Source organism: Euprymna scolopes, chromosome 14 (assembly GCF_053919585.1).
Source record: "Euprymna scolopes isolate OS-2025 chromosome 14, ASM5391958v1, whole genome shotgun sequence".
Taxonomy (NCBI): domain Eukaryota; kingdom Metazoa; phylum Mollusca; class Cephalopoda; order Sepiida; family Sepiolidae; genus Euprymna; species Euprymna scolopes.
This window is the reverse complement of record NC_136495.1, coordinates 109,211,256-109,283,344: the sequence shown is the minus strand read 5'-3', so window position 1 is coordinate 109,283,344 and position 72,089 is coordinate 109,211,256. Positions and strand designations below refer to the sequence as shown.

Here is a 72,089-nt window from a genome sequence, read left to right as displayed (position 1 = left end):
TGATGTCCCCGATAGTAGCTCAAGACTTCAAAGTGCCTTGTTTGTGGTGAAAATTAAAAAAAATAAGTGGCTGATGAAAGATCATGGCAATGGCTTAGAGCTGGGTATCTGGCTAAGAGTACTGAAGCTTTTGTTTGTGCAGAACAAGAGCAGGCATTAGAAACACGATTGTTCAAAAAAGTGGTTCTAGAAGAGGAAGTTGCTGCAGAATGCCGGATTTGTGGTAAGACCTCAGAGTCAATTACGCACCTTGCAGCAGGGTGTAGTGGACTGGCCCAGAGAGAGTACCGCAAAAGACACGATCGCATGGGACTCCGGATATATTGGGAGGTGTGTAAAAGGGTTGGGGGTGAAGTGTGCTGGAAAATGGTTTGAGGAGGTGCCTGAAGAAGTGAGAACAAGAGAGGATGGCAAAGTAGAGGTATGGTAGGACAAAAGTGTCATAACGACCAAGCAATTGGAACATAATGGTCCGGATTTGGTCGTCATTGACAAGGTTTCAAAAAACTGGCAGATTGTAGACTTCTCAGTACCCTGGGACAGGAATGTGAGAGAGAAGGAGAATGAGAAGTGGAGCAATTATGCTCTATTGGCCTTGGAGATAAGGTGTATACACGGGGTTAAAACACAAATAATCCCGGTCGTAGTTGGTACACTAGAAGTAGTATCAAGTCGTCTGGAAGAACAATTGAAAAAACTACGAATCCCCGATGTTTTAGTCGGCCTTCAAACCTCTGCAATTATAGGTACCACCAACATCCTTAGGAAAACCCTTGATCTTTGAAGCTTCTAGTTTGAAGCCGGGATTAAAGGAAATCCTCTGGAAATGAATCACATTCCTTTCCAGAGAGACGTTCATAAACGAAATCAGAATTATTATTATTATTATTATTATTATTATTATTATTATTATTATTATTATCATCATCATCATCATCATCATTATCATTATTATTATTATTATTATTATTATTATTATTATTATTATTATTATTAAAAATGAAAAGAGCAGATAAGAAAAACGGAAATGTGTATAAAAGGGGAAAATTATTCGTATAAAAAGTAAAAAGAAGAATTTATAAAAAGAAAATATGTAAAAAAAAATTCATTATATCTGACATCTTGCTACTCATCTCCCTTCGTAATACCCCTGCAACTTATGACCCGATAGTAGCTCCCGACTTCAAAGTGCCTTGTTTGTGGTGAAAATTAAATTAAAAAAAAAAAATGTTATATCTCCCCTCTTTACTTTTTACACATAAATTAAATTTCACAGAGTATAAGAATTATTTGAAACTATCATATTTCCAGAAGATTATGCCACATGCCTAGTACATCAAATGATAGGATAAACTTCCAAACAAACACTGTTTTTATTATTATTATTATTATTATTATTATTATTATTATTATTATTATTATTATTATTATTATTATTATTATCATTATCATTATTATTATTATTATTATTATTATCATTATTATCATTATTATTATTATTATTATTATTATTATTATTATTATCATTATTATTATTATTATTATTATTATTATTATTATTATTATTATTATTATCATTATTATTATTATTATTATTATTATTATTATTATTATTATCATTATTATTATTATTATTATTATTATCATTATTATCATTATTATTATTATTATTATTATTATTATTATTATTATTATTATTATCATTATTATTATTATTATCATTATTATTATTATTATTATTATTATTATTATTATTATTATTATCATTATTATCATTATTATTATTATTATTATTATTATTATCATTATTATTATTATTATTATTATTATTATTATTATTATCATTATTATTATTATTATTATTATTATTATCATTATTATTATTATTATTATTATTATTATTATCATTATTATTATTATTATTATTATTATTATCATTATTATTATTATTATTATTATCATCATTATTATTATCATTATTATTATTATTATTATTATTATTATTATTATTATTATTATCATTATTATTATTATTATTATTATTATTATCATCATTATCATTATTATTATTATTATTATTATTATTATTATTATCATCATTATTATTATTATCATTATTATTATTATTATTATTATTATTATCATCATTAATATTATTATTATTATTATTATTATTATTATTATTATTATCATCATTATTATTATTATCATTATTATTATTATTATTATTATCATTATTATTATTATTATTATTATTATTATTATTATTATCATTATTATTATTATTATTATTATTATTATTATCATTATTATTATTATTATTATTATTATCATCATTATTATTATTATTATTATTATTATTATTATTATTATTATTATTATTATTATTATTAACAATGAAAAGAGCAGATAAGAAATACGGAAATGTGTATAAAAGGAGAAAAAATATTCGTATAATAAAAAGTAAAAAAAAAAATAATATCTGAAGGCTCGTTTGTCAGTGTTTATCTCTACAGTTGTTGGATTTTAATATAAACTTTCTTTCTCGTTTTTCATTTGATTGTGAGTCTTTAAATATATTTTTTTTGTTGGATATGGAAACAGACGACGAATGAATGAAATAAAAATCCAAACTTTATTTCCTTCATTTTCTTTTTATTATGCGTATATTTTCCCCTTTTATATATATTTATGTATTTATTATCTGCTCTTTCTATTCCCATTCCTGTTTTTACCTTTTCTTATTACTTTTCTGTCCTTTCCTTCTTTCTTTTCTGTTTCTTTTTTTTAATTTTCTTACTATATTTATATTTTTTGCTATTATTTATTTTCCATTTTTTTTGCCTTCATATTCGCGTATGCTTACTTACTTGTAGACATATTTTATTGTGTATTCCTATATTTTTATATTTTTCGTAATATTACTTAATGTATACATCCTTTATTTCTTACCTACATGTTCTTAAACCAACTTTTATTCATATTTTATTTTTTGTATTTTGCTGGCTCTTCTTTTCTGATGAGAAGCGATCACAGGGTTTTTCTCTTGTTATTTCCGTGTTGATCTGATGACATAATAAAGTTATATGTAACTTCTATTCCATACCTTTTATTTAATACTAGCGGGGGTGCCCGGCGTTTCCCGGATCTTTTGGAGGTGTAAAAGAAAAAAAAAGTTTGGATGGGAAGTTAGGCTCGAACCCGAAGCCTTGAGGTGAAGGTGGAAAAGAAAAGAAGAAAAAACTGGTATCTTACTCTCCCGGCCATGAAGGGAGAGGAATGAACATTGTTTTAATTTAACGATTTAAAAGACAGTTTATGAATTTAATGAGGTCAAACATCACGCGACTTAACTTTGGCACTGCAAGCCAGTTTCTGCGTACTTGTTTGTTTCTCCCAACAAGTAATTTCGGAAAACAGCTCCCCTAAAAAGCGAATGTCCAGCAATTGTCTGATATGAAGGTTTTTTCCAGCATTGATCAAACCTTATTGGCCGAGAACACAAATTCGCGTTCACAGTTTCGCTTTTTTTATACGGAAAAACCAAAGAAACATGCGTAGACCAAGAAGTATCACAAAAATAATTGTAAAATTAAAGATACATGCGAGCTCGTTTCGTAAATCAGAGATATTAAAATCTACGGAGCATATAAAAAGTTCTAAGAAAGAGTGCCCCCCTCCAAAAGCCTTTGCCGGACATACACAAAATGTGCACACACTTACAAACATTTCGTCTTATATATATATATATATATATATATATATATATATATATATATATATATATATATATAGATAGATAGATAGATAGATAGATAGATATTTAATTGCTCATCTTAACTGTGTTGAGATTTTGATAAGTTTGCTTTTTTAAAGAAATTTTCTTTATTAGGTCTATTGTTAGTTTCTTGGTAATGGACTCAGAGATGACTTCATGGCTGGGTTCGAATCTCCCAACCGGTGGTAATCGTGACTCCTTGCACTGGTGATTCCGGAAAGGATGAAACACAAGTGTCTGTAGGTATAAAAGAAAATATTATAGTAATAATTATAATGAGGTATAAAAATATAATTATAGTAATAATTATAAGGAGGTATAAAAATAATTATAGTAATAATTATAAATAGGTATAAAAAATAAATATAGTAATAATTATGTCTGCCCTTTAAGGTTCTTATTTTTTAGCACTTTACGTTGAAATGAAATAAGTCGGTCAATTAAGTCCACGTGCGCAGGTAATGATGTTAAAATCATTTGATCACTCTTGATCTTCTTCAATGACATTTACACTTTATATAAATGTTAATATCAACTATATTTCGCTGCGGTTCACGTTGGCCGAGGGTTTTTTCCTTGCTAATGGTAATCGTGACTCCCTGTACTTATGGTTTTCGAAAGGATGAAACACTAGTGTCTGTAGGTATTTTAAAAATATAAAAATAAATAAATAATATATTATATATATATATATATATATATATATATATATATATATATATATACTAGACTACCCGTGATCCGCTGGGTCAGTATGTTATATTAGCTATGGAATTCATGTATGAGCGTGACATTTGCGACGTAAAGAAAATAGAGTGTTTTTGACATAACAGAAACATTTCTATGAAAGTATATTAAAATGAAAAATCACTCAAACATGAAAAAAAAAATCCTTCCTATTCGTGTAAAGTTACCTATTTTCCCGAATAATCGCCCAAAAATCGAAAATTAAACATGATTTTCCTACGAATCGAACGCTGACAAAAGTCATTGAGAAGCAAAAACGCACATGAACCATCCGACGAGAAATATAAGAATGGAAAACCCATATTGGAAAACCCATATTGGAATCCTTCAACCAAGTTATAGAAACTTAAAATCTAATAAAAAAAAATTAATAAAACCTGAAGCAAAAAAAATAAAACCTAAATAAATAAAATAAAATAAAACTAATACTGAAACAGATTAGTAAATGTATCAACAAATTCACCGTTCTAACACAACTATTTTGTATCTAGAAATGTAAACAAAAAATAAAAGAAGAAGGAAAGAAGGAAGGAAGGAAAGGGGACGGATAGAGAGTAGTAGTAGTAGTAGTAGTAGTAGTAGTAGTAGTAGTAGTAGTAGTAGTAGTAGTAGTAGTCTTAGCTTTACTACAATTTTTCTTAGGTTTGGCAACGGGTTAAAGTTGTTTAGTTGTAAGAAAATAGCGACAGTATAGTTGTGATAAAGAATAGTTGCAAAACACCCCATTCTTCCATGTTAAATAATAATTTCGAAATAATAACGAAATAATATATATATGCGGTTCATGTTGATAATGTGTGATGATGTGCGATATATATATATATATATATATATATATATATATATATATATATATATATATATATATATATATATATTACAAAGTCACTACACTGAATATGCTAATATTTCAGTCAATTGATCGGCAAGTTGTAAAAACATAAGCCGGCAACGATACTTGAAAATGAGAATCACAAAGTCCTATGGGACATGGACATACAAACTGATAAACCCATCGAAGCAAGAAGACCGGATGTCATAATAATTACAAAAAAGAAAAATCCTGTCAAATCGTAGACTTTGCTGTTCCAGCTGACCACAGGGTGAATATCAAAGAAAAGGAAAAACGGAGCAAATACACAGAGCTAGCCAGAGAACTGGAAAGAAATTTGGATGATGAAGAAAATCAAAATAATACCTATAATAGTAGGAGCACTAGGAACAATCCTGAAAAACTTTGAGAAAAGAATTGGAGAAATTGGGATCAAAGGAATGACTGAAAAATACAACGAACAACAATAATGAAAACAGCTGAAATATTAAGAAAAATTCTTAAATGGAGCAACAAGTGCGGGCCAGACAAACTGCTGCAAAGGCTAAACATGAAACACTACATGGAACCAAGAACACTGAGACCGCATATCTATAAGTTCTCTAACCCAACCCTACCCCCATGGCCACATCACTGCCCCCCCCCCCGCCAAAAGAGCGAGATCAAATAATCAAGTAGAGACAAGGAGGAAGGAAAGACCGATGAACTGACCAGATCTCAGCCGAATAAGTGCGAAGAGAACTGGGACCTTGGGGAGGCTTTTTGCCACTCAAATTTCAGCAAAGACCAATAGCTGCTGACAACGAGAAACCAATGGCAAGCAGCTGTTGCGATAATGCAAATTTATTTGCAAATGTTATCGAAAGAGGTGGAGAGTACTGGAAACCTGGGAAGACTTGTTGTCACTCAGCTTCCAGGGAACATCACAGGCTGTTTACAGGGAAAGATCTCTGAAGACCTGTGTGAAAGCTCCTTGTGAGCCAATAATAATTGGAATCAGAGGAATGGCTGGAAAGATAGAACGAATAACAATAAGGAAAATCATGGAATGCGGAGACTAATGCATAAGGGCAATATGCGAGGGTCAGACAAACTGCTGCAGAGGCAAAACATAAAGAAGCGTTACATGGAACCAAGAACATTAAAGCTGCATATCTACAAGTTCTCTATCCCCTAACACATTGCCCCATCACCGCCCCACCCCAAAAGAATGATGCCAAATAGCCGAATAGGGTCAAGGAGAATGGAAAGACCGAGGAGAGAGCACTGACCAGACCTCCGCTGGACAAGTGCAAAAAGAAGTGGGACTCTGAGGAGGTTTATTGCCACTCAAATTCCAGTGGAGGCCAATGGCCGCTGCTAGTGAGAAATCAATGGCAAGCGGCTGTTGCGATAATGCAAATTCATTTGTAAATGTTATCGAAAGAGGTGGAGAGTACTGGAAATCTGAGGAGACTTGTTGTCACTCAGCTTCCAGGGAATGCAACAGGTTGTTTCCAAGGAGAGATCTTTGGTGATCTGTGTGAAAGCTCCTTATGAGCCAATAATAGTAATAATTTTGGCAGGACTAACAAGATTTGGGTGCTATCTTATATACTTTTGCATCGATTCCATAACTTTTAAATAACCCTGTACATTTCAGACAACCTCTTTCGCTAAGGTAAAAATATTTTTAGACTATGTTTTAGTAGAAGTGAAACGACTTTCGGTCTATTCATGTAAAGGATAACACGACTCGCGAACCACCCTTTTGTGGTAGAGGTAACAATATTTTGAACCACCCTGTAGGTTTTCCTAGAGGTACAAGGTGCCCTTCAATAAGTTTCCAGATTTTTTCGTATGGACGCTTTTATTGATAGTACACACATAAAATCTTAGTCTCCTTTGAAGTAATCTCCTCCGGCTGCAATGCACTTGTTGTGCCGTTCCAACATCTTCTGGAAAGCCCCATGAAAGTCCTCTTGTGTGAGCGTGTCAATAACCCTTGTCACAGTCTCTTTTATCTCCTGAATTGTTTTATCACAACAGCCTCTAAGGTTTACATTGAGCTTAGAGAATAACCAAAAGTCACTGGGAACAAGGTCTGAACGATAGGGGGTATGAGGAACTATCTTGATGCCCATCTTCGTCAAATAGTTTTTGACAAAGATGGAGTTGTGGACTGGTGCATTCGTGCAAATCTTCCGCATCTTCAGTTCCGTGCGAATAATTGTGTGTACAGTTCCCACACTGACATCAAACTATGCACTTATTGTCTCTATAGACACACGACGGTTCTTATCTATGAAATTCTGTGTCCAATCAACTCTGTTTTCCTTGAATCTCTTATGCCACTCAAAAATGATGGTTGATTCATGCAAGATGGTCCAAAAACAGTCTGAAGCATTCCATACGTTTCTGTTGCATTTTTTCCAAGTTTAAAACAGAATTTTATTGCATATCGTTCTTCTAAAGTGTCCTCACGTTCAGATTCCATTTTTTTAAATTCACCGCCTGTGATGATCAGGCTTTAGTAAAGTGTATTCTAATTCCTGCTGTAGCTGTTCATTTGAACCAGAAATCATAAAAATTGGTCAGTCATCTTATAAGATGTATGGCAATAGCAATATCAACAATTATCGTTATTTTCATGGAAAGTGTTCAACTGAGCTTCAATCTATGGTCCCCCCTCGCCAAACTTTCACAAGAAACACTCGTCTAGCTGTAAACACTATCAATAATTTCCCCCACTCTTTATCTGTGCCTAAACCTAAACGTAGATTCCATGAACAAAGCTTCTTTCTTAGAACTGCACGCCTGTGGAATTGTCTTCCGTTTTTCTGCTTTCCGGCTGACTACAATATGGTTGTGTTCAAGTCTAAAGTAAATAAGTTCTTGATGAGCCGTTCCATATAAGTTATTAAATTTACCAAATTTTCATTACTAATGATTACTATATTGACCAATTTCTACTGTACACTCTTTAACCCTTATCCTTGAGTGGCCTCTGGGCCTTGATAATGTGGTGATGCCTTTGTAAAAAAAAAAAAAAAAAAGTCTGGAAACTTATTGAAGGCACCTCGTAACACGACTTTCGGGCCACCCTTTTATGTTTAAGAGTAACAGTAGTTTTTGATCACCCTGTACATATCAGAAGAGGTAACACGGTTTTCGGACCATTCTGTGAAGGTAGAAAACGTTCGAACCATCTTGCACATATCAAGTGTTACAATCGAAACTAATAGTAATACGAAAAGATTTGTTTTTATTATTTTTTAACAAGGTGGTCACCGCTTATCAAGGCCCGGAAGCCACTCGCGGATAAGGGTTATTGCATGTACAGTACATTAGTGTTGAGATTTGATAAAGTGTCTTACTTACGGGGCAGTTTATCGTGAATTTGTTTATGTTGGACTTGAAGACATTCAAGTTGTAGTCAGGTGGGAAACAGGCAAACGGAATAGAGTTCCACAGACGTGCACTTCTAAGAAAGAAGCTTTGTTTATGGAATCTACGTCTTGGTTTTTACACAGAGAAAGATAAAAAAAAATGTACATCTGTGGAACACGTTGCCATAAGACTGCTTTTCTCGGGCTACAACATGACCATCTTTAAATCTAATCTCAATTCAAAAAAACTTATTATACGTAAACCGTCCTCATAAGTCATCATATCTTATTCATTTCATTCATTATTTTCAATCTTTTCATAATATTCATGATCATTGAACTAAAGATCTCTCTTTGAGGGGGGGGATCGGCGAGCAACACCCATGTTTATCATTTCAAGACTACACAACAAGTTGATTTGCATATCAGGAAATAACGCCACGCCCACATGTTCGACCAATGAAAAAACGATATTTTTCCTTGTTCTTATCACTTTGACTATTTGACCTCTGAACCTGTTCAAACGATTGGTTAGATATGTATTTTTTAATATCGCACTTGACGGATTTGTTTTAGCAATTAAAAAAATAGGTGGCTCCTTGGGGTTTAAGATAATTGTTCTGTGTTTGAAAGAGGAGGGGAATCAAAATTCAAAGTTTATGTTAGAAAATCCTTTCTAATATAACTTTTTTACAAAATTTTTTAAAAAACTTAAAATAAGTAACCGAAATACGGCGGCGTTTGCTAAATCAATCGATTTACTGTTGTTGTTGTTGTTGTTGTTGTTGTTGTTGTTGTTAATAATAATAATAATAATAATAATAATAACAATAATAATAATAATATCAATAACAATAATAATAATAATAATAATAATAATAATAATAATAAGAAGAAGAAGAAGAAGAAGAAGAAGAAGAAGAAGAAGAAGAAGAATATTAGGAGCACTAGGAACAATACCGCAAAACTTTGAAAAAAAGAATGAGAGAGATTGGAATCAGGGGGATGGCTGAGAAGATACAACGGATAACAATAATGAAAACTGCAGGAATATTATGGAAAACCCTTGAATGTGGAGACTAACTACAGACACAAACTGGACACATAAACTGCCACAGCTGTAAAACACAAAGGAATATCACATGGAATAATGAAAACTGAAACTGTATAATTGTAAGTCAATTCCTCTGTGCCCCTGTCTTCCCCTTCCTAGCCAGACATCTACTGGATGAGTGCAAAGAGAATTGGGATTTGAGGGAGGCTTATTGCAACCCAAATTCCAGTGAAAATCAAGGGTCGCCGCTAATGAAAGATCAATGGTAAGCAGCTGTTGTGATAATGCAAATTCAGATGCCAAGGTTATCAAAAGATGTGGAGAGTACTAGAAACCTGGGGAGACGTTGTCACTCAGACTCCAGAGAACACTACAAGTTGTTCTCAAAGATGAATCTTTGATGATGTCCTGTGTGACTACTCCTAGTGAGTAAATAATAATAATAATAATAAGAAGAAGAAGAAGAAGAAGAAGAAGAAGAAGAAGAAGAAGAAGAAGAATAGTAATGAAAGCAAATGAACCGATAAAACATGGGTGGAAATTGAGACTGGAAACCCAGATCAACAAACTAAAAAAAAAAAAACGATAAACAAGATGAAAGCAAATAGAAGATGGAAAAGTAGAAACGTGACCAAACTGATAAACTCGTCCAAGCAAGGATATCAAATGTGTTGGGGACAGGACGGTCTGCCGTGTGTTAGACGATCCCGTCCCCATGTGTGTATATGGTGGATGTATTTATTTAATGGTAGAGGAATTGAAAAGACAAATGGGCGCATAATGAAGACGAAAATATACCGCTATACATCAACGAAACAAATGCAATTTATTTGCATAAATATATATAGGAAAGAGTAATAGAAAGAATCAGAGTTTATGAAAGATGAGTAACGTTACTTGCGGTTGACTGGCTAGTCAGGAACGCGGTGGTGGCTCATGGCTCCACCGGAGCGGTGTTTGTCACATGTTGACTGTTTGAGCGTTCAGCAGAAAAGAGGGTGAAATATGAGAAACAGGAAGTGACGTAGCTAGGTCGCTCTTCTGAGTTAAAGGGCGAGAGTTTTCAACTCGCACACATGTCATAATAGTTAACAAGAACGAAAAGTCGAGACCATATCTCTGACCACGTCCCAAGCGCCACAATCCACACATGATGTTAGCGTCCTAGACTCGTGGACGTACTCTTATCAGGAGGATTCGATGAAGTGAACACATCATTCGTCGTCCACCAATTGACCTGATTCATAAGGCAATTTCAACAATATTGCTACCGGGATGGTGTTAAAAGAGTAGTGGTCAACTGAGGACGTGACTTGCAGTGGTCAAAACTGACGTGGAAGCTATGACCGGCCCTTGCGTCTTCAATGTACAACGATCGAATCACGAATGGCTGAGGTTCTGGGGGGGGCATAAGCAAAGAGACCTGAGTAAACTGCCTGGACTCGTGATGAGGATGTTGCTTGCAGTGGTCAAAATTCATTTGGAGCCCAATCAACTCACCCCAGGTGAATTCTGTCCAAGTACAAATGATACAAATATACATGTAAAATTACCTGTGGCTTCAGCTATAAAATCTACACCTTCTCCGGACACATTTGTCTTTTTTCTCTCCTTTTTCCTACTCTTCGATGTGACGTCATATGGTTCACTGCATCATACGGTTGTTGCTGCTATCAGCATAAGCGGCTCTGTTACACTAAAATAGTTTTGAAAAATGACCCGCCACTGCTTGATTCTTAGTTGGTAGTTTTAGTTTAGAAAATATGCTTAAACTCTTAAGCTATCTTAGTAAGCAGACGTGAACAAAGTGAATATATGATATAGTTTAATTCAGGATGGTAAACGACCTTAAATCAATCAAAACATCTTGAACTTTATAAGAAAATATTCTGATATAAAAATCGACGTTATCTTACACACCAGACCTGACAAAAACATGTATTATAGTTTTGAAGTCATCATGCAACGACAATACTGGATCACTTGACTCAAAAATGGGCTTAAACTACTTGACCCAGTAATGATCGTAAACACGTCATTCAAAAATTATTCTAAAATTCTTCAATCAACAATGAGCCTAAATCATTCAGACTCATAAATGATCATAAACACTTGACTCAAAAAATGATTTAAAATCCTTGACTTAAAATGAAGCCAAAACACTTGACTGAAAAACGATAAGTTGACCCCCAAAATATTCTAAATTACTTTACCAAAAAAAAAAGAAATGATCCGATGATCTTTGACTCAAAAATTGATTCTAAAATCTGTGAGTCTAAATCACTTGATTAAAAAATACCCGGAAACCACTTAACTAAAAAAAAAAAAAAAAAAAAAAAAAAAAAAAAAACGATCATAAAACTTGAATCAAAGATTATCTTAAATAACTTGTTTCAAAATGTGTTGACTCAAAAATGAGCTCAAATAATTCGATTGAAAATTTATCCTAAAGCACTTGACTAAAAAATGGTCCTATATCACTGAATTCAAAAAGTATCCTAGGTGCTTCTACTTCGTAAGAGCGAAATTCGAAAATACTGAAGTAAAAGAAATGGTACCTGTCTATTTGTGATGTCGAAAACAGTAACATATCCAAAACTTACGAAAAACGATAAGATAAAAAAATTATTATTAAAAAAAAAGTTGACAGAGGTGGTAATCAAGTTACTTACCACTTTGCTTACGTCACGTGACGCAAATGCAATGCAAATTATCGGACATATTTGTTTCTCATAAAACCTTTATCGAAAATTGTTTTTCATTTTATCTTGTTTTTCGTAATTTTTGGATATGTTAATTTTTACGGCATGACAATTACATAAGTACCATTAGTTTTAATAGAAATTCGATATTTCAATTTTCAAATTTCGCACTTAGAATGGATTATTTTTTCTTTCTCTCTCTCTCTCTCTCTCTCTCTCTCTCTCTATATATATATATATATATATATATATATATATATATATATATATATATATATATATATATAGTTTCCGTGCGCCAGAACGTTTTCATTTTAAATTCTATACAATTATGCAGAATGTAAAAACTATGCATAAATAAAATTCAGCTTAATAGTGAAATGATACAAATCATCTTATAAGTAACCATAAAAATGAATAAGTAATTAACGTTCTTTTTTAAAGAAATATACAAATTAGTTAACCTTCATGTAGTCGCTCACATATCAATGACTGAATATATTAAGAAGTTCTTTTTAATAAAAGAAGATTTATTTATATCATATTATCATTGATTTAATAATATAAAAAAATTGATTTGGGAATCTAAAGTAGGACGACCTCCGGTATTATGTAGTATTATGCTTATTGAAGATTCTAGCCACGAAAATGATAAACATATATAAGGTGCAATGACAAGGACGACCATAGTCAACTGACCCCAACACTTTCAAATGGCTTAGTGCCTAAATTATGTTATTTTTTTAAGAAATAAGTGCATTTTTCAGAGTGTAGTATCTGTTCTGATGCTACACTCAAGTTTATTTGTCCTTGGTCAATCTAGAGGATACCCTTCCATACTAAAGTATTTTTTTATTTTTGTCTACTGACAGAGTGCCCCTTTTAGGGGAGCTAGTTTTCTCCCACATAATCTGTTCCCACATTAGAAACGATCTTGTGTTACGTATTGCTCTCATGGGAAGCAATTAAATGCCGATAGAAAAAGTAGGCTTTTAATATTAATGTTAGAACGAGAGAAAAAAATCAACTTTATAGGTATATACATAACTAGGTTTAGATAATTTTGATCGATTAAGGAAACAACGCACAGGTTGCTTTCCTCCGTATCATTTCTTTTTTCTTCTTTTTTGCATAATAAGAGCTTGCAGCTAACAAATTAAATAGCTAGAATTTGATTAATTAAGAGGTCCGATCAACAAGAATTTGTCAACATTAGACTTGAAAACGACCACGTTGTGTTTGACGAGCAAGCAGCTGCACGGTATTATAATTTACAGGTAGGAAATTCATGGAAAGAAACGGTATTCATCGTTGCTCATTTAAGTTTTAGATAAACAGAGGAAGAAAGGAAAAATTCTTTTCGGTAGTTGACGCTAGACAAGGTTTTTGCTGTGAACGGTTTACAGCGGGAAACCGGAAATCGGAGTTCGGTCGAGCATCTGCCATGCACATAGTGATAGAGCAGAGAAAGCCTAGCAACGTATCTTCTGGAGCTGCAGGAAAACGAAAAGTGATCATCCCCAAATTTCGAAGTCGATTCGGTATTCTGCCAAGACAGGGGATAGTGTTCTGAGTAGCATCTGCACAGGTGTAGCAATTTTGCTCCAGCTTTAGAATATCCAGTTCTTGAACTGATTGATGACTAGCAGAGAAACACGAGGTTGCCTGGGATTGAGTGATGATCAACGAACGTTTCACACTTCCATGTCATCGAAATCGGTGAAATTGCCTATTTTTCAATCAAATCAAGTGATTGCCTGCTCTAGTTAGGGTGCACTGGGAGGAAGTTTCACATACCTCCTCATAGTGAATTACACCACATGTTGTATATCGAGATTATATTGGAAGAGATGATATATTAAAACGTGCCATGTGTTATCTAGTGGATGTGAGATATTGTTCTTTTAACGGATAGATAATAAACGTATAAATCGTATGTATGTTTTTTAGCCAGGAGGACATGATATTGACATGTAAATTGAGTCATGTTGTATCAGACTTATCGCACGGGAATATTTTACAATTTATATGTAAGAAGAATAATATATGCTTCATTCATACCTTTTTTTCTTGAAGAGTTCTTCTATCTTCCAACTGCTCCGTGATGAACCATGAAACGAGCTGCACCATCCAATTAGACATCTGTTCTTACTTGTGAAACCACAAAACAACACTTTATATTTTTATAATATAAATTTATTACAGTTGACTCGAATGATTTTCACGGGATCTGCAGTTCGTCTACATTTTCTATTCTTACAGACCGCTCTCTGGCTGTCTGTTCACTCCTGTCTAGATCGTCTGTCCGCTCTGGTGGTCAAACTTCAACTCATCGAATCTCTCCAAAACTCTACATCACGTGTTCCTTTACGTCACCTCATTACGTGTCTCAGACCAAACTAATGTCCCCATCTAGTTATTTGTTTATCCAAACCCAAAAATAATGTTTACATCTATTTTCTACTTTCGCATTCCTTTTGCGATTCACACGTCAATCATCTCTTCCCCAATTTAGTTGTTTATTCTTCTAATCATAATAACTGATCCAGCGACCATCCGTCGCTCAATCAATTAATAATAATAATAATAATAATAATAATAATAATAATAATAATAATAACAACAACAATAATAATGTTTTGACCCTTGGCCCTGCTTGTTACAGTTAACACAGATACTGCGCTATGATCACAGCCTACAAGGGTCATAACATTACACTCCACAATACATTGTAGTCAACATTGCACTGTAGAGAACCTACCGCTGATTTTATAAAATTGTTTATATATAATGGCTTTCATTAAAGTTTAAAATTAAAAAGTCAAGTACCATGCTTCAATTGTGCTCTAAGCAGAAACATTCATTTGGAACGCGCCTCTGTCATATCAAAGAACCCACTGTTGATTTTATATGTTCGGCCTTTCGACTTGTGTGGTGATAAAACTTCTCAAGTGCACTTGTGATGTTAGGCTGTGTAAGATATTAACTTTCGTCAAAATCGCCTGTTTCTTCTTTCCTCGGATTATTTCGACTACCAATTCATGGAAGACATTCCGATACAAAACCGATCTAAGAACACTGCCAGGCACATGAAATACTTTTCTGCGATATTTCATAAAATTGGCTCAGCCGTTATCGAGTCCATATGGAACGAACACAGAAACACATACAGACACACATACAAAGTTCCTTTTATATAATAGTAGAGATTGCAGCACGTGTGAGGTTCGAAAGAAGTTCTACTCTTATATAAAATATAAGTGTTGGATATTGACAGGTAGCCCCGGGAAGAGAAACATTCTATCAGTTACACACATGCAGCTGGATTCCATGGGAAGAATGCAGGACTTTCCATCATTGTCTATTGGAATGCATAATTTGACCCAGAAATATTTGAGAGGATATCGGTTAAATGATCGAGACAATAGACAATGGGAAATATTAATCATTCCAATGGGAAAAGAATGTTTATATAAATCGTCACAAAGACAAATCATGGCAGTTGGACAGAGAGAGAGAGAGAGAGAGAGAGAGAGAGAGAGAGAGAGAGAGAGAGAGAGAGAGAGAGAGCAAGCCTTGCACATTTCTTCACTGCCAGCATCCACACCCACCTCACGCTCCTTCAGAGGTGTCAAAACACTAGTAATAACTTTAAATCCAAGGCTGATTGTCGGTGTGAAATAAAATAATACATTTTCTGATAGATCAACTGTGTTGTGTTTTACTCGCTGGTAGTGTGTGTAGATCGTGAACCAGAGACAAAAGCAGATTTAACAATTATATAGTTTGGAAACTCATTTTAAACAACCGAATACATAACATAGCGGTAGAAAGATATTTTCTCTGTGATTTTAGCAATGGATATGGTGTAAGTTTTCCATTTCAGGACTAAAGTCAAGATTAATTCTCAGAGCTTATCAAAGCAGGTGTTTTCCTTAAGGATGAAACAATATATTTGCACTCAATATAAGGGATACTGAGTTCCAAGCGCCTCTATTCTGCATGATAGATGCATAGTTGTTTGGTGTCCATTTAATCAACATAATCTGTATCCAGAGAAGTTTTCTAGCAAGGCTCTCCGTATCATATATTTCTATTTCTTTCTCTTTTCTTTTTTTTTTTTTTAGGAGTGTAACGTTGTCAGGAAACCAACACATTATAGGCTCAGATGCAAATGTAACGTAGCGCAGACGTGAAAATGCAGATGCATGAAAATAACGTCACCAATAGGAAAAAATAAAGACTTTAAAACGATCACGTTAGAGACGAGAAGAATGTCTGGGATCACGTAGAGGCGTGGATGACACACGAGAGCACGTTCGAGAAAACGATTACATGGGTGATATCACGGCTAATGAGGAAATAAATGTTGTTTTTAAAAAGAAAAGGCGAGTTCAAGTTATTTTCTATTCTTGGAATAGAAAATAACTTGAACTATACGTGATCGCAAACATTCTTCCCGTCTCTAACGTGATCGTTTTGAAGTCTTTATTTTTTCATATCAGTGACGTTATTTGCATGCATTTGCATATGCACGTCTGCGCTACGTTACACAGGAGAGTCGTCACTCATCAAGGACTAAATGCCACTCGAAGATAAAGGTTAATGCGTGTCAGTACGTCGGTGAGTCAAGTCCATAATGATGTGTACTAGGGGAAAGTGGGTAGAATTTGATTATTTATGAGTACATCTCAACAAGAACTTGTTTACATTGGACTTGAAAACGACCATGTTGGAACCAGCTGGAAAGCAACTCCGACGTATAGAGATTCACAGATGGGCAGTTTAGCTATAGGCACAGATAGAGAGTAGGTGAAGTTGTTGACAGGGGTTGAGTCTTTAGATTTGAAGATGTATAGACTTTTGGGGGTTCTTCTTCACTATAATAGCGAAATTCGAAAATCGAAATATTAAATTGTAAGTAAAACCAATGGTAGCTACTCCATTGTCACGTCACAGTAATGAACATATTCAAAAATGACGGAAAACAATAAGGTAGAAATTTAATTATTAATGAAATCGTTTTAAAGAGAATTAGTGGAAATTAAGTTTTGCAAAAAAAAAAAAAAAAAAAAAAAACGAGTTTGAATCGTAACAAGAAGGAATTATAAACTGAAAATTTTCGTCAATTTAGCAGAACATAATTTTCGCTAATTGTCTTCGCAAACTGTTTTCATTAATAAATAATTGTCTGCCTTATCTTTTTCTTTTTTTTTTTTTTGTTTGTTTGCTTTTTTAATAAAGCTGTAGAGTTCTTTTCTTTAGGGGCGACCAATTTATCATCTCATCTGTACAATTTTTGTTTATAACTTCATGGTTGATAAGTATTTCTAAACGAAATCTTACACAGATTACTATAGAGCCGTTATGTTTTTAATTGTTAACACTATACAACTTTTAGTGGTCTTGTGCCTCTTTATTCTATACTAGCTGTCCGTATCCGGTGTTTCCCAAGATGAAGTGAAATTATTGTTTTTAATAATTATCTGTTAATTATTAAAGTTAAGAATCAAATATTGTTCGTTTTAATTAAGATTGAAACTGTAGATGTCAACTGACGTAAACAAAAAGAAAATTAACATCCAAACATGTTTTTGTTTTACACACAGATGCGAAAGAAACACGTCTGCTTTTATTCATATTACGAGACGAAGAGAGAAAAACGTCAACTCACTCGTTTATATATCATCTAAAGTACACGTCATCAAAGTATCTTATATAAATCAAGGGAAATAACCCTTCACACGATTCAGGGAAGATAACTCTTATTATTCAAACATGACCACAGTTAAAAACCTATATTTACATTGATGATTTCTGTTTCAATTCTTTTTAAACAGTTTGTTTTAAGGAATAATTTTTTAGTTTTAAGCAAGATAATTCTTATATTCTTCACTTAAACTATCAGTTATTCGTCTTGTTTATTTTGATGTTTCAATCATAATCAGAAAAAATGTTTCCATATAAACAGTTGTTCGGGCGAGACTAGATCATTGTATTAAACAAACTTTAGCGAAGTACGTTATTACACTGCCAATAAACAGTGATGGGGCTATTCCAATATTTTACCGATTCCGATACCATTACCGATGCTGATTCTCTATGAATCTCTAATTACATAACAATAGAGTTGTTATTTATTTCCAATTATCGTAAAAACTCATGTGCAAATATTTTCTCAAACGTACAAACACACTTGTGGAAGATGATCTATAGATTTTAGCTTTACTGGTTGTTTAAAATCAATAAATATTGATTATTTTAATATTACTACCAACAGTGAAAGATTTTAGTTTAAACAAAATCAAATAAAAAAGAAAAAGAAAAGAATCGTTTTTGGTATCGGAAAATAGGTTTTCAGATTCCAATGGTGATTCCGTTATCCTAAAAAATTCCGAATTTTCTGACGATTCCGATTAATCGTTCCAACACTACCAATAACATGGTACAACAATAACAAATGCAAATTTGCTAGCCAGAATCAAAATTTGATATGACAACTTAAATGCTATGTAGGTCTAAATTTTACTTGAATTTATATTTCAGAAGATGCATTTCGAAATATTAAAAACCCCTCTGTTGCCGTTTTAAAAACAAGTTTATCTACTGATGATCTCCAAAATCAGCCAAAGATGAATTCTAACATTATCAGATAAATGTATCAAAGACAATGGTTGTAAGCTGAGTTGGTTGGTGATATTTATTTGTTTATTTAATTCTGATAAAACAATTTGTATGTATAGATTTGATAAGAAAACCATTAAAAACTACTTGTTTACATATGTGTTTAAGACAAGCTAAAATAATCCGAATATCTGTTTTGTTTTTATTTTTACTGATGCGTCTCAATTTATCAATGCCAGATGGCCACTCGAGGATAACACACTGAGATTACTGTAAATAATTGGTGGGATGGGCAGAAGATTCTTTTAGAAGAATTGATTATCCAAGAGGACAGTTCAACAATTATTTGTTTACATTAGAATTGAAACGACCATGACTTGGTCGCTTGAAGAGCAAACTCGAAATACATTTTTTTACATGGGGTTCACCTCTTATCAAGACCCAGTGGCCACTCGGGGATAAGGATTATTGTGTGTACAGTAATCAAAGGGATAGTGTAGCAATAGTATTGGAGAATTGGTAAAGTGTCATTACTTAAGGGGGTGGTTCATCAGGAATTTGTTTGTGTTGGACTTGAAGACATCCAGGTTAATGTCGGGTGGGAAACAGGCAAGCGAAACAGAGTTCCACAGGCGTGCAGTTCTAAGAAAGAAGCTTTGTTCATGGAATCTACGTTTTGATTAAGGCACAGATAGGGAGTGGGGAAAATTATTGACGGTGGTTTCAGCTAGTTGAGTGTTTTTTGAAAAAGATTGGCGAGGGGAGACACAAGAATGGAGCTCAAACGAGCACTTGCCATAGAAATAACGATAGAACAACGACAGGCTCGCTACGTCTCTTCTGTGGGAAAGAGGTTGCGGGGTAGAGAAAAGGGCATCCCCCACCAAGCCACGAAGTCTATTTTGTACTCTGTCAATGCAGGATAGGCTGTTTTTAGCAGCTCCCGCCCAGATGTGGCAGCAGTACTCCATCTTTGGATGTACTTGGCTCTTATATAGATAGAGAATTGCATCATTAGTGAGATATCTTCTGGAGCGGTAGAAGGATCCCACCATTTTCCTAGCGATCTTGGCCACAGACTTGATGTATGTGTTCCATTTAAGATCAGGGGTAAAGGTCAAACCCAGGAGCTTATCAAAACCTGGGGCCTCTCCTAGACGAGAGCCATCCATTTCAATCGATGCCAGATGGGGATCAGAGCGTTTATGATGTAGAGATAGGAGCTTGGTTTTAGATGCATTAAAGGTAACCAGCCACCTCTTTCTCCACTGTACCACGCGCTCAAGAGGAGAGAGAATCAGAGAAAACATCATCATTTACGGCCTTTGATGTGTTGCCATAGATGGTCGTGTCATCTGCATAGATGTCAACGAAAGATTTTAGTATGTGTTTTGGGAGATCATTGATGTAGATCAGGAAGAGAGTTGGGCCCAGTATGGACCCTTGAGGGACTCCAACGTTAATACTGTGGGCCTGTGATTTCTGCCCATCAACCACTACTCTTATGAGCCTATCTGAGAGAAATTACTTAATGATCGAGAAAACATTTCCAGTTATACCGTAGCTGGAAATCTTGTGTAGTAGGCCTTTATGCCAAACCTTATCGAAGGCCTTTGATATATCGAGAGCAATTGCCCTAGAAATGAAATCTTTGTCGAGAGATTCGCTAATCCTATGAGATATAACCGTTAGCATATCTGCTGTAGATCTAGCAGAGCAGAAACCATATTGCGTGTCGCTAAGAAGGTTATTTCTGCTGAGGTTGTTGACTACTTCTCTATTTATTGTGGATTCCAGCAACTTACTCATGACACACAGGAGACTTATTGGTCTGTACTGAGAGGGAGATGACTTATCACCTGAATTCTTAAATACAGGGTATACTGATGAGGTTTTCCAGGGTGTTGGGAAGCACTTCTCCTTAAGGTAACGCGTAAACAGTTTGGTAAGTATGGGGGCAAGTTCTGGTTGTAATTTTTTTAACACTATAATTGGAATACCGTCGGGACCAGTTGCTTTATTGGAGTCAAGGTTCTTGATTAGCTTGGCGACCTCACGCACAGATATTTGTATGTTGCATAGCGTGTTGTCTATTATAGGAGGGAATATGGGGAGTTGATGGCCTTCGTCACACAGGGTAGAATTTGCCGCAAAGTTTTTGGCAAATAGTTTGGCCTTGTCGGATGCTGTCGAGATGACCTCTGGTCCATTGATAATGGTTGGGATAGAACGCACGTTTCTGTTCAGGGTCCTATTTGCTATTTGCCAGAACTGGTGGGAACCAAGCTGCTGCTCAGCTACTTTGGATTTAACGGATTGAGCATATAGTTCTCTTGCATTTTTATTACTCTTTTACAGTGGTTGCTGGCGGTCCTGAAAGCAGCTTTAGTTTCAGTGCATCTATTACGTTGGTAGCTACGGAAAAAGTGATTTCTGTGTGCGATTACATTGTTCCAGAGATGGGTTATTCTAGGAAAGATATTTTGTTCAATATATATTTTTTTTTTGTATATAGAAAAAGAGAGAAAGGGGTTATTTGCTGCGATGATAGCTAAGTGAGTTCTTGCTGGGAATGTTTTACAGGAGAACCAGAGATTCGAGCTCAGCCGAACGCCTACCATGAATACGGTGGAGAGGGGCTAGCAACATCCCTTTCTATGTGAAAGATGATGTGTGGTGTTTAATCTTAGATAATTTATATTCCTAATTTTAATACGTTGTCAATTGTTTTAATACGTTAGTGCAATTGCTATGTATGAGTCATTATACTCCTTGTGACTCGAACTCGCGTGTCCTCTTCCGCTCTTGATAGATTAACAGGGGCACACGCGACTCTTTTTAAATGGAGGAGTTTCCCGTATGAGACACATGTCAATAAGATGATTACACAAATCTTAGAGAGTGAGGAGGAGAGAGAAGAAGAGGGAAAAATAGATACACAAAATGATTGACTGGGTTAAGAGAAAGGAAGGGAATATGCGTCGACTTTGTGCTTAGGTTATTATGTTGTTCATTGGAATTTTGACTGATTTCTGCTCTTACGAGGAAAAGAGACAAAGAGGAAACAATACAATTGTAAGAATATCACATCTGATTCTTAACTTCCGTTTATTTGCTGAAGTTATCCTCTGGCTCTCAGCTGTCAATCATTCTTATTTTCTCTCGTGGGCCTTCATTATACAATATAATTTTATCAATAGTCTAGGCATAAATGTATTTATTACTATTCAATCACTTGGAGTTTTAACAGGAGTAATATACCATCTGTTTCTGCTTGAAAGAATATAGCATGTTTCTGCTTGTAAACGATTACTGATGATTACTCCTGTCAATCTCTCAAAATCTGAAGAGGACAAGAGAGTTCCAGTCAAAGGGAGTATAATGACTTATACACTGATCTTGTGAATTGCTTGGACGCTGTCTTTTTGGCAAGATTTTTCCTGGTCATCTCAGGTTAGTACAGAAAATGGTTATGGTCGCGGAGATTCTTCGATTTATATATCTATTATAATAAAGTCGCATTCCTGTCTGTTTGTTTGTTCATAATTAGGTTAATATATACAAAGCCTTTTTTACACAGAAAAGGGATGTTGCAAGCTCCTCCCCAACGTATTGCTTTATTCATGGTAGGCGTTGCACAAATAGATTTTAAAATTGAAAACGAACGCTTAGATACTTTTATTCCTGCACTCTGCGTGATTTCGATATATACTATTGATTCTAAAGGAATCAACGTTCACAGGGATTATCTCATTTGCATATTACATTAAAGAAAATCTGTCTTAATAATTAGCGCTGAATTTATGGAAATTAGTAATAGAATTGCTTTTACATTTAATTTACATTTAATTTAATTTATTTTTACTTATTAGCATAACCAACATCAGCGGCGTTTAAACACAGAAGTATGTTTTCATTTAACCTATAAGTCATTTTCCTGTAAGATATTTGACTTTTAATTAAAGTATCCTAGTGCTCATGTCAATTCAAAATAGATTTTTAAAAAACACCAACTTATCCAGGACTAGCAAGAAGGGAGGGTGCTCACTTTGTAAAATACGCTTATATATATATATATATATATATATATATATATATATATATATATATATATATATATATATATACTAGTAAAAGTACCCGTCGTTGACTGGGTTCAAAAACAGCCTACAGAAAATGGACTCTGATTTATGAAAGTATGATAGGTTATGAAAAAGAAGGGTTGTAAAATTTGGGGGTATCAAAACCAAAGCAAAATATGATGAAAGTAAAAATAAAATCGATAAACCCCATCATTTATTATATCATACCTGTTCACACTAAAACACTTATCACAATATTTTGTGGATCTATATTAAAAACCTTGTTAAACTTTGTGACATGTTTCCATTCTATGGATGTCAGGCGCGAATGAACACCCCATAATTTTATTATACCATATTTCTCCAAACTGAAACATAATTATCAAAGTATACTTACGCAGATAGATATGAAAAGTCTTTATTAAAGTTTGTGCCTATATCCATTTTATGCAAGCAAGGCGCTAACGCAGAGCCCACAATTTTATTATACCATCCCTATTTAAGTTAAAACATACTTATCAAAGTATCCTTATGTACATCTATATTAGAAACACTTGTAAACGTTTTTTTTTTAATTTTTTATTTACATACTTTGTGGACCAGGCACGAACGCAGACCCCACAATTTTAATGAACCACCGTTCTGCCAGATCAAACATATCCATTCCTGTGTCTCGATACATCTTCTATCATTATATGATGAATGCTTTATATGAACACTGTAAATAGTTTGGTGAAAGTAGAGGAAAGTTTGTTCGTTTGGTTTTTTTTTCAAGAGAATGTGCAAATTATTTTTTGTCAACAAAAAATAAACAGAAAAAATACTCCGATCATTAATTAATTATGCAATAAATAAATAAAATGTTGATTTAGTATTTCAATATTAGAACAACGCTCGGCTGAATCCGGTGATTGCCGGTCGAACCCTAACCATAATTGGAATCCGGGGGGGGGTCAAAGTCTGCATGAGTACCATCCTTTTTAATTTCGTCTTGTCCTCAATTTTTTGAGTGGGCTATCAGCGGATGCAAACTAATAAATTTAACCAAAATTCAAAAAATTCAACCATTAAATAATTTTAATAAGTGCTCAGTAAATCAATTCCCCTTATTGGAAACACTAAAGGGAAGGAAGAAACCAAATTATTGCCAGTATGTTTGGGAGAGGTTTCCTTTTTTCTTTTTTCTTTTTCAATATTTTAAGCAGATTTGACACTGAGCTACCAGATTTTTATGGGTCGCTTTGTTTCTAATATAACGTAAGTATATCTAGATGTTTATAACTTACGATAAAACTTGCGGAACATGCGCTGTTTTACGATTGTTATAAAAATGGAACGGAAACTTTAATTTCGCTCCGTTTTAATCTTTTTTTAATTGTGTCCTCCCCCAAACGAATATAATCAAAAGAATAAGATTCCACAAGTATACAGGGTGGCCGAAAAGTCCCAGGACACTGGCCGAAAAGATGTTCGAAGTGCTTTCACAGAAAGATTTGGAAAGCCCGCGCCATCAAGAAGTAATCTGTATCTGTGGGAGAAGAAAGTTTTTGAAACAGGTAGCGTTCTGGATCAGGCAAGAAGTGACAGGCCTGAAACACGAAAGGAAACGTGTGCTGGTGTTCAAGAATCACTGCAACAGTCTCCCAAGAAATCCCCCAGAAAACGTTCTGCTGAACTTGGAATACCAAGGGCTACCATGATGGATCATATGAAAAAGGACTTGGATGTCAAAGCTTATAAGCCATGTGTATAGTGTCCTGGGACTTTTCGGCCACCCTGTACTTTATATATGTAAAACACGAAATATTTAAGAAAAAAAAAAAAAAAAAAAAAAGTTATTAACGAAAAGGAAATAATTCCATTTTTAAACGAAAAAAAAGTCAGTTTGGTATATCTTGTTATTTTTTACAACTTACCGTTCACATTGGAAATGTCGATATTTATAGGTTGTCGGGTACGATTACAACGAATAAACACTCCAATCTACCCATGTTAGAACGGCTCTCGGAATAGACACACCAACCTCCTCATGTTAAGAACGGCTTTTGAAATAGACACCCCTAACCTTCTCAACATACCCGAAAACCCATAAAAGTTGACATGTCGAATGTGAACGATGAGTTGGACGTAATGTAAAAAATGTACCGAATTTAAAAGGGAACGAAATTTAAATTTCCGTTCCATTTTTACAACAACTGCAAAGCAAAGCATTCTCCGCAAATTTTGCCTAACTTAGTGTATTAATGTTATTTTTTTTATTTATTTATTTTATTTATTTATTTTTATTTATTTATTTTATTTATTTTTTTTTTTTTTGCAAATTTACCGTTTAGTTGTACAAATAGCCTCCAATACTGTTATCAAAAAAAGGGACACGTTGGGTCGACACCGGCGGGTGTATATATCGTAAACAGAACTGTGTTTATATTGACATAATTATTGAAAATGTAATCACGTGATTAAAATTTAATTTAAAATTAACCATGTTGTTTAACAAGTAAAAAAAGAGAGAAATAATTCAAGATGAACTTTTAAAATAATTAAATGTGCTTTATTTTATAATTTAAAAATAAAAACATTGAACAATCTATATATCTATAAAAGTGAACGTGTCTGTGTATCTGTCTGTCGGTGTATCTGTGTGTCTGTCTGTGTGTGAACATTTCCCTATGCAATAACTCTGTCAATTTTTAATCTACAGACTCAAAATTTGATATACAGGGTACTGAGATTTGTGAAAATCGATGTGATCGGTTTTCGGCCAGAAATTTTACGATTAAGGGGTCAAAGTTCAACGATTTGACCTTTGAGAACTCTACCAAACTCTTCCGACAATTTTGGGTTTAAGCACTTGAAATTTTAGAGATAGGTTCCTTGGACATGGATCTAACTTAATAGCTTAATTTGACCTCAAAACAATAAATGTTAAGGGGTCATAATAGGAGTCAAATTTTTTAAAAAAATTGACCGCCTTTATTGTCTTCTTTTTTTTTGTTTTTGCTTAACATACACTTCCAAATACCCGGGCAACGCCGGGCACCCATGCTAGTATAAATAAAATGTTTGCTTTGTTCTCGAAAAGAAATAATGAAAGATGAAGTTAAATATTGAATTCTTGTGGAGACGCATCATCATTTGGACCCGAGAACAATATAAAATGTAAAATCCAACCAAAATCTTATTTGTATTGTTGAATATTTTAAATTTTTAATTATACAATAAAAACCTTACATTTATAAAATAAAACACATTCAATCATTTTAAAACTTCATTTTTTATTTCTTTTTTATTTGTTAACCAACGTATTATTTGTATTGTTTAATGTTTTAAATGTTTAATTATACAATCAAACAATAATAAATTATAAAATAAAACACGTTTAATCCTTTTATTTGTTGAACAATATGTGGTTAATCTAAAATAAATTATACGTAAACAACCTTCTTAATATATACAGATGACGATCCAAAGTGCCCCCCCTTCTATTTTTTTTTTATAACAAGGTTAGAGACTATTTGTACAACTAAACGGCAAATCTGCCATTTTTTTTTAAGTAAAAATAATATTTAGGTTTGGATATAAATTCCTAAACTCATTTCACCTTAAATAATTTAGTTGACTGAAATAGGAATCTAATTGAATCTTTAATTTCCTGAATAGTAAAAAAAAATCCACAATGGTCGATTTGCTGCTAATATCCATTTTCGATTAATATTTGAGAGGAAAGCGACCACATGTGGTTAATTTAAATTAAATTTCAATCACATGGTTACATTATCAATAATCACGTGATCAAATCCATTTAAAATTTACCCATATTATAAACACACTCTGTTTACATTAAGCGAGACCACGGCCTACCGTGGTGAGACCAAAAGTTTCATTTTAGTGATGTCACGTGACGTCAGACGGTGATAAATATATGTCCCTAAATAAAAAAAAATGGCTACATCGTTACAAAGAAAACCACGTATTTATTAAAGAAAAATTAAGTAAAATGTTATAATTAAAAACAGTACAGTACACATATTATAGCAAAATGTCGAAGTAATCATTCAGTGGTTATTTAGACTATTAATAACGAACGAACCAAGAATTATATATATATATATATATATATATATATATATTCAAGTAAGATCTTTGACTTACTTGTTGTTTCATCAAATACTTCTGCATGCAAAATCCGATCCCGCATTTTGCTAATTCCCACCCTCTGATGAGAATGAAAGTATTTCTTCGAAACTCCGCGGATTAAGGATAATCCATTTATCTAGTGTTTCCTTTTCAGATTAAATATGTTTTTAACTCATTTCGAAGTGTTTTTTAACATATTTTATTAACTATTTGCTCATATATATATTATACTGATTTCAGGGGATTTTAAACAGATGAATTGGCTGTGATCAGTTAAAATCGAAACCAAAACATTTAGCGCAGTAACTGCGTTCCCTATCGTTTGAATTATCACAGTTACTTAAGAATGATTTAAAATTAAACCTCAAGTTGTGAATTAATTTACACATGCGCAAAAGTAATATAAATATGTCAGCAAGTTGAAATGGACATTTTGTCTTTCAACTTACCGACATGTTTCTGTACGCATAATTTATCCATCCAAACAAAGATTTTATTCGTTATAAACCATCCTTGGTGTATGATTACTATTTCTTGTTAATTTCAGTGTTATGTGACCAGTAGTTTAAGATCTTATCAGTTAATTTTTTATGGACACACGCATGCATGCATCTACCGTTTTATTTATATAGATGAAGTTCGTGCGAATGCTGAAAAGCACGATGTGGTACAAACCTAGACGATATTGGAGAGTGTCAAGAAGAAAATAATTATCTGTTCAGAGTGATTGTGGTCAGACTTCAGCGAGATTCGTTCCCTTTTCAATCGGTGTATGAAGTCTTGCCAGCCAACAGTATTCGCCCTAGGCGGAACTGTCAAGGGAATATTAAGTTCAAAGGCAGTCCCCAGTTGTAGGTATATCCAAGTCAGCGAAGGCGATAATGTTAAGTTATTTCAGAAGATCAAAGTGTAGTATCTGTTCCGGCAGATGCTGCACTTAAGATAATTTGTACCAGTCAATGGAGGGGAAACCCTCTATACTGGGACAATTATTATTTTTGGTAACCAGAGTGACCCCTTTTAGGGGAGCTGGTTTTTACCTCACATTAAAAACGGCCTTGTGCCTAATTTGCTCAGTGGGGGAGCAAATAAATACCATCTGTTCCGGCAGATACTGCACTTAAGATAATTTGTACCAGTCAATGGAGGGGAAACCCTCTATACTGGAACAATTATTATTTTTGGTAACCAGAGTGACCCCTTTTAGGGGAGCTGGTTTTTACCTGACATTAAAAACGGCCTTGTGCCTAATTTGCTCAGTGGGGGAGCAAATAAACACCATCTGTTCCGGCAGATACTGCAAGCTATGACTAGCTATGACTAGCTATGACTAGCAAAGACCAGATGTGGGGGCAACCCCACATGCCTGACCTTTAACCAGCTCCCATTTCCCACCTCTCGGGAGCTGGTCCCCTTTTTCCCTTCCCCCTCCCTTCACTCCTCACATTAAAAATTGGCCTTGTGCCTAATTTGCTCGGTGGGGGAGCAAATAAATACTATCTGTTCTTCAGATGCTGCACTTCAATTTCTTGTTCTCTGTCAGTGGAGGAGAGACCCTTCACGACTGAGACAATTTTTATTTTTGTTCCTTTTATCCACGTTAAAAAACGACCCTGGTGTCTAACTCTGGCCCGTGGGGAGGCATTGTAAATAGGAACATCTCCCTACAAAAAGCGCTTGATATTCCCAAATAATCCCCCATCTCTTACTGACCAGCTTCAACGTGGCTTAACTTTAGTGATCTAATGAATACCGGTGTGTCTACGTGATTATGTCATATATGATATCTTGCCGAGCTCAATCAATTTTTTTTTTTATCAAGAGCGTACCTTTTAGGAGAGCTGTTTTATTGTTTTTATTTTCAAGATAAAAGCAAGCCTTGTGCCTAACTCTGTTCTAAGGATGTAAGTAAATGGGGACTGCCAAATTGGTTGGTATATTCTTCGCTGCATGTGGATATTCTTGGCGTAACGATTATTGATCTAGAGAGCGAACTTGTCGAACTGTTTTCATATATCAGTAGATTCACCCGATTAACTTTTGCGCACAGATTCTATGGAGCATATGTCTAACTCTGCGCTCGTGAGAAGACAAGTAAACAGGATGATGTAACGGTGTAGAAAGACAATAGAAAGAAGCGACTACGGTTAGCATGTGTCCGTTGTCAGGACTCAGTGACATATGAAACTAGAAGTATTTCAGTACTAGGTAAGCGTGAGTATGCAAATGTAAGCGCTGTTGAGCGTTCAAAACGGCTGAATTAAAAAAGACAGGTTTTTTGAACATCGCATTCTTCGTATTCATATGTGTGTGTGTGTGTGTGTGTGTGTGTGTGTGTGTGTGTGTGTGTGTGTGTGTGTGTGTGTGTGTGTGTGTGTGTTAATTTACCCCAAACAAGGCACAGGGCAAATTTGACATAAGTGGCTACTATTTGGGACCAGATTTTACAGGGATACTGTGTAGGGAGTTAAGTAGGGATATGTCTGTTCACATTATACTTAAACTTCTGCATATCAGTACAGTCATGAAAGCAGAGACCCGGAAGGAAATTCCAAAGTCTAGTAGCTGTGTTTTGTACTGTTGTCATTTATCTTTGTTGTTGGTGCAAAAAAGAAGTACTACTTCCGCTAATACTAAGAGCAAACGTGAGTGAAGAGGCGAAAATAATCCGGCACGAGTGTGTGTGTGTGTGTGTGTGTGTGTGTGTGTGTGTGTGTGTGTGTGTGTGTGTGTGCGTGTGTTTTAACTAAATGATTTATATGACTGAAATAAGAATTAATTAGCTAACTATATTTTTCAAGGGAATATATATTCAATTTTAAAAGGACTAGGGAGCTTTTTCTCCAAGCAGGTGACGACTCTACAGCGATTTCAATGGGCAGTCTGTTTGCATCTCTCGCGTAAAATCCTACGCATGCTTCTTGGCAGCTTTCTCCTGCAGTGAAACAAACGACTACATTACAAGTTGAGTGAACTGCCCCGCTGCATAATCGAAACAGGCGACCAATCCCTTCTGCTGAAGCGAGAGACAAGACTGAACGAAAAAGAACGTAGCACGCATTCGTTGGCGCCAGAGAGTCTTGTCGGAGTGTATTGATCGTAAGCCTTTCGATAAGAAAAATCGCAGACAACATCGACCACGCAATTTTCAATGATCGACTTCAATTAGCTGAACATGTTTTCATTATCTGAGATAGCAACAATCTCCTCTGTATTCGACAATCACGATGATTGAAAAGATATAGGTTAATGATATTCAAATCTTCGTCGTGGTAATAGTTATCTAATCAACCGCTTAAAGTTCATTAGGCCAATATATATATACATATATATATATATATATATATATATATATATATATATATATATATATATTAGATGCACAAGGAGTAGTTTGTTTATATGCATCACAAAACCCGTGAATCAATACGTCTTATTTTAGCGTGCGTGGCAACTGAAATACAAAATGGTGAATCAATCATATCTTTTGGAAGTCGCGGTTCTTTGCTTTTTCTTTTCTTTTGTAAAAGGTACGTGAATTCATCTAAGACGTTGCGCTACTCATTCTGGCTGCCAACTGTCCTTATGCATGGTGGTGGGTTTTTTTTGGGGGGGGGGGTTGTTTGTTTTTGGGTTTTTTTGTCATGACTAGCAGGGAAACCCGACTTTGCACGGGATTAAATAGTGATCAACGAATATTTTTATAATCATCGAAATTGGAGAAATTCTGTTGAAGTGTCATCCTCCCTTATATTTCATATAATGTCTATATTATACATCGAGCATTTGTTTTGGGATATTTTTTTGTGAGGATCAATAACACTGCAAAAATTTCAAGTTAAAAAAACAGCACATGCCAAATAAGATTTCTTCTGGGGTATACAGATATCTTGATATTAAATCTGATTTTTATATTTCTAGATTGGGTGCAGTTTTTCATGTTGCATGAATAATATTTTATTGTTATTTTTTATGAATGAATAACACAAGAATTGTCAGCTTAAATAATATCTGTCCTTTTAACCCTCTTGTGTTGAGTGTCATACTTCCTTTTTATATTCCAGCAATAGTCTGTCAACATGCCAGGATTCCATTTTCTTTTTAAATGTTTCTCCATCATTGAAATATCCTGATGAAATCTCTCGCTATGTTCATATCACTCACATCACTAAGATTATCCACAAAATTCACGAAAGTGACAATTTTGAAAAAAAAAAAAAAGAAAAAAAAAGAAAAAACTGTACCTAATTCGACAAAAAAAGGGCCATAAATGGATTTGCCATGTTATTGTGCATATAAAAATAGTCACAAGATGTTCTGTATCTATTTTAGGTGTTGCAAAGTGTAATCTATCTGAAATAAGCGATCTGGTTATTGATAAGTTGATTTTATTGCGGACTATTATCTTTCATCTTTCTTAGTTGTTGCTTCAAGACGTTTCGGCCAACTATTCCTCTGGCCTTCGTCAGGTGGTAACCGCGGCGGAATAGGAACTCCGAATCTGGTAACTGCATTCTCAGCAATTACTGTCATCCATAGTTGTTGTTATCTCACCAAGTAAGCCTCTGGCCGGCTTTGGGTAGGATTGAAACCGCTATCTTCAGACAATTCTCACCTGGAACCGTAGAGATCTGGTTATTGATAGAACAATTCTCACCTGGAACCATAGAGATCTGGTTATTGATAGTCTCCCTCAACAATAGGTCGTCGTGGGAGATGATGATTGATCCCAGCATTGATGAAACAAAAACCATTATTAAAGAAATTTGGTATTATTTTTTTTTTTTTTTTTTTCGTGCATCTTTATGCATGGATTAAATAAATCAGTCATCAATCGCAATGAAAAGTGAAAATAACATTTTAAATTCTGTACAGATTCCCAAATTCGAAATGTTTCTTACAGGGAAGTCACTACTTATCAAGGCCCGGAGGCTACTCGAGGATAATAGTTAATGAATGTAAGGTGGTAGTGTAATAATCGATAATGGTGTAGATTGGATAGAATTTGGATTAGTTAATGGGACGGTTCAACAAGAATTTGTTTGCATTTGACTTGAAGGCTACCATATTGTAATCAGCCGGAAGCAGGTCAGCAGAACAGGGTCGAAGATTACAACGGCTGAAACCTCGTGATGATAACACTCAAGATCAGAACCGTAGTCAGAATAATCCAAATGATACAAATTATCAATACTCGTTTAAAAAATTTATAAATATATTCAGTCTTGCTTCATCTTCTTCTTTTTTTTTTTTTTTTTTTTTTTTTTTTGCTTTTCTCATATCAAATTCTTTGTTTTACAGGCAAGGACACTGTGCATTGTTCTTTTGAAAAAGATTCCTGCGAATGGAAAGAAGTGAAAACTAAGAATTGTTGGCTTATATCCAAGCCCAACGAACGTCTGCTTGAAATGACAGGTACGAACATAGTTATGGTTTTTGTTTTATTCAAGATTAGCAGGGCTATCCGGTATTGCCCGGCCAAAAGTGTGACATACTTCTGTTAGAACCTCTCTCTCTCTCTCTCTCTCTCTCTCTCTCTCTCTCTCTCTCTCTCTCTCTCTCTCTTTCTCTCTCCCCCCTTTCCTCGGAACAACGGAGATAATGACGGATGTAAGTTCACATGTCCAATCACATGTCCAAACAAAATAAAACTAATTTATACACTTTTAAAAAGTTATGACGCTTTGGAAGCTTGTTTAAAAAAAAGAGAAACACTTGAAAGGGGCTTTCGTGGAATCCCAAGGCGTCTGCATCAGGACCCGGCGGTGTTTGGTCATTTTAGACAATGCAAATTCACAGCAAGGGCGGGCGTTCGCAATGAAAAGTGAGAATAATAACGTTGCATTCGCATTATTAAACAGCCACTTATTGCGTACAGATGACGACCTTCCTCAAGAATTTGGAGTTATGACTAGTTCCTAGATTACCCTGAATGTCTGGTGTAAACGAAAAATTTCTTCAGGAACATGAAGAGCCCAAACTCTACAAGAGACTAAGAATAATCAGAAATATTGTTAAGAGATGTTGGAAAACCTTAGCTTTGTGGAATATTATTATTGCATCGTGAAAGAAGTCAAGATTTAACGAGCCATCTTAATTTTATATTGTGTGTTCATTTTTTGGGTTTTGCTTTGTTCGTATAACGTGGTGATTCTTGCAAGTCTTATGTGAAAGCAACGAGTTTAGAGTTTCGTAATTCTGAAATTTTTAATTGATTATTTGGTTGCTTCAGACTACTACTTGAGTGTTATTTTCACAACGATGGGCATATGTTGAAAGTGATACAATTCAAAATCTCTAAAACCAAAAGGAAGAAGTATTGGCTCTCAAGTCCCTACGCAGTGATGATGATATCATAATACTACGAGCAGACAAAATCAATACCGCAATGTTAATGAATAGAGTAGACCGGAATATTTCAAGATATTGTCAGATCTAATAGGATCTGGCGACTACTGTAAAGTAAAAAAAAAAAAAAAAAAAAAGAATCCGACTTTGAAAACAGAAAGTAAACTGTCATAGATCGTCAGGAAGAACAAGAACCTAATACTATCTGCTAGTTTAGCATTACAGCAAGCTACCACACCTATACGGCCTCCCTAAAATTTAAAAAGACAAGAAAAAATACACGATTAAACCCGGATCTCCAACTTCCAACGTAGACCCCCACCTACCATATCTCCTATCCCAACATCAGGGGTTGAAACCCAATTACAGGAGACTAAACCAGACCTTTTATTTTTAAGTGAAACTGGCATTGGATAGGCTATTTCCCTAGATGAGTTCGCAATTAAAGGATACTCTAACTTAACTTCTAAATCTGGCCCCCAAAATCGCCATGAGCATGGAATATGTGCCCATATAAAAGATGGTTTTCCATGTGGTAGATACATCTCCAGAGAAGATCCTAACTTACCCTATAAGTGCTTCCGAGTTGCATTAGCTCACACTATTGCATTTATATTTACTCTCTATCGCCCTACAACAGCGGAGTTACTATCTTTAAAAGTATATCTGAGAAAATTGACCAAGTCCTATCTGCTTATCCTTCAGCTAACATTCACGTATGTGGTGACTTCAATGTTCACAACGTGGAATGGTTGACCCACTCAAACAAGACCGATGATGAGGGGAGGTTCTGTCATGATTTCTCCATTGCTTATGACCTCACTCAGATTGTTCACGAACCCACCCGTGTCCGATAATGACGGCCAGTATGCGAGTCTACTAGACCTTTTTCTCACAACTTGCCCTGAACTATGTTCAGCTTCTGTTCTGTCTCCTCTTGAATCTGGTGTATCAATTAAGATAAAAATGAAATGTAATAAGTCCCCAGACGTTCCTCTCCATCGTACAGTATATCGATACACTAATGCTGACTGGGATTGTTTCCGTACATTTATATTGGATTTACCTCTGCGTTCCATGTTTAAAAAGGATGTGTCCTCTATAGTATCAGACCTGGCCGAACGGTTAATTGTAGGTATAGACCATTTCATACCCTTGAAAAAGTTCCAGCAACAACCTAACAGCCAGCCATGGTTCCCTCCAGAATGTGCTGCTGCCATTGCGCACAGAAATCACTTTTTCCACTGCTTCCAAAGTAATAGATGTATGAAAACTAAAGCCGCTTTCAGAACTGCCAGCAACCATTGTAAGAAAGTAATCAAGGATGCAAGAGAGTTGTATGCTAAGTCCGTCAAGTCAAAAGCAGTTTTGGCAAATAGCATATAGAATCCTGAACAGAAGCGTGCGCTCTATCCCAACTATCATAAATGGACCTGAGGTAATCTCGTTAGCATCAGACAAAGCCAAACTCCTTGCCAAGAACTTTGCAGCTAATTCTACTCTTTGCAACCAAGGTCGGCAACCCCCAATATTTCCTCCTGTATCAGAAAACACGCTATGTGATATACATATATCTGTACGTGATGTTGCCAAGCTAATCAAAAACCTTGATTCCAGTAAAGCAACTGGCCCTGACGGTATTCCAATTATAGTACTCAAAAACCTTCAACCAGAACTAGTGCCCATATTTACAAAACTGTTTAAACGTTGTCTTAAGGAGAATTGCTTCCCATCACTCTGGAAAATCTCATCAGTATGCCCTGTATTTAAGAATTCAGGTAATCGCTCATCCCCCTCCCAGTACAGGCCAATAAGTCTCCTGTGCGTCATGAGTAAGTTGTTCGAATCTGTGTTAAATACAGAAGTAATCAACCACCTTAGCAAAAATAACCTTCTTAGTGACACACAATATGGTTTCCGTTCTGCTAGATCTACAGCAGATGTGCTTACGGTTATATATCATGGGATTAGCGAATCTCTCGATGGAGGCAACCTTTCTAGGGCAATTGCTCTTGACATATTTAAGGCCTTTGGTAGGTATGGCATAAAGGTTTACTTCACAAGATCTCTAGCTATGGTATAGCTGGAAATGTCTTCTCAATTATTAAATCATTTCTTTCTGATAGGTTCATAAGAGTAGTAGTTGATGGGCAAAAATCAGAAGCTCACAGTATTAATGCTGGTGTCCCTCAGGGGTCCATACTGGACCTAACTCTTTTCCTGATCTACATTAATGATCTTCCAAATCACATCCTTACATCATTCGTAGACATTTATGCTGATGGCACTACCATTTATGGTAGTACATCTAAGACAGTAAACGACCAAGTTCTCTCCGATTTTCTCTCCTCTGACCTTGAGCACGTGGTACAATGGGGAAAGGAGTGGCTGGTTACTTTTAATGCATATAAAACCAAGTTTCTCTCTTTACATCATCAACGCTCTGATCCACATATAGCATCAATTGAAATGAATGGCTCTCATCTTGAGGAGGCCTCAAGTTTTGACAAGTTTATGGGCTTGACCTTTACTCCTGATCTTAAATGGAACTCGTACATCAAATCTGTTGCCAAGGGCGCTGGAAAAATGGTGGGATCCTTCTATCGATCTAGTATATATCTCATTGCTGATGAAATTTTCTATCTATATAAGAGCCAGGTACGTCCCAGGATGGAATACTATCGCCACATCTGGGCAGGAGCTGCTAGAAAGGACTTGTCCTGCCTTGATAGAGTTCAAAATAGACTTCGTAGCCTCGTAGGAGATGTTCTTTTCTCTTCCCACCAACCTCTGTCTCACAGAAGAGATGTTGCAAGTTTGTTTCTGCTTTATCGTTATTTTCATGGAAAGTTTTCGACTGAGCTTCAGTCTATGGTTCCCCCCTCGTCAAACTTTCACAAGAAACACTCGTTTAGCTGAAAACACTATTAATAATTCCCCCCACTCTTTATCTGTGCCTAAACCTAAACGTAGATTCCATGAACAAAGCTTCTTTCTTAGAACTGTATGCTTGTGGAATTGTCTTTCGTTTTCCTGCTTTCCAGCTGACTACAATATGGTTGTCTTCAAGTCTAACGTAAACAAGTTCTTGATTAGCCGTTCCACTTGTTAACACATTTACCGAATTTCCATTTACTAACGATTATTATATTGTCCAATTTCTACTGTACACTCTTTAACCCTTATCTTCGAGTAGCCTCTTGGCCTTGATAAGTGGTGATGCCTATGTAAAAAAAAACAAAAAAAAAAACTATTGTCAGTGCCCGAGATTCAGCCCGATATCCATTGTGCCGATTCCTAGTAAAATGACCAATCGTAGACAAATATGCATATGTTGCGAAAAGGATCAACAAGCTCCCATTCATTCCAAGGTCCCCCCAAACTCGATGACCCTATAATGTTCATCAGTTCTTTTGTTTCGAACTTTATGTATTCATTTTTAATTTCCACCACGTGGTTTCATCTTTTCTTAACACTTCTGTTAGCATCCTCCTCCTCCTCCTCCTCCTCCTTCTTTGTTTACTTCTCAATTCCTTTCCCTTTTGGCATCTGACTTACCTTCCACTATTTACCTCCTTCCTTTTTCCCAGACTTACACATCCATCTACTTCTCGCTACAGTGCTCAACCTTAAAAAGAAAAACGCATTGTCGCTTGCCTGTACTTTTGCGCATCCGCAGACAGATATTCTTCATTGATCAGCTGTATCGATTTTCTGTAACCTTCAACTTCCCATGGCCATCTACTTTTCACTTTTGGACTAGAATGGCCTCAAAGCAATTTAATGTATTTCAAACATTCAAATCGAATGTATCAATGATCCATCACGCGTTTTATTTAGATTTAACTACCAGGGAGATCTGACTTTGCCCGGGATTGAATAATGATTTACGAATGTTTCACATTCCCATATTTTTATTTTCATCGAAATCGGTGAAATCGCCCATTTTTTTTAATCAAATCGATTGATTGGCTGCTGTAGTTGGAGACCCATCGCGGTGCTCCTGAAGGAAGCTTTACATACCTCTCTATAGTGACTTAGTCCACAATATATTGTAGTCTACATTTCACTGTACAGAACTTACTGTTAATTTTATAAAATTATTTTTATATAATGGCGTGAAGTAAAGTTTAAATTGCAAATGTCAATTATCATGCTTCAATTGTGCTCTAAACAGAAAAATTATTTCGAACGCGCCCTCGTTATATCAAAGAACCTACTGTTGATTTTATATATCGGGCCTTTCGGTTTGGGTGGTAATAAAACTTCTCAAATGCACTTGTGATGTTAGGCTGTGTAAGGTGTTAACTTTGGTCCAAATCGCCTGTCCTTGTGATCGGGTTATTTTGATTACGAATCATCGATACCTATCAAAGATGTTCCAATGCAAAACCTATCAAAGAACACTGCCAGGCACATAAAGTACCTTCGTGTGAAATTTCATAAAGATCGGCCCAACCGTTTTCAAGTTCATAGGGAACGAACTCGCACACACTCACAGAGACATACACACGCGTGCACACAGACAAAATTCCTTTTATATAATTGTAGAGATATGCAATACATTATTATTTATAGTCAAAAGTGCTCCTTCTTAGGGATAACACAGTGCCACAAGGCTGCTCCACAGCATAATCGTTTTCAAGTCCAATGTGAACAAATTCTTGTGTAACCGCACTCTTAAATAATCAGATGCTGTCCAATCACCACGATCATTACCAATTATGGCAGTGTTGTTCATATTTTATTTCTTCAAAATAATGAACTTGGCTTCGCAATCTAGCAGAGGATGGTCTTTTCTCTCTCCCCTACAGCTGAAACTATGGGAAACTTTCATTCGTGGAATACATTACCACAGCACTGCTTACCTGCTTACTGCAACATGGTCGTCTTCAAGTCCACTATTAAGAAGTACTCGTGTAACCATCCCTTTATCTAATCAAACTCTGCCCGCTCCACCCATCGTGTTCAATCCTCTCATGATGTTGTTCTCCACCCAACTAACAATTTCATTAACCCTTATTTTCGAGTTGCATTTGGCATTAGTAAGTGACGATTCGTTATTTCTCTGGATTTTTTAGATGAGGGTTGATTATTCGTATTATTTGTATACTTCGGACTACTGTTCTCATTTTTAGCATTATTTTCACGTTTCACCGCCGACCTTCTGTTGTATGGTCGGTCTGTATATAAGTCACGTCTCTTTAACGTTGTGATATATACATTGTGTGACGTCTAGTGGTTAAAATGCTTTTCTATTGTTGTATGTATGTGTGGGTGTTTCACATACAATAAAACAGTTGATTAATATTCAATACTAGCATTTCAGTGCGGCGTTGCCCGGGTGTTTGGAGGTGAATGTTGAGCAAAAAAAATTTAAAAAAACAAAAAACCTGTCAATTTATTAACTTTGACTCCTTAACATTTATTGTTTTGTGGCTCAAATCAAGTTATTAAGTTAGATCCATGTCCAAGGAACCTATATCTAAAATTTCAAGTGTTTAGACCCAAAATTGTCGGAGGAGTTTCGTAGAGTTCTCAAAGGTCAAATCGTGTAACTTTGACCCCTTAACAGACAAATTTCTGGCCGAAAACCAATCACAAAGATTTTCCAAAATCTCAGTACCCTGTATATCAAATTTCGAGTCTGTAGACTTAAAATTGACAGTTATTGCGAAGGGAAATGTACACAGATACACACAGAGACACACACAGAGACACGTTCACTTTTATAGATATATAGACTAGCATGGGTGCCCGGGTATTTGGAGGTGTATGTTGAGCAAAAAAAAACAAAAAAAACGGTCAATTTTTTTAACTTTGACCCCTATTATGATCCCTTAACATTTATTGTTTTGGGTTCAAATAATGTTATTAAGTTAGATCCATGTGCAAGGAACCTATATCTAGAATTTCAAGTGTTTAGACCCAAAATTGTCGGAGGAGTTTGGTAGAGTTCTCAAAGGTCAAATCCTTCACAGCCAAGTTTCTATCCGAAAACCGATCCCAAAGATTTTCCCAAATCTCAAGTCTGTAGACTTAAAATTGAGAGAGTTATTGCATAGGGAAATGGACACATACAGACACACAGACACGTTCACTTTTATAGATAGATAGATAGATAGATAGATAGATAGATAGATGGATAGATATATAGATAGATAGATAGATATAAAGATAGATAGATAGATAGATAGATATAAAGATAGATATATAGATAGATAGATAGATATAAGGATAGATATATAGATATATAGATAGATATATAGATATATCGATAGATAGATAGATATGTAGATAGATAGATATATAGATATATAGATAGATAGATAGATATGTAGATAGATAGATATAAAGATAGATAGATAGATAGATAGATAGGTATATAGATATAAAGATAGATAGATAGATATAAAGATAGATATATAGATATATAGATAGATAGATATAAAGATAGATAGATATAAAGATAGATAGATATATAGATAGATAGATAGATAGATAGATAGATAGATATAAAGATAGATAGATAGATAGATAGATATGTAGATAGATATAAAGATAGATAGATAGATAGATAGATAGATATAAAGATAGATAGATAGATAGATAGATAGATAGATAGATAGATAGATAGATAGATAGATAGACAGATGTGTACCGCACAAGCAAAAAACATACCTCTCTCTCCCTTGTGTGTTCATCTCTTCTCATTATTCAAGTTAACTTATCCGACTGTTTCAGCCTGACTCCAAACTTTAAACTCTGATCACGTGCATTACCAATCTATCTCATTACGCCATTAGTACACATAACATTAAGATCACGTGATGCCATCACTAAGATCATCTCCATTGTTTATGTTCTAACATTCTTGTTTGTTTTAACATTCCTACGTTAGCATTCCTGACACATTATCCCTTGGTTTCTGTTACTCAAAGGTCAAATCGTTGAACTTTGACCCCTTAACAGCCAAATGTCTTGCCGAAAACGGATCACAAAGATTTTCCCAAATCTCAGTAACCTGTATATCAAATTTTGAGTCTGTAGACTAAAAATTGACAGAGTTATTGCGTAGGGAAATGTACACAGACAGACACACAGACACATTCACTTTTATAGATATATAGATTGCTTTGTAAACTAAGATTATTAGTTAATTCTACAGCGCAAACTCTCAATACCGTAGAGATTTCTTGGTCTTCGAGCTAATATCAAAGTGTAGTATCTATTCTAATACTACACATCATTTTTTTTTCTTCTTAATGTAGGGAGGCAACGTAAACAGGAACTCTACAGTGCAAACAGAATAAAATAAGATTGTTTAAAAGATATCAAACTGAATATCAAATAAAATATCCACGTTATAATCGCGTTCATATTCTCAACAAAAATATAAGTCAGCCGCGTGAATAGCTTCTTAAGGATGTGCAAAGGTCTTATTTGAGCTTTGCTTCTCCGTATTGTATGAAGTGTTCTCGAAGAAATTGAAAACGCTGATAACTTTGAAACTATTTCTCTGATCAGCTCGAAATATTGCATCGTGTGTAATGTTATGAAACAGCATCCGTCCGATTTGGAATAATCGAAAGTTGAAATTCCATAAAAAATATCGACCTTGAATAAACTTTTAAGGTCAAGGTCATAGAAGATGCGGGACTTCATCAGCTACAACAAGTTGTGAGTCCTTACGGAGAACAGAACTGAAGTCATCACCAAAAAATGTGACTTTCACATTCCCATAACACTGACATTACGATTGGTCAATCGATAATGACGCGAGGCTGTACAAAAGCAAACAAATAGAGTGACAAACAAACCAACAAACAAACTGAAAGCATAACATCTTGTGAAGGGGTAAATAAATGCAAAACTAACGAATATATGTTTCTGAAATTTTGAGATGAGGATTGGTTATTCGTATTGTTTGGATTTTTCGAATACTCTTCTCATCTTGAGTGTCATTTTAACGACGTTTCGATCGATGAACTAAGATGGAAAGTGAGACAAGCACGCAAGAATTTAAAACCTACAAAACTGAACTTCTTAAAGAAAGAAGTATTGGCTACCAAGTCACTATGCAGCAAGGATGATATCACAATGCTACCTGTAGACAAAGTCAATGCTACAGCGTTAATGTATAGAACAGAATATTCCAATAAATTGTCGGGTCTAATAGGATCTGATGGCTACTGTAAAGTAAAAACATAAATCTGACTTTGAAAACTGTAAGGACATTTTTCTTTGGTTGATCAACTCGTGAGAAGTCGTGACAGCGGTCCCCCCCAAACCCATGGCTAGAAATCCAACAATTATCAAATGTCACAATCCTACTTCTCAACTCGGGCTGCTTTTATACAGTCTATCTTGCCCATTGACATCTGTGCAGCGAGATTTCGCGAGACCACAACTTATAAAACCACAGGCGCCATCTTTAATCTTCTCTCTCTCTCTCTCTCTCTCTCTCTCTCTCTCTCTCTCTCTCTCTCTCTCTCTTTATCGCCCGACACACACACACACACACACACACGTGATAAAACTTCTGTTTTCCTTATCTTATAACAACAGAAACTATCACAGATCCTATGTAAGAACACTACCCTTATACCACATGCAAAATATAGGCAGCTAGTTCAGCATTACAGCAAGATACCACGCCTATATTGCCTCCCTGAGATTTATAAAGACGTTATTCCACTAAGGTACATTATCAGCAACCAAGATTCAGCCTGTTATCATATTCAATTCCTGGCAGATAAAATCACTCCAAACATCAGAAAATATTACGTGAAGAATTCAACTGACTTCGTGGAAAACACCAAAAATGCTCCCATTCATTTCAACCAGGTAGTTAGTTTAGATGTAGCGATTCTGTTCACGAAAGTACCTACTGACGAAACTAATTGTGGTACGGGATGAATTGACAAGCGATACTTCACTGAAGGAACGAATTTGCATCGCAGTTTACAATATCACAGAGATGTTGACCTTCTGTGTAGAAACTGCATGAAATTAGAACGGTAGTTCGAAGAATCGAAATGACACGAAAGACTGACCTGCTGATATAGTTAAAAATTACTGTGATTAAAAATTGGTACAAACCTGATTTTTGTACAGCATGCAGTGTTCGCGTCCAGCAAGAAGAATAAAGAAAAATATAGCCGCTGTGTTTATTTGTATGCTGACAATCTCGTAAGGTAACGAGACTTCATGGTATGTATTATGTATATGAAAGGCAGGCGGGTTCAATAAAAAGCCTGTTGATCAGAGAAGGGCATTCCTTTTGAAAGAAGTGGGTTTTGTCAGATGTTTATTGAATTTTGATCTTTAGAATTGTGAAGAAGGGAAAGAATAGTTAACATGAATTGTTGGGAGACTGCAGAATACTTTTTATATTACGTGAATAAATGTACAGACCGATCTAATGAAAGGCACCTGTTATATAATGCATTTCTTTTTCTTTTCGATTTACAGGTTTTATGTATTTTAACAAGACTTGCTCGAGTAGTGAGATAATCACGAAGCCATTGTCGGCCTTCTTTACAAAAAGTGAAGAAGAGTTACATTTTTGGTATTATATGCACGGCAGAGGCGACGGCGAGTTATTCGTAATCGACCATGATGCTTTCGGTCCAATATTCGGCAACAAGCCCCGCGTGAGGTTCCATTGTCGTGGAGATCGTGGTCATCAGTGGTATCACGCCCACATGAAAATCCCCGGTGGGACTATGGTAAGGAAAACCAATTCCATTAGCCACTAATTCGTATTCGAATACCCCACTCGCCAACAAAAAAGAAATTTTAATGAACTAGTCCATTACATTGTATGTGTGTGTGTATGCATGAGTATATATATGTACGTATATATATATATATATATATATATATATATATATATATATATATATGCATGTACGTGTATATATATGTATATATATGTGTGTATGCATATATATGTGTATATATGCATGCATATATATGTGAGTGTATATATATATATATATATATATATATATATATATATATATATATACTAGCAGTTCATATATATATATACTAGCAGTTCAGCCCGGCTTTGCTCGGGCCCTATGTACTGTTCATAACTTTATGTGCATATATATATATATATATATATATATATATATATATATATATATATATATATTAGAATGTTTGACTCATATCCAGGTAACATAAATCAAACATTTCAAGTGCTTAGATCCAAAATTGGCGGAAGAGTTTGGTAGAGTCTGCAAAGGTCAACTTTGATCTATTGGCAGACATATTCTCGTCTACAAACTGATTAAAAAGATGGTTGCATGTCTTTATGTCAAATTTAAAATGTTTAAACCCAAAATTGGCTGAATAGTTTGCTAGAGACCGCAAAAGTCAAATCTTTTAAACTTTTACTCCTTGGCAGCCAAATCTTCGGCTAAAAACAAATTAAAAAGCTTGCCCTATGTCTGAATACACTTTATGTAAAATTTAAAATGTTTAGACTAAAAATTGGCTGAGTAATTTGGTAGAGACCGCAGAGGTCAATTTTTTTTTTTTTTACTTTGACCCCAATTTTAACCCTTTAACATTTATTGTTTTGGGTTCAAATCAAATTAAATGCGACAGAAACGTATGGATTGCTTCAGACGGTTTTTTGGCCATCTTGCGTGAATCGAGCATCAATTTTTGAATGGTATAGGAGATTCAAAGAAGGTAAGGAGTCTGTGAGAAGAGTTGTTGGAGGAGTAAGGAAAATCAGAACACTAGATTTGATTGGCCAAACAAAGAATTTCATAGATAAGAAATATATATAAGGAGAGAAAGACAAAAACATGTCAGTGTACTAGAATGCTTTCATCTTACATTCTATGCAACTATGCATGATGTAGAAATTTTGCATTAAAAGAATTAAGCGTAATATTAAGCATAATAGTTTTGAATGACACCAAATATACAAAATGAATTTAATTAATGAACGTTTGTTTTTCAATGGAATATGCAAATTAGTTAACTTCCACGAAGTCGCTCGCCTGTCCATGACTGAGTATATTAAGAATTTTGTTTTAATAATTTTTTAATAGACAATGTAAGCTTTTAATATCAATGTCAGAGTCAGAAAAAAAAAACTAAAATTCATATATATATATGAGCAAATAGTTAATGAAACATCTTAAAAAACACTTTGAAAAAGAGTTAAAAATCATACTTAATCTGAAAAGGAAACACTTAATAAGTGGATAGTCCTTAATCCGCGGAGTTTCGAAGAAATACTTTCCTAGTAGGAATTAGCAAAATGCGGGATCGGATTTTGCCTACAAAAGTATTTGATGAAACTGCAAGTAAATCAAAGATCTTACTTGATAACAAAAAGTAAAGCAGAGGGAATATGGTGAAGAAAAAGGTGATTTCATGTGAATAGATAATTCCTACCCTCTGATGAGAAGGAAAGTATTTCTTCGAAACTCTGCGGATTAAGGACTATCCACTTATTAAGTGTTTCCTTTTCAGATTAAATATGTTTTAACTCTTTTTCAAAGTGTTTTTAACATGTTTTATTAACTATTTGGTCCTATTATAAGCTCTATCTCCTATTTGGTTTCATCGAGCTTTTACATCTGGTTGAGATTACTTTATAAATATTAATTCTTTAATATTTACAATATACTTTAGTTTTACCATCTTGGATCGTTTTGGTAAATTTAATTGTAATTTTGATTTTATATATATATATATATATATATATATATATATATATATATATATATATAGCGATTGCCCATCTTAAGAAACGATTTCCCTTTTTTTCACTACCTTCCTTGAATCTCTTATGCCACTCAAAAACCGATGCTCGATTCATGCAAGATGGTCCAAAAGCCGTCTGAAGCATCCCATACGTTTACAGATGGTTATTGCGCAACCATTGCCCCACTATAAACTATGCTTGACGCATACTGATAACTTTGATTTTTCCATTATACCATATTCGTAGCATAAAAATATAATTTTGGATACGTTTTACATAAGTAGTTTACGTAAGTAGAGGGAAAATAAGGGAAGAAACGTATTATGAGGTTGATATATGTCATCATACTCTTATAAAACCCGCAACGTGTATTTCTATTTTGATTTTCTTATAGTTCATGGGGATCATAGCGAAAACAAGAGGAGACTTCCTTATTGCTGTTGACAATATTACAGCAGGTAGGTTGTTTTTTTTTGTTTTTTTTTAATTTTCACAAAAAAGTCTCTCTCTCTCTCTCTCTCTCTCTCTCTCTCTCTCTCTCTCTCTCTCTCTCTCTCAATATATATATATATATATATATATATATATATATATATATTATACACACACACACACACACACACACACACAGAACGATAAATTTGTCTCCCTAAAGAAAACTCCACTACAGCTCTATTTTAAAACTTTAATTGAAAACAAATAAATTCAGGTAACTTGATTATTCACTAGAGCTGACATCTACTCAATGTAGCCTCCTTCAGCCTCAATCACCGCCTCGAGACGAATCAGAACTGGGAGCATGCCTTTTTTCATAAACGTCGACGGGAGCTCGGCGACTACTAGGCGGACGGTGGCGATCAGGCTGGCTTTGGTTTTGTGGGAGGTAATGTTGGTGATGTGACTCGATGTATGATCAAACGAAGTAGTCCAGCGGGTTCAGGTGAGGAAAGAGGAGGGAGGCAATGAGAGAAGGATACAAAGTTGTAGCATTCGTTCTCAAGACAAGTGTCTCTTTAAACTTGTGGGCCTGTGCCGAGTCCTGTTGCCATACCCAGGGTCTGCAAGCGGCTTCCTGATTTCACCAGGGAATCTTCACACTCTTCAGTACATCCAGGTACACTTTGGGGTTGACTTCGAAGATGTGATGTTACATGATGTGGACATCACTTGAAACTACACCAAAATCCATAACCATGGCCAGAAACTTTGTTGAGCTGTGCCATCAAGCATTGAACCACCCGGATTTGTATTTTGAGGGTGCTGACAATGGTCTTGGATCGGTAGAGAGCATGAGTTATACAGCGGCGCATCTCCGATCTCGTTCGTTGAACATTGTATCACTTTCAGATATGATAAAAGGTTCCTATCGCTCTTGGGATTTGTACACAACTGGCCAACTAGTAGATGGTCTGCAATGGAGTCATGTTGTTTTTTTCTGTGGCGACATCTCAAATTTTATCATTCAGCCATTCCACTATATTTATATATACTAGCAGTTCAGCCCGGCTTTGCTCGGGCCCTATGTACTCTTCATAACTTGCCCTACGTGTGAATACACTTTATGTAAGATATCAAATGTTAAAACCAAAAATTGTTTGAGTAATTTCGTAGAGACAGCAGAGGTAAAAACATTTTAACTTTGATCTCAATTCTGACGCCTTAACATTTATTATTTTGGTCTCAAATCAAAATAAAACGTTTTATCCATGTCCTAGTTACCAACATCTAAAATTTCAAGTGTTTAGATCCAAAATTGGCGGAGGAGTTTGGTAGAATCTGCAAAGATCAACTCTTTCAACTTTGACCTTTTGGCAGCCAAATTTTCGTCCCAAAACTGATTAAAATGCTTGCCGCATGTCAGAATACCCATTATGTATAAATTTCAAATGTTTAAACCCAAAATTTGCTGAATAGTTGGCTAGACACCGCAAAGGTCAAATCTTTGTAACTTTGACTCCTTGGCAGCTCAAATTTTCGACCCAAACCAATCAAAAATCTTGCCCTATCTCTGAATACACTTTATGTAAAATTTCAAATGTTTAGACCAGAAATTGACTGAGTAATTTGGTAGAGACTGCAGAGGTCAATTTTTTTAAACTGTGACCTCAATTTTTATCCATTAACATTTATTTTGGGAGGCTCAATTCAAATTAAAAGTTTCATCCATGTCCATTTAAAATTTCAAGTGTTTAGACCCAAAATTGGCGGAAGAGTTCGTTAGTTTTCAAAGGTCAAATCGTTGAACTTTAACCCCTCGACAGCCAAATTTCTGTCCGAAAACAGATTGAAAAGATTTTCCCAAATCTCAATACTCCTTATGTCAAATCTCGAGTCTCTAGACCGAAAATTGACATATTTATTTGGTAGGGAAATGTACACACACACACCCATTTTCACTTTTATAGATATATAGATTATTTTTAATACTTATGAACACTAGTTTTTCATCATTTCAGTAATCATCAGTGTAGAAAGGTCAAAGGATTCGAACCCAGCCATGAAGCCATGTCTGACTCCATTAGCAAGGGACATACTCCTTGGCCAACATGAACCACAGAGATAATTTAGTTGATATTAACATTTATGAAGCGTAAATGTCATTCAAGGTATAAAGCGATCAAATGATTCTAACATCATGATCTAAGCACGTGGGCTAAATGACCGACTTTTACATTTCAACATACAGTGCTCAACGATAAGAACCCAGTTCTTAAAAGGGCAGATATAATTATTGCAATAATTATTTTAAATGCCTACAGACACCAGTGTTTCATCATTTCATGAATCATCGATGCAGGGAGTCACGATTACCGCCGGTCCTATTATATAAAAGGAAATTTGTATATATATATGTGTGTGTGTGTGTGTGAGAGAGAAAGAGTTAATTCCCTATTGTCTCCGAAACGGCTGAGACAATTTTATGAAATTTAACACAAATATACTTTATGTATCTTGCAGTGTTCTTAGATAGGTTTTGTATCGAGAATGTCTTCGATGAATATCAATAACTGAAATAATCCGGTGAAAGAAGGAACAGGTGATTTTTTGACAAATATTAACATATTACGCATCCTAACATCACAAGTGCATTTAAGAAGTTTTATTACCACACAAACTGAAAGGCGCGACATATAAAATCAATCGATTTGATTGAAAAATGGGCTATTTCTCCGATTATGATGACAATAAAATATTAGAGTGTGAAACATTTGACTTGACTTTTTCATTTTAAATTAATTAATTAATACTTGACTTTTTTTTCATTTTAAATTAATTTATTAATTAATTAATACTTGACTTTTTCATTTTAAATTAATTAATCAATTAATACTTGATTTTTTTTCATTTTAAATTAATTAATTAATACTTGATTTTTGTATTGAAAACTTTAATTCAAGCCATTACAGAGGCGAACGATAAATTTGTCGTCCTAAAAAAACAACACTACAGCTTTATTTGAAAACTTTTATTGAAAAATATCAATTCAGATAACTTGATTGTGAAATAGACCTGATATCTATTCAATGTGGCCGCCTTCAGCCTCGATCACCACCTCGATACGGGTCTGGAACTAGGAGCATAACTTTTCCACAGGCGCCGGTAGGAACTCGACAAATACTCGATAGACGGAGGCGATTAGACTGGCTTTGGTATTGTGGAAGGTCATGTTGGTGATGTTCTCAACATATGACCAAAGGAAGTAGTCTAGCAGGCTCAGGTCGGGGGAGGAGGAAGGTCAGTGAGAGAAAGGTACAAAGTCGGTGTACTCCTTTTGGAACCAAGCCTGGGTCTCTTTGGACTCGTGGACTAGTGTCGAGTCCTGCTGCACCACCCAGAGTTTGCCAGTGGCCACCTGATTGCACTTGGGAATCACCATACTCTCCAACACATCCAGGTACACTTTGGTGTTGACTTTCAAGCCGACATTAAAGTTATAGAGTGGCATGATGTGTTTCTTACTTGAAATCACACTGAAGACCATAACTGTGGCCGGAAACTTCATTGAGCCGTGTCCTCAAATGCTTAACCATTCGGATATGCATTTTGAGGGTGATGGCAATGGTCTCACTGCCATAACTTGGATCGCTAGAGAGCATTAGTTGTACAGTAGCGCATCCTTGACCTCACTCATGGAACATTATGTTACTTTCAGACATAGCAGAAGACTCCTGTTGCTCTTATGATTTGTACACAACTGACCAACAAGTAGATGGTCTGCAACAAAAAAAAAAAAGAAAACCGGTTTTCATCAAACGGAAATGGAATCATGTCGTCTTTTCAAGGACGGCAATTTTATTATTCCACTCTGTATATATAAAAAAATAATTTTATAAAATCAACAGTATCAATGCGATGTAGACTACTATGTATTGTGGATTAAGATTCTGTTGAGAGGCATGTATAGCTTCCTCCCGATGCACCATGATGGGTCCCGAACTAGAGCAGGCAATCAATCGATTTTGATGATAATAAAATATGGGAGGGTAAAATATTCGTTGATTATTATTCAATCCTGGGCAATAGCGGCAAAGAGATCAAGATTTTAAAAAATGGTTTGAGGTAGGTGTAAGTCAACTAAACGTGTTACTTCAATGCATGCATAAATATACATTTATGATTTTGACGATGCTATTTAGTTAAGTTTTGTATGGGCTCAGCTCAGCTGGTAACAAATAATGCTGGGAGCCACATGTTTTGGCTTCCATTCTAACATTACGAGGAGCGTTCCAAAAGTAATGTGTCCTATTTTTATTCCGCCCGAATGAATCAAAGAGGATTGCAAATTGTATTATTGTGATGACTGAACTTATGCATTCATGACCTGAACGATTCATCTCGCGGTTGCAGATATTGATGTTATGATGCTCTAAGTAAGCAAGACGGCGTGGACTAGCCTCAAAAGCAGAAATGTGTCATTGAATTCCTGGCAAAAAGGCATTGAGAATGATGGTAATTATGCAGAATAATAATTTCTTGGGCACAAAAGGTTGCTCCTTTTGATGACACTACTCCCGTTTTACTTTGCGTCTAAAAAATAGGAGGCTTTACTATTGGAACGATCCTGGTATGACAAAGTCCGCTCTGGGCGCCCATGCACAAGCATCGTTCATCGCTGGCAAAAGGGGCAATGAGAAGGGTTGTGATTATGTAGAAAAATAAATTCTGGAGCACAAAAGGTCGCTCGTTTTAATGGTACCGTTCCCGTTTTCGTAACTTTTCAACTTTTCAAGTTAATAAATAGTAGGCTTTATTTTTTAAACTGACCTCATATATTGGATTTGAGAACAGATGCTCGGCTCGCGGAGAGACTGTTTCTTTAATGGCTAAACTCCGATACAAACAACCAATCGAAATTGAGCATTTGCTTCAACTCGTACCAAGCATTTAAGTCAAGTAAATATCGAATGATTTAGAGATCGTTTCTCTGTGTTATTATTGTCGTATTCATTGTTGTTGGGGTTTTTTATGTACTAGTGCAAGAAATATATGGTATATAAATTTGTTTTTTTACACAGATTCACTGAAACGTGTAATTTAATGGTTATGCATTTTAAATGGTTATATATTTTAATGCTATGTATTTTAAATGGTTATATATTTTAAATGGTTATATATTTTAATGGTTATGTATTTTAATGGTTATGTATTTTAAAGGTAGCGCAAGGGTAGAAAGGTTGAGAAAGGCTGGGTCTAAACTACTAAGAAGTTTGAGAATCAGATGAAATAACAGAAATAATTAAAACTTTCTGTTTTATTCATATTTTAAAAAATGGATGGCGTTTAAATAGGATAAGATAAGTGTTGTGGTAACATCGTTCCTTTCAACAGAAATAAGATTGTAAGTTTGAACTTGATCCTTTTTTTTTCTTTCGCTTCAGATTCCCATGGTACGAAAGTTCCTTCAAAACAAGTCTGTCGACCGTTGACGACAACCTCGAGAAAACCCATAACTACTATTAAAACGAGCACGATTTCACCGACAAAAAGACAATTTAAGACAAATAAACCTACAAGCACTTATAAGCAGGCGAGAACATCTGAAAATTTGATTATAAATAAAGAAACCACCATGAAAAGCAAATCACAATCATTAATAACAAAATCTGTTATCACCCCTTCAGATTCAACAGTGCGAGTAGCGACGAAATCAAACGAAGCGACAACACCACCGTCGGATGACTTACATACAAACATGGCGACGACGACCGAAAAGCCAGAAGGAGGAAGTACGATGGGCAATGAGTCCGTCAGTGATCAAGATTATCACGCAAGCGCGATCACAGCTAAAAAGGAACAGAGCAGAAAAATATCAATCATAACCGGCGCCTGCATAGGTGGTATCCTTCTGGCCATCGGCGTGATCCTAGCCGGGTACTTGACATACCGACGCATGCGATTGAGATCGATGTATTCCTTTAAAAGACGGACACTGAACGAAGAAAATGTCGACAACGAAAACATCAGAGCTTTTTAAGGAAAGCTACTTTCTGTGCAAAAACAACCGTCTACCAGGGTGTTACGGCCCCGGTTTGCAGTTGACGAGGGCAGGCTATAGCAGGTGCTTTCACACGCTATATATATATATATATATATATATATATATATATATATATATATATATATTGGCAGCAGGTTATTATTCAGACACGTCTGATTGAACACAACGGAGTTATTATCTTTTTCCGATCTTAATGAATAATTTTTCAATTTGCCGGACAGTCTTTTTAATTTCAGTAGGTAACTTATACAGAATGACGCCCAAAGGCCATATTCTTCTCGATCGCTTTCTATCGGTGCATCTGATTAGCGTCAAGAGCGATTGCTGTTGTTTTCGTTTTCTTTTTCTATGAGGCTTGGTGTAATTATAGTTTCTTTTTAATTGGTTATAAAGGTGGGTACAGGAGGGTTCGGTAGAATTATTTTTATCTGAAGATAATCGGATGTACAGAAAGAAAGCTCCCGAGAAGAATATGTCCGAAAAACAACCTCTGGGCGTCATACCGTATAAGTTACCTACTAAAATTAAAAAGACCACCCGGCAAATGGAAAAAAGAAAAACTCCGTCGTGTTCAATCAGACGTGTCTGAATATATAATTTTCAGAATGTGAGAGATTATATAATTATTATTTCCACAGCCAAACAACATCGCAGCTCACAAGAGCCACGATAGCCAATAAACCGGAAGTCAAAAACTTAAGTTTCGCCCTCATTTGGGCTCATAATGTTTGACATATTCGAACTTGGGATTCGAATTCTGATTTATTGGCTGCGACGTTGTTTGGCTGTGGAAATAATTTCTTGTTAAATCGGCAGCATTCGTTCATGGGAGAACATTTCACTGATAAAGATTTATATCCTGTGTCTATTAAATGCCTTGATCCTCCATTCCTCCATTCTAACATTCTAATATTCCAGCATTCTAATATTTTAACATATTTGTTACAAGTTTGAATGTTAAGTGAACATTCACTTTGTGTATTCCTCATAGGAACAAGTTGAATGGACATGTCAGTGGTGTATCTAGTGTAAATACTTGTTTGGTTTTGTTTGTTTTAATTATATTCATTGCAATTTGCAATTTGAAATGTAAAGAATGAAGTACATGAACAATATTGAGGACTTCCAGATAAGATTTTTTGCAAAAGTCTGAACTAACTGGATATGGTGTCGATGTGGTAAAGAAGAAAAAAAAAACAGAAAGACAAAGAGTAAAAGACAAAAGAAAAGTAATTGAAAAAAAAAAAAAATTCTGTTTTTTTTTGTTTTTTGTTTTGCTTTTTTTTGTTTTTTATGGGGGTTTATAGCTTTGTTATGTAGCTGCCGAAAATAATTATTCAGAATCTGGTTTATCTATCTATCTGTCTGTCTCTCTCTCATATATATATATATATATATGTTAAGATTTTTTTTATGTTCCTTAGAAGCGCTGGTTGAGTTTGAATAAAATAAATACGTATTATAGATGTTTGAAACCAAAAACAACGCATTATTACAAAAAAAAACAAGACATTTATTTTGTTTGAAAATTATGTTGAAATTCATAAATATATTTCGAGACAAAGTCTCATCTTCATTATGTCTTTCTTTTTCTTTTTTTTTTTTTTTTTTTGACATGGTGTTGTTGGGACAGAGAACCAAAAGGTACAAGTCCGTTCGTTGTTTTTACGATAGTTTTTTTTTTTAATCTCGGAACGGTGCGTTGAATCTCGCGTGACCTAACGCACCGTTCCGAGATTTAAAAAAACTACCGTAAAAACAACAAACGGACTTCTACTTTCTGGTTCTCAGCCCAACAACACCATGGTAAAAAAAGAAAGAAAGATATACTGAAGATGAAGTTTTACTTCGAAATATATTTATGAATTTTAATATAAATTTCAAACAAAATAAATGTCTGTTTATTTTGTAATAATGCGTTGTTTTTGGTTTCAAACGTATATAATCCGTATTTATTTTATTCAAATATATATGAGCCTGGGTGCCAGACGTTGTCCGGATGTTTGGGGTTGTGTGTTGAGCAAAAAAAAAAAAAAAGAAAAGAAAAAGTGGTAGTAGGCAGGGGAAGGCTCGACCTCGTACCGCGAAGGAGGAAAAAAGCGTGAAAAAAATGTGACGACTTTGTTGTTCCGTCCATCGCAAAACCGGAAGTGGCAAAGGTTTCAATTAAGACTAGTCAATCGAAAAAAAATGATCACTTTCGAAAAAATTGGCAAAAAAAAAAGCGACCCCCTACTTGTAGAAAAATGCCCAGTTGAGGTTGAAGGAATTAATGTTTTTAGCCAATTTTTCGGTATTTGTCGTCAGAAGGGTCGAGCTTCAAAACGATACCCATCTCGTGAAAATCCGTCGCCTCTGTCGAAAGTTTTAGGCAGACATACATACATACATGATGATTGCAACGTCTTGTCAGACGAGTGCCACTCCCATGCCATGAGCCCAAATGACTGAGGGAGTATCTATACAAAGATGATGTCACAGAGTCTTAGCTTTGTACGAAAGCTAAATCTCTCTCTCGGTTCAAAATGTTGAGATCCAGTAACAAGCAAAAGCAAGATAGCCAGCAACAAATTAAACTGCAGACCAGCTTAATGCGGGTAGTGGTCTCCCGCTTTATGGTTTTTTAAATCAGATATTTGCTTCTCCTAGAAAGGTTGCCTTCACGACGGCTTACGGGAGCCCTCTCCACCCCAACACATATATACATACACACAAATATACACAGCGCTAGTTGGCCTTTGACCCCGAAAATGGGTTCATTCGCCCTTTGAAAAGTCTTGTTTTTAATCCTTCAGAGAGACTAGCCGCCCTCCTCACCAAACAAGTCTGATGGGGGAACCAGTTTAGTTGCCGGTGACCCGACGATGAGGCAGGTAGTACTGGGTTACATGGTACCAGTAGCATATGACATGACCTGACATACATACATACATACGGGTGAGATTTATATTATAGATATATATTTATCTGTCTAGCTAAAGAATAACAATCGTGAAAAGTAGTAAGGTTATCGAACTTTGCAGGTGCATTAAAGAGTCAGGGTGTGAGGATTTGCCATGAATCAAATTCTATGACGGACCTAAACTTGCACCGGAAAACTAGATAGTTTAGACCGGATCTGACGTGTCAAAAGTTCCAGTTTGGGAAAATTTAGTTAATTTTAGTTTAGTTGGTTCTTAGACACGACAGAGGCAACATGTGAGATTAAGGTCTCCTCAAAAGTGAGCGACGGTTTTTCTGCAATCCAAGATTGCCAGTTCACTCCATTCTGCTAAGAAACGCGTGTGGAGTGAATAAAAATATACGTATAAATCCAACCATCGTCTTGAGTCTATCTCGCATGCGTCTTCGGTTAGCAGAATCAGCTCCCTCAAGATGATCGATGATGGAATCCTCCAAAAGGCGGAAGAGCAGAAACAGGTACGTCACATTCGTCATACATAGATGTTCTGACACACACGCATCCATAGACATTTAACTAGACGGTCACGGCTTGATAAATATGACCCGTGGATAAAAGAAGTTGGAGAACACCCAGCTAGATAACTAGATAAGCAACAGACATGTTAAAAATATATAACATAGCAGCTTGGGGTATTTATTTGAACTAGAATTCTCATCCTGTGTTTTGGAATATTTTAGATGAGGATAATTTGTATCATTTGGATCATTCAAACTACTGTTTTCATCTTATTCTCACAACGTTTCCACCGATGTAACCTTCAACCTTCGTTAGGTGTATATTATCAAACTCAGGAATCTGCACGGAATTTGGAATGCAATTATTTATTTAACCCACGAGGGTAGCATGCTCTCGTTTTAACAGCGATGGCCGGTTGGAAGTCTCCAGCAATTCGCGATTATATTCTTAGTGTCGGCCGCACTGAAGATTTAAGCATTAACCTCTAGAAGAGTCATTTAGAACTGAATATACTTAGTACTTTATCCGTTACGTCACTTGTCTTGCATTGGCTGAAACTGTGCGAATAACATTAGAGATGAGAGCAGTAGTCCGAATAATCCGAATAATCCAAATTTTTATTTTGGTTGTTATTTTCATGACGTTTCGGCCGATGTAAACTACGAATTTCTTTGTGTGCTTCTATCTGAACATGGGGAGCCCATCATGTATAAATGGAGCGGATACAGAATTTCTAAATTTTTTTTAGATGCCAGAATTCAATGTAAAGATTCCCATGATCGAAAAGGACCACCTGGAGAAGATCGAAGGTTACGTCGACTCAAACGTTTTGAAAATAATAACCAAGATGAGAATTTGATGGTCAGCTTCTGTCTAATAAGACAATGCCATTCTGCATCTCGTCTGGTGCACTGCAGCATCTGCTGTGGCTATATAGTTCGAAGCGGGAATTGGCTGTCCGGGTGCAGGCCTGGGCAGGGGATAAGGAGACCTAAGTTTGTCCAATAACCAGGGTCCCCCTCTCGGCGTTGCGGACAAGGTTGGACGGAAAGGCAAGCCAATACTGTCAGAGTCAGTACAGCTGCAGGATTTGCCAGAAAGTTATTGCAATGATTCACCATCCGTCTATCGGGATTCCCAATCGGATTTTTTCTAATCGGGCTTTTCTAGCAAAAGTTTATCCGTGTCAATGAAACCATTATACGTCTCTTAAATATGTAATGTACAGTTTTTAAATAAATAATTTGTATTTCAACTGTCGCATTCATGTGATAGGGCTTCTTTTCACGCACAAATATATATATATATATATATATATATATATATATATATATATATATATATATATATATAAAGGTGATTAAAACAACAGTCCGAAGAGCAGAGTATATTTTGATGTATTAGTAAATTAATACAATTAAAATAAAATAAACCAGTGCTCGGTGCAATGCAGACATATAATAAGCTCGATAGGCATATATATCCCAGACCTATTTTGATACCGAGTAAGATGATTGATAATTTATAATTAAAAATTAAAATTAAACATCGATTTCATCAGGAAGAACAAACAAATCAATAAATTGTACGATCGTTTCGGAAACGATGTTTTTATTGAGATAGATAAGTCTTAGACAATTTTATCATATAGTTTTTTAAACAAAATCTCATCAGCAAAAATATTGGGTGGGTCTTTTTTTTTAATACATAAGATACATCTGCCTTACCTAAAAAATGCTAGTTTTATTTTTGGTGTCTTTAAAAAAAAAAAAAAAACCCAATATTTTTGCTGATGAGACTTTGTTTCAAAAAACTATATGATAAAATAATTGTCCAATACTTATTGTTTATCTCAATAAAAACATCGTCTCTGAAACGATCGTACAATTTATTGATTTGTTTTTTCTTCCTTATGAAACCGATTTTTAATCTTTAATCATAAATTATCATTCATCTTACTCAATATATATATATATATATATATATATATATATATATATATATATATATATATATATATATATATTCGTGAGTGTTTGCGTGTGTGTTTTATTTTTGTTTTGTATTTTTTGCACTAATTGTGTTATTTTTATTTGCAACAATTATGTTATTAAAAGTGAAAATAAAGACAAATTTAGTTATTTTTACAGTTCTGAATTTTTTAGATTAGGTATGAATGTCTATATTGCTTAGATTAATCGGACAATTGATACAGGGCATGTATTAGCCGAACAGGGGTCGATAACTCGTACCTTTTTAAAAGTTTGTGCAAAGACAATCCCTTTAAACGGGTTTTGGAACAAACAACGGAACTCTGTCCCTTGCAACTGTGCAAAAACACTATATTCCAAAAAGATTTCAACGAAAATCACTCGTTAAAAAAATATATATTATTTTAAAATTTCGATAAATTTTTATAAATAAATAAAAACTTTTATTTTAAAATTATATTTTGCTACAAACAAAAATTATATATATATATATATATATATATATATATATATATATATATATACATATATATATATACACATATATATATATATATATATATATATATATATATATATATATATATATATGTTTATACAATCTTACCGTGAAAAAATAAAAAATAAAACTATCTTTGCGTAAAAAAATATTCTTAAACATCTATAAATGTTTCATGCTTTCAAATTTTGATATATGTTTATACAATCTTACTGTGAAAAAAAAATATTCTGTAAAAAAATATTCTTAAACCGTTATAAACCTTTCATGTTTTTAAAATTCTTTTTTTCTTCATTGACAAAATTATATTTTGATACATTAAATCAATCATTGAAAAGAAATTCTATTAATACATTAAAATTATATTTTGATACATTTTTTATTCAATAAATGTTTCAATTTTCATATATTTTTGTGTTATTTATTTCGTTATTATATATTTTTGCGTTATCGTAAACGCTTGTTCATATTTGAGGTTCACATAATGGCCGCTAGACAGCAGTTCTCTTTCAAGGAACGGGGGTTGATAACTCGTCTCTGTTGCTAATATTTCACTGTCATGCAGAAGTGCCTTTTATTTTTTGATACGTTATCATTATGACTGAAAGGAGATAAAAGGGAGAGGGGAAGAAAAAGAAAAGATAGCAAGAAAAAAGGGGGGAAAGGAAGGAAAGAGGGAAAGGGGGAATAAGACAAGACCGGAAATCGAACTTGTTTATATCTGAGAAGAAAAACAGACATGGTAAAGGGGGGACAACTCTTAAAAGAAAATAAAATGACTATATGGGATTATCTCCCTGGAGAGTAATGGGTAATTTCTAATAAAAGAAATTGAAGCAATTTTATTATTTTTATTGTTTACTTGTCCAAAATGTCCTTTTTTTATATATCATTTTTCAATAAATCGTTTCAAAATAAAAATACTGAATGGCATCCAAAACAAAAAAGAGGCACTGTTTTGCCTCGTCACCAGTTTCGAAAGCGCCACGCAGAAAATTAGGAAAGACGCTAGCTGACTAAAAAGGAGATCATCAATGGCTACCAACAATTATTAATCGCTAAAAATCGTAAATTTTTATTTTTTTAGTTAAAACTGCTTGATAAGTTTACGTTATTTTTTTATTTATTTATTATTATTTTTTATTTATTTATTTATTTTATTTATTTTTTATTTTTTTTATATAAAACTTGCTGAGTATGCGCTGTCTGTGTTACGCCGTAACACAGACAGCGCATACTCAGCAAGTTTTATATAAAAAAATTACGGTTGTGGTAAAAATGGAAGGGAAATTTCAATTTTGTTCCGTTTTAAATTCGGTACATTTCTACGTTACGTCCAACTCAACGTTCACATTCGACATGTCAACTTTTATAGGTTTTCGGGTATGTTGACAAAGTTAGGGGTGTCTATTCCGAAAGCCGTTCTTAACATGGAGAGGTTGGGGTGTCTGAGGAGATCGAGATGTTTATTTGGTGTAAACGTATTCAAAAACCTATAAAAGTCGACATCATTTCCAATGTGAACGGTGAGTTAGACTGTAAAAAAAAAAATGCCAAAATTGACTTTTTTCGTTTAGAAATTAAATTATTTCGTTTTTGTTAATAAAATTTTATTTTTATAAAAAAATCTTTCGTTTTATATATATATACAGGGGGATGCAAAAGTATTGAAATTATTGACATTTTATTGAACTGAAAGCTATATACCTTAAAGTAAAAATGCATATACTTTTAGTCTTTTGTTTTTATTAATTAAATTTCCTTTCGATTAAAGTGCATGTACTTTGAATCATTTATTTTTATTTTTTTAGTTAAATTGGCAATTTAACCATGGCCGGTAATTTGACTGACGAACAGCGAAAATGGATATTAAAACAATACTGGAAGACAGAAAATAGTGAACGCGTAAGAGAACAGTGGGTCAAAACCTTTGCAACACCTCCCCCAACAAGGCTCACGGTTTATCGACTGCGTGACAAAGTTGAACAGACAGGGAGTATCCACAAGGCACCGAGAAGTGGTCGACCAATTACTGTGACCACACAAGAAAATGAATTCAAAGTTGCTCAGGCATTCACTCAGAGCCCACAGAAATCGAAATACAGAGCCTCATCTGAACTTGATATTGAACGTAGATCATTGGGGCGCCTGATGAATCGTGCCGGTCTAAAGATGTACACGCCTCGATTGATACATGGTTTATTGGAAGATGACTCGGATCGTCGTTTACAATTTTCTGAAAACATCCTGAGCGAGGAACTTGAAGGTAACGGTATTCTAAATAAAATTGTATGGTCTGACGAAGCAAACTTTAAATTATCAGGTGCCGTTAATCGACACAATTGCGTTTATTATGCAACCGAAAACCCTCGCATCACTATTGAAAAACAACTCAATCAACCCGGGGTAACAATATGGGCCGGGCTTTCTTGCAAAGGTGTTGTTGGCCCCATTTTTCACACAAGCATTGATCAAACTGTGTACTTAAACATGTTGCAGGATACAATAATACCCCAAGTACGTGAATAATACCAAAATGATGACTTATTTTCAACAAGACGGGGCCCCACCTCATTTTGCACTCACTGTGCGAGCACTACTTGACTTAAAATTTCCCAACAGATGGATTGGACGCCGTGGCGCCATCGACTGGCCACCACGCACGCCAGATTAAACTCCTATGGATTTCTTTTTTTCGGGCACAGTAAAAGATAAGGTTTTTGCACGCAAGCCTCGCACTGTCGAAAACATGATTCCGTTCATTTTGGAAGCTTGTCAGGAAATTGATGCTGATAAAGATCTTTGTTCTAGAGTGTGCATGGAGTGTTCGTTCTCGATTAGAGGAATGTGTTAACGCTGACGGCAAGCAATTTGAATACCTGCAGAAATAGGGCTTCCTATTACATGTGTTTCTTATTATACGTGCTAATTATTACTTGTTTATGCAACATTTGTTTTTTTGTGTATAATAAATGCCTTAGACTTTATACGTTTTTTTCTTTTTTAACCACTGTATATATATATATATATATATATATATATATATATATATATATATATATATATATATATATATATATATATATAAGCACGATTGTTGTATGTTATTTTTGTGATTACATTCGTTTTGTTTTTTTTTTTGTTTTGTTTTTTTTGTTTTTTTGATGGCACAATTTAAAAAACAAAAGATTAAAACGCAACGAAATTGAAATTTCCGTTCCATTTTTTACAACAGCGCATACTCCGCCAGTTTTACCTTTTTTTTTAATACGACATTTTCGTTTCGTGACGAGTACATACATCATGAATTTTTTTTTTTTTTTTTACCTGATTTTTCGAATATGTTTGTACATCATAAAGAATTTTTAAATGTATTTCGTGTTTTTTTTTTTTTTTTTTTTTTTTAATAAATGTAATATTAAATAATCATCCAAAATGTTGCTACTACTTCCTTCGGAGAATTTTATAAACTAAATATATCGTCTGGACATTCCATGACAAAATGCACGAAAGTTTCATAATATAATGCAAGAATAGAAAAAATGCGAGCAATTAAAATGATTTATTGGATTTACCAGCATTAAACATAAAAGTGAAAATTGTCCGGATTTCTAGAATAAATTATCGTTCAATTATATAATTTCTGTGTTTTACCAAATAGTCTCATAATCGGTATGAGGCGTGATTATCCACCATACGCGAATAAGAAATAAAGACAGAGCGTATTATTTTAACTGTATACGTGCCGATGCTTACGAAGGGACATAACTAAATATTTTTTAATTACCTCCCTTGCAAAATGTCAACGTATTCTGTTTCTAGTAAGATAATGCTGTTAAAATTACGAAAGTATAATCGTAAAAAAAATTTTTTAAACAAAAAATAAAAAAAAAAACAATGTCTAAAAATGTGATAAAATATCCCAAGAAAGTTAATATGTAAAAAAGATTAAAAAAAAAAAAAAAAATGACGCTTATCGATTAAAAAAAAGGATTATCTCAAAAGATTTTCCTAGATAGTAGGGTCTGCCAAACGATTGTGAAAAATGGAGCACATATTCCCGTGACGTCAGATTTGTGTTAACTATACGAACTATGGAAAAGCAAAAGCGACTTAATGATTTTTTTTTTAAACCTTTCTTTATCTTCTTCAAACTGCAATTAATAATTAATCTTTGTTATAATTTTCTTAGGTTTTAAGATTTACACAGTTTAACGATTAATGATATTATAAACATTTGTATATTAAATATGAAATACGGTTTTACTAAATATGTACGAGTGTAAATTATCGGCTTCCATACTTTTATTTGGTAAAAAGAGACAAACAAAATATGAGGGGGGTCTACGAATGGCTTAATATTTGTGCAATATTTTCAAATCGGTTTTAATCTGGCGATAAAATAGATGACAAGAGCCATGTTTATATTAAAACTTTATATTAAAAAAAATTAAACACAATTAAAAATTATTTTGTTATGGGACATTTTGAAATAATGGAATTTTAATCGTTTTATTTTTTTTAATTAATTAATTTTTAGGAAACTTCTTTTTTCTTGGCAATTCAACTGATTATAGTATATATTAATTAGAAAAACGCTATTGAAAAAAAACAACATAATATTAAATTTATATCAATTTTTAATTGAAACTTCAAGGTGGGTGATTGGACTTAGGGTTTACGTATATTGGAATAGCGTTATCTTTTAAGTAGGGTTCATATGTGTTTTTATCTAAATTTAACATGACGTCCAGGAAGTTTGTTATTTTTATGTTAGCTGATACGTCTGCTTTTAGGCCTAATTTTTTTCCTTTCCTTGTGTATGATTTTCTTAAAGTTATCTCCCTTGACTTTGAGTTTTTTACTATAGCTAGTCCGTCATCTCTATATAGGCTGATATCCGTAGTATCAAATATGCTTGTGAGGGTATATAGAATGAATAATCCCACAAGATTTGATGCCTCTGCAGAATCCCTCGCACCCATCGCCAAATCACACGAAATCACCCACCATCAATTATAAAACAGACTCCTAACTCGATCGTAAATAGACTCAGTAATAACTCAAGCGATGAAAATGCATTTAACAGGTCAACCAATATCTACGAAACAGCCCTAAAAAATAGTGGATACAAAAATATCGATATCAAATATAAGCAACAAAACACCAATAACTATAATAAAATTAAAAATAGAAGAAAAAGAACTATAATTTGGTATACGGCCCCATACAATCAAATGTTAAAAAAAAAACTTGGCAAGAAATTTCTAGATCTTATTGAAAAACACTTTCCCGCAACCAACCCCTTACACAAAATCTTCAATAAAAATACCTTAAAGTTATCCTACAGTTGTTGCGAAAATTTAGAGATGATAATTAAAGCACATAACAAAATATTAAATAAAAACAATGTAAGCAACAGCAAAATAAACAATAAAAAAGATGACCACTGAAAAAGAAAGAAAAAAAATTATTTTTAAATATCAGTTTCTTTGGGTTCAGATACGAACTCAAGTATCTTAAATGAAGGGACCCCCTTCTTGGTTAAGCAGTCAGCTACCTGTCTATTGGTAAGTATCCAAGAGAACTCTATTTCTTTTCTTTCCAGCATTTTTCTCAAAATAGCCATCTCACTATGAAGTCTTTTATCTAGTATTTGGGTGGATGAATGCACGGCGTCAAAGAGACAGGAATTGTCTATTTTACAGATTATTTTTATATTTTCAGGCTCATCCTTTAATTGCAGTATTTCTAATAGTAATTTCCTATAAAATAGACAGGCCTCCGACATGGTTTCAGCAGCCAGTGTGCTTTTGACCACTCATCTAATGCGCTTGGACTGCCAGGTTATTGCCACCTAAAAAGATTATGTAACCACCTTGACATCCTCCGTCTGTCAAGTTTGCGAATAAGGCATCACTGTAGGCAACAATCTTGAGATGACTGAGATCTCCTAAGTCAGCAATATCTATCTGGGATTTTTCTTTTTTGGCTTTCTTCACTACTCTATTGGCATGTTTTATACATTCCACATTGCTTTGTTTGAGGATGGAACTTAATGCACTGACATCGTAGCTGAGATCAGGTCTGGTCTGGGTAATCAGCCAGTTAAGTTGGCCGATAACTTACCTGATTTCAGAAATTCCCGCTGTAGATATTTTGTCGTTAATATTCCTGCCAGTTTCCACTGGGATGTATTTCAATTTCTTTACTCATTCTGTCCGAGTTTAATATTTTCTCCATTCTGTTTGATGTCTAATCCTATGTACTGAAACTCTGCAATTTCTTCAGATTTAACTGCAAATAATTGACGGATTTTGCCAATAACTTTTCGATGAAAAATCTCTGACCCTGCAAAGCAAAAATCATCCACATGGGTAGCAATTATACCTTGCAATTTGTTTTCGAAATACCATGTAAATATAGCCTGATCATATTTTGAAGCTTTGCTCCTGACTTCATCAATTCCCCCCCGAGTGTGAGATACCAGGACCTAAAGGTATCGGTCAAGCCATATACACATTTGGAGAGTTTCCAAATATAGCCTTGGGGTACATTAGCTTCTTTGGGAGGATTCAGATAAACCTGTCTTTCCAACTTCTTGCTTTGCAGAAATGCTGTTTTGATATCCATGGATTTACATACCCAATGGTTGGATGCCATTATAGCTAATGCTATGCGTAAACCTTCTTTAGAGCATGTAGAAGAATCATTTCTTAGATTCTCAGCATCTTTATCCTGAAAACCTCGGGCAACGAGTCTGGTCTTGAATGTTTGTTAGTTATTCGAATTTTTTGCTTGTGTAAATCCATCTGATGGAGATTTTTCGTTGACCTTGATCCGGTACTTGAACATAGACTTTGTTTTTAACCCAGCTCTGAAGTTCCTTTTATTTAGCTTCCTCTAGTTCCAGGCTATCATTGGCAGAGGTGATCATTACTTCTTCCTCAGTGCAGGAATCATGGTGCCCTTCATTTTGTTCAGTCTCATTGGTTTGCCAATCGGAAACTCCATGTTCAAAGTCCAACCAAAAAGGTTCACCCTGTTCAATAACTACATTCATCAAATGTTTATTTTTACCAGTGGCTTTGTCTGCTCTACTTATGACATTTAACTTCTTCCAGTCTGATTCTGTGTCATTTGATGATTTGTCCAGGTTTGGGAAGTTTGACTTTCCTGGTGGTGGTGTCATATTGGTTATGTCTTCAGTCTCCACAGTAGGGCGTTGTTCAGTGTTGTCTGCTATTTTTAAATCTTCTAAAATATTCTCTTCGAAGTTTGACACTCTTGGGGATCCTTTAGACTCTTGTGGGGTGCTCAATTCCTTGTTGTTACCCTCATTGTGATTCTGGTATGTTTCGGGGTAGAAAGCTAAATGAGACGGATGTACTCTAACATAGGTGCCGCCATCCTTGACAAGCACTTGTTTGTTCTCCCACCCTATGACTGTCCCAAACCCGTGCCACCTATCACACAACTATGACACAAATTCCTTTTGTAGAGAATAGCATCTCTATTTTTATAAGATTGGGTGATACCTGTTCTAACTTGGTGGCAGAGTGCTCGTCTAAGCTTTTCTGAAGATTCACTCGCTATGAAGTGTTCCCTGGCAGCATGCATAGTGTTAAGGTTATTTGCAACAATTTCACTGGTAGAGGCACCTTCTAGTACAGGGAGTTTGTCATTAAGAAAACCAGGTAGGTTGGTTGCGACTATATCCATGGACACTTTGAAGTGTATTTTTCGCACTTACTGCCCATGCGAGAGCCACTCGAAACTGCAATTGGTTTCTTCTAGGGTTTTCTTCACGATTTCCCCTAAAATCCCATTGTGTCTTTCATTTAGCCCATTACTTCATGGACTTTCAGCAGCAGTAGTACGAACGACAATATTCGTATTTTGTGCCATGTCTCTAAACGCCTGATTGTGGAATTCTCTGCCATTGTCAGTGAGAATAAATCCAGGAGTACCAAAATAAGTAATCCAATTTTTGAAAATAGTACTAATAATATCGGAGCTCTCTTTACCCTGAATTTTAGCTGCAACACTGTACCTGGTACCATGATCAATAAGGTGCAATACTTTGTTACCATTAATTTCGTATATGTCCATGGCAATGCTCTCGTTAAAATATGTTCCCAGTGAAAACCCCACGACTGGTCTGGGTTCAACCCTTTTGTATCTCCTGCGAATTTCACAAGAATTGGGAATTTCCTGAAGTATCTTAATGAATTGCTTGTCTTTCATTCTGGTGCTCCTGACTAAGTCACATAGCTTTTTACCACTAGGATGACTAAATTGTTTATGAAGTTTGGTGGCGATTTTTATTTTTTCTTGCCTATTTTTGTTGGAAATTTCTTTGGTAAACAAAATATGTTTGAACTTACCTCGATCTGGGGGAGGTCTTGTTATGGGAATGTGGTAGTGCCCTAAAGAAGTACATTGCAGTGGGATTTTTTTTCCAAACATCGTGACACTGTTGTTCTCGAAATTGAGGCTTGTGCTGGCTCTTTTCATTGACGTTTTGCTCAGTAAAAGCGGTATTTCGGCATCTACCACATCAGTGATAATACTGACTTCAATGCCAGCAAAGACACATGGTAAAGTTGCTGTGTGAGTGGATTTAATGGTGTTCCAATCACCAAATTTGTAGCTTTTCCCTCCACCTCGAACTTTTATTTTTTGTTTTTCTGGCAGGGTTTCTAGAAAACAAACCATTTTCTTTCACAAACTGTCCCAGACGCACCACTATACAAGACAGCTGGTGCCGCCATATTCTTCACGCTCGTACATAAGGACGATGTTGGAAACGAGCAAGTGGCCTCCTTTTTCGGTGTTGTCGATTTCGTCATACGGACAGTCGCAAACCCAGTGGTATTTACACCCCCACTTGAAACAAGTACCGCTGCTGCTGTCGCTTTCAACCTTGTGGTTTAAATTTCTTTTGATGTGGTTGTTGTTGTAGTGTGTTGAATTTTGGTTGCGACCCCATCTACCAGCATCTTGACTGGTGAGACTGGAATTTTTATCACCATAGTGGCGTCAGCCACGGCTATTGGTGTAGTAGGTTTCTTCACTTTCGTCAGTGGTGAAAATAATGTCAGATTCGGTTTTCACAGCAACCAGAGGAGTTTTTGGCAACGAATGAGCTTCAAAGTCATTAAGAATTTTTTTCAATTGTTTGGACATTTCTCTGAGTGTCAGTTCCCGAACGGTGGCTTTTATTAAGCATTCATTTTCGGGGGTGAGGTTGGCGCTTTTGAGAGCTCTGAACGCCAGGACCAGCTCAGGCAGAATTATGTTAAATTCTTTCAACTTAGCAATGTGACGTTCAAATTCGATTAGAAAAGTATCTATTCCCATACCGTTCTTTCTTCAGTGACTTTTGAACGCCTCGTACGCCCTAAATGCTGCCTGGTTTGCGTCTTCTAAAAAGAGGATGTCCAGCTTTTGATATAATATCTCCATTCCGTTTTCGGTATTGAGTGAGATAATATCCAATTCAAGCAGGGCTTCTCTCGCTTTTCCCTCCAGGGACAAAAGCACGACGGGGCCCAGTTTTCTTTCATCTAAAGTAGTGGCCAGTTCCCATATACGTATTTCTTCCAGAAATTGTATTTTTCCATGTTTAACGTTGGTAGGGGAATGTATTTAGAGACCATGTTTTTTTTTTGTTTTCGTACACTCTGCTACCAATGTAAAAGCAAATAAACACTGACAACTGGAGTTAGGTCGACGAGTATTTATTTAACACGTGCATACCGTTCACGCTATATATTTTGAACGTCCTTTTTACACCGTTTCCGGTAGGGAAGATAACTCTCTGTTGTGGGGAGTATTCAAGGGACACAACTGGGTAAAGTTAACAATTAGCATTTATTTACTTCCCCATGAGAGAAAAATGCGACACAAGGTCGTTTTTTTTTATGTTGGGGAAAACCAGCTTTCCAAAAAATGGCACTCTGGAAGTTGGCAAAAATAGTTGGGACAGCTATTCTATGTCAAAAGCTGTGATTGAATTCTCATAAGACAATTTATTGTATTGATAAAAGGCAGTATTCATACTTCTTTGTACAAATGAATCGTTTGGTGCATGAATATAGAAGTCAGGTTATTAAACTTAAGGTTAAAGGTTTGAACTACACGGTAAGTTGTCTATAGCCACACTGATGAGTCTTTATAAGATGAAACAATTGCTTTTTTGGAGATTATATATATATATATATAGGGACGATTAATTGGAATTGGGAATCAGAAAAATCGGAGCTTTTTGGGGTATCGGAAAAATTTGCGCCTAAACTAATTCCTTTAATTATCTTTTTTTTTAATTTTATTTTGTTTTTATAAAACATCTTCCACTGCTTGTAGTAATAATAAAATAATGAATATTTACTGATTTAAACTTCCAGTAAAACTAAAATCTCCAGATCATCACCTGGGTATTATTTTCAAATAGTTGTCATCTTTAAAAAAAAAAAAAAAAAATGTAAAACAGGCCAAGTTTTTTTTTAATGAAAATTGCTCCAGACAAGACATGAAGCCACCTGATTTAAAGAACTAAAAAGAAAAAAAAAAGTACTGCTTTATGTAAGGATAAATGTTATATGGAATGATTCCAACCCAGAAACAGCAATACTTTCATGTTTGTCAGAAACATTGCTCATGGAATGTGAGGACTAAAGGACAAAATAAGAGAAGGAAGAGTTATGACTAGGACTGTGAGAAGAGCATACTCTTTTCATTCTTCTGATTCTCGAGTATATATCTGATACAGTTAGTTAATCAACAGAGAACCAAATTAGTTTACATAAAAACATAAGATATTAACGGATATATACTCAAGAGTAAAAACAATGAAAAGAATATGCAGTTGTCACAGCCCTAGTTATGATGCTGCCAAAAAACACCTAAGGTCTACTTTCTAATCTCCTAAAGTTTAACTTCAATACACATGCCTAATAGACTCTTCTCTTGATCAACAGTAGTAACGCCTTGCAAGTTAGTAATGGCAGAAATATAAACACATTTAAGATGTGTTTTTATGGTAATCGGGGAAAAAATAACACTTTCATAGTTAAATATTTAGAGATTTATAAAAAATCGGTATTTGTATCGGAATCGGGAATTTAGTACGGAATCGGTAATTGTATTGGAATCGTCCCATCATTAATATATATTATACTGGCTTTGCCCTGTCATAAAATACACTTTAAATATTTTATGTAGATTTCATATTTATTATAGATCCAATTATCTATTGATTATTATATTGTACCTAATATATAGTAGTGATTTCAAAAGTTAAAAAAAAAAGAAAAGTACTTTGGTGCCTTCAGCTAAAATCGAAACCAAAACATCGCACTACATCCTAATTTGTTACTCTCTGAGCCACGTCAATACATATATAAAAAATAATGTTTACCCTATAAATGTATATTTGCGCATGCATAAAAGAGGGCTTCAAGTCAATTTATGCCTACCAAGTTCCAATCCTTTTTGAATTTTAACCCCCTTAACAGCTTTTTTTTACTAGCTAAAAATCTAATCGAATTTTCTCCATAGATCCAAATCACCTATGTATCAAGTTTCAAGTCTGTAGACCAAAAGTTGACAGGGGAGTTCGATAGAGACCATTCCTCACACAGACAGACAAGGTCACTTATATACAATTATTTTATTCAATTTAGGTAAAAAGAATTACCATTTGTTGCTACAGTAGATTTACTGTTTCAATCTTACTTAAATGGTGATATATAATAGATAGATTAATATCTGAAATACAAAAATTATAAAATATAACTATGGACGTTTTATTACTGCTTTGTATGGAGCCAAGTGTTAACTGTCAGTGAAAGAAGCAGAAAACTTAAACATGAATAAATTATTTTTGTCAGGAGTTTTTTTTCTCTTCTTTCATGTCTCTACACAGTTCCTTAGTTTCAGTTTACTCTAGCCTAATTTCTCAGAAATCAAGGAGTTCCTATTCCTGGGGCTAGCATTTGATTACTATGAGATACATAGATATTCAAATATTCAATTAACGTTCTTCTTATTCAAGGCCAGTCTTCTAATAAAAAGAAATTCGAAAGGCTATTTTGTTTGCTTCTTTTTTTTTTTATTTTAAATATTATTTATATATTGAATTCACTGAAAGAAAAGTGGGAAGGTGGTTTAATCAGCAGCCACCAGAATGCAGAAAGAAGTAGCTCTAAATTAGGTCAGACAGGTAGATGAAAAGGGAAAAGTGAGCGGGGCGTAGTTCAATCGTCTAAGGCTAGTTACCATAGCAACGAGCACAAGCCATGAACAAATCAGCTCTCCACTCATAGCTGTTCTTCAGTCCTGTGAAGACCCCCCCCCCTCCCGAATGCACTCGAGCTTAGGTTCGCTGTTGGTATCAGCAAGTGGAATAGACAAACGATTTTTCTCTTACAAGAGTACATCAGTTCTTATACTGTTGCCCTCCTTATTCCAAAAAGACACATTGCGGGAAGCTATTTCAAAGACCTGTTTGCCCATCAGACCCATCATTAACGACCTGATGTCATAAAGGCAGACTTTGTCCCCCAGCTTCAAATCCCTCAAAAACGATGGGTTTCTGTTCACTCAGCATATCTCAATAGAGATCGGTAACCCTAAAAACCTCAACCTAACCCTATTGCTGAAAAGGCCATCCAAGATGTTCAGTGGGAGCTCCTCAAATTAAACCCTGCTGGTTTGCAGATTTCAACAGTCTTGCTCTCTGTAACATGTTACACATTAAACTGTAGGTTTGGATCACTTGGATTGTCCTCCAGACAGAGTGTGTATCACCGAGACCAATTTACCAATGAACACAATAATATGGATCTTATAGAAGCACCACATTATAGGCACAAAGCCAACAATGTTTACAGTGAGTGGTCTAAGGCTCCCAACCGCTCATGTAGGCCTTGTATGGAGCTGAATGTCAGGAGACTTTATGGACCTTCACAGTGACCTATCAAAAATAAAGGATGCAAGTGATACTTAGTTTCCTCCGAGCAAGATGAGTGGATGTGCCTTTGAAAGTTTTCCAGCTCCCAGTTAAAGGCCAGTATATATAAGGTCCACAAAGATGATTTCTTCAAGGTTCCTTCTCATCCAAGTAGCAGCCCAAGGATTAATCTTAAACATTCAGATGACAATGACGAGGAAGATAGTGACCTGGACTTGCATACCAAGCCCTCCATCCCTAAGATGATTAGCAGAATAACAACAGACAACACACCCCATTTCATTGACCGTCAATAGACAAAGACATGCTCATCCCCCCCCTAGACATACAGCGAAACCATGCTCCCTGAAAGACTATTTTACTATCCATTTTGTGACCGCCTCTATAAGCCCTTATCTTGAGAGAAAAAATTAAAAAAAAAAAAAAGTGTCCTGCTAGTATTAAATTATGACCGCATATCGATCAAGGGAGATAACCGAGCATTACAGTTGTCGTCTGTCTCTTCCATTTTGTGTTTAAGTTTTGTTTGGAGTTTCGTCCTGTATGCTCGAGAATAAAGTATCTTCGTTCCTTCAAACGGTTTCATGTGATATTATTTCATATAATATATTACTTTATTTACTGGCGCTCGAAAATGATTGCTTAGTTTAAGCATAATTGAGATAACAGTGTTCAAATTTGTTAAGAAAAATTTAGTTTGAATTTTAAAAAATTAAGTTGAATGTAATGACTAGGACGACAGCATATTCTTTTCATTGTTTTGACTCACGGGTGCGTACCTGTTGATATCTTATATGCTTTTATATAGAGTGATGCGGTTCTCGGTTGATTAACTGTGTCGGATATATACTTGGGAGTCAAAACAATGACAAGAACATGCTGTTGTCATTGCCGTAGCAATGGCAATTTTAATATCACTTTAACATTTTATTATGAGGAGCCAAAGATTCTAAATTTAATTTAATAATAAATTTCATTTGCTTTATAAATATTTTATAATAGTTTACTGTACAAATTAAATTGTCGAAATCATGCAAAAATGAAATAACTTCTCTTTTTTTTTTATTATGATTGGAATCCTTTGAAATGAGCATTTTGTATATTTATTTATTTATGTGGGATAATCACGTTGACACACCGGTTCCCACAGGATCACCAAAGTTAAGCAACGTTGAAGCTGGTCAGTACTAAATTGGTGACCATTTGGGGCTTTCAGGAGCTCTCCACTTATCTCAGCATTGTTTCCAGTCGTCCTGGACTTGTCCTTCCCACTAGACAAACAGTGCCGATT

General features: G+C 34.9%; 1 protein-coding gene across 1 annotated transcript; it reads left to right on the top strand.

The window, feature by feature from the left end:
* Positions 1 to 30,717: 30,717 nt before the first annotated feature.
* LOC145293368 (uncharacterized) lies at positions 30,718 to 52,051 on the top strand. The gene is made up of 5 exons (XM_080140003.1): positions 30,718 to 30,854; positions 32,626 to 32,739; positions 43,147 to 43,403; positions 45,807 to 45,870; positions 51,292 to 52,051. The coding sequence occupies exons 1-5, from the start codon at positions 30,791 to 30,793 to the stop codon at positions 51,885 to 51,887; spliced, it is 1,095 nt and encodes a 364-aa protein (XP_079996129.1). The 5' UTR covers positions 30,718 to 30,790; the 3' UTR covers positions 51,888 to 52,051.
* Positions 52,052 to 72,089: the final 20,038 nt, after the last annotated feature.

What these genes read in the sequence shown, in the direction of transcription:
- LOC145293368 (XM_080140003.1), top strand. Translation starts at nt 30,791, where the DNA reads ATGGTGAATCAATCATATCTTTTGGAAGTCGCGGTTCTTTGCTTTTTC. An exon ending in TTTCTTTTCTTTTGTAAAAG is followed by an intron (nt 30,855 to 32,625) that starts GTACGTGAATTC and finishes TTTGTTTTACAG; the next exon opens with GCAAGGACACTGTGCATTGT. An exon ending in ACGTCTGCTTGAAATGACAG is followed by an intron (nt 32,740 to 43,146) that starts GTACGAACATAG and finishes TTCGATTTACAG; the next exon opens with GTTTTATGTATTTTAACAAG.